The sequence below is a fragment of the Lactuca saligna genome, chromosome 5, assembly GCF_052625555.1.
Source record: "Lactuca saligna cultivar CGN05327 chromosome 5, ASM5262555v1, whole genome shotgun sequence".
Lineage (NCBI taxonomy): Eukaryota > Viridiplantae > Streptophyta > Magnoliopsida > Asterales > Asteraceae > Lactuca > Lactuca saligna.
The window spans coordinates 312460869-312532957 of record NC_136421.1 but is presented as its reverse complement, the minus strand read 5'-3'; the positions used below and the strand labels follow the sequence as shown (position 1 = coordinate 312532957).

Sequence of the window (72089 nt, the reverse complement as noted above, 5' to 3'; positions counted from 1 at the left end):
GACCTCACCGCCTACACAGCCAGATTCAGTGATCTAGCTGCGTTATGTCATGAGATGGTCACCCTGGAAGTGAAGAAGGTGGAAAGATACACATGGGGGCTATCTCCCTATATCCAAGGGCTCATAATAGCTTCCAACCCTATTACCTTCGACAATGTAAAACACTTGGCACACCGAATCATTGATCATGGGGTCCGCCATAGCATAACAACAGTCGTTCCTAAACAACCGAAGGAAAATGGTAACAGAAAAGACCTTGGAACAAGAGAAAGAACAAAACAACAGAGGAAACCCCCAAAAGACAACAAATAGTGGCAGTTCACACTGTCACTGTCCTGACCGCCCCAATACCAACAAAACAATATGCTGGGAACATACCAAAATGCAACAAGTGTAACTACCACCATGTTGGTGCATGTCGGGAAATGTATTGCACGAAGTGCAACAAAAAATGACACACTGTCTGTTTCTGTAAGGAGCCAGCTTAACAGGTCACCCCGACCGTGAATATCGGAGTGGGCCGCACTTGCTACGGATGCGGAGAAACAGGGTACATCAAGAGGGATTGCCCGAAAACAAGGAATGATTGGGGAGTGGGAAGAGTATTGCAATGGGACAGGAAGAGGCAATAACATATCACACTGTGGTCACAGATACATTTATCCTCAATGACTCTTATGCATGCATACTGTTTGATAGTGGTGCATATAAGAGTTTTGTGAGCCACAAGTTTAAGCAATTACTCAAACAAACACCGAATCCATTAAACAAAACATTCACCATCAAAATGGGAAATGGAAAGACAGAAAGTGCTAATGACATATACATAGACTGCACTTTCACACTAAACAACTATTCTTTTCAAATTAATATTATGCCAGTCTTAATAAAAAGTTTTGACGTTATCATCGACATGGATTGGCTAAGTCCCCATCGTGCTGATATTCTATGCTACGAAAAGGTCGTTCGCCTTAATCTGCCAAATGACGAAACCCTCATTATTTACGGCAATAAACCCAGTACAAGCCTTCGCATCATCTCTTGTGTCAAAGAAAAAAAATATCTACTCAAGGAATACTACATATTCTTCGCACACGTTGTGGATGAAAAACAATAAGTGAAAGACCTCAAGAGCATTCCTGAAGTCTGTGAATTTCCTGGCATATTTCCTGAAGATCTTCATGGAGTACCACCTACACGACATGGTGAATTTAGAATCAACCTTATTCCTGGAGCAACCACAGTAGTCAAATCCCCGTATCGTTTGGCACCAGCAAAGATGCATGAATTATCCAGCCAACTAAACAAATTGCTCAGTAAAGGATTCATCAGACTGAGCTTCTCACCTTGGGGAGCATCGGTCCTGTTCGTAAAGAATAAGGATGGATCGTTCCGAATGTGCATCGACTACCGCGATCTAAACAAGCTCACCATTAAGAACTGATACCCTCTACCGCGAATAGACGATGTTTTCGACAAACTCCAAGGAGCGAGCTATTTTTTTTTTAAATTGACCTAAGATCGGGGTATCACCAACTACGATTCCAGGAGAGTGATGTTCCAAAGACAACATTCCGAACTCGTTATGGTCACTACGAGTTTGTAGTGATGCCCTTCGGACTAACCAACACACCCGCAATGTTCATGGACTTAATGAACCGGGTATGTCATTCTTTCCTAGACAAATTTATGATCGTATTCATAGATGATATACTATATTATAATGAAGTAAGGAGGAACATAGTCGACACCTTCGTTAGGTTTTGGAAAGATTACGAGCGAAAAAGCTTTATGCGAAGTTCTCAAAGTGAAAATTTTGGATTCGGAAAGTAGATTTCCAAGGTCACGTGGTTAGCGAAGAAAGAATACACGTGGACCACTCCAAAATTAAAGCAATCAAGAACTGGTCGACACCAAGAACGTCAACAAAAATCCGCTAATTTTTAGGCTTTGTTGGCTGTTACCGCAGATTCATACATAACTTCTCAAGGATCACTAAACCACTTACTACCCTAACCCAAAAGGGTGTAACTTTCACCTAGGGAGAGAAATAAGACATTGCATTCCAAACTCTAAAGCAATCCCTGTGCAGCGCACCTATATTATCTCTTTCAGAAGGGACAAAAGATTTTGTAGTATATTGTGATGCATCCAATCAAGGTCTGGGATGTGTACTAATGCATCGAGGAAATGTCATTGCCTATGCCTCACTATGAATAAAAACACATGAGGTCAACTACACTACTCATGACATCGAGCTGGGAGTGGTAGTGTTTGCTATGAAGATTTGGAAGCACTATCTTTACGGTACAAAGTGCACGATTTTCACAGACCACAAAAGTCTTCAACACATATTCGACCAGAAGGAGCTTAATATGAGACAACGTCAATGGGTAGAACTACCCAATGATTACGAATGCGAAATTTTTTATCATCCCGACAAAACCAATGTAGTAGCAGATGCCCTTAGTCGAAATAAGTACTCAGGACGCAATGTAAAAGCACTAACCATGACTATCCATTCCCACTTGTCAACACAGATCAAAGAGGCTCAGATAGAGGCCCTGAAACCCGATAACGTGATAGGTGAAGCCCTAAGAGGGATGGATAAAAACTTAGAAATTAAGGGTGTGACAGAGTTTGTTATCTCATGAATCGGATCTGGACGCCAAAGTTTGGTGGATTTAAAGAAGTCGTCATGAACGAAGCACACAAGACTCGATACTCTGTTCATCCAGGTTCATACAAGATGTATCTGGACCTCAAGAAATTGTATTGGTGGCCAAACATGAAAGAAAAAATTGCTACCTACGTGGGCAAGTGTCTGAACAGTGCAAAAGTAAAGGTAGAATACCAAAAGCCCTCAGGTTTACTACAACAACCAGAGACACCTGAGTAGAAGTGGTAGCTAATTACAATGGATTTCATAACCAAGTTACCCAAGACAACGGCTAGTCTCGATAGAATCTGGGTGACCGTAGATAGGTTAACCAAGTATGCACACTTCTTATCAGTCAAAGAAACAAACAAGATGGAAAAACTGACCAAAACATACATCAGAGAGATTGTGCAACTATACGGTGTACCAACATGGCAACATTTGTTATCTCGGATAGAGATAGTAGATTCACATCACGGTTCTGGCAGTCACTACAAAAATCCTTGGGAACTAAGTTAGACATGAGTATAGCCTATCACCCACAAACAGACGGGCAAAGTGAGAGAACTATTCAAACACTATAATACATGCTGAGAGCCTATGTGATTGACTTTGGTAAAGCACGGGATACCCATTTTCCACTTGTTGTGACAACCCGAAATTTTACATTCTGTACAACATATCAAGTCAATAGAAGTCAGAACAGTTACTGTTAATTTTCAGACTATTTGGGATAAGTTTGAGCATTATATGATTAACACTTTAGGAGATGCCAGGAGAGAGGATGCTCTAAGGTTTATTGTGCAACAATAAACTTTCACACTACAAGAAATTGGGAATTTACGACCCAACCATGGAGTTTGCGGTCCTGAACCCCCAGGGGTATATATATGGTCCTTAGCCATATTTATTCATTTGTTCTATTTCCAACTAGAGAAAAACATGATTCTCTCTCAAGGATCTTCGGCCTTTCATCCCAAATCGTGAGTGCTTCTATCTAAGAGTATAATTGGGCTTGTTATGTGTCTAATAACCAAGAAGTCATAAGAAAATAACAAGATCAAAGAGTTTACGGCCCAAGAACACCTTGGACCGTAAGCCCTTCTTTAAGGGCCAAAAGTGACTCCAGGGCATGAGGCAAAGCTTTATGTTTGCAGCGGAGGATTAGTCGGTGCGCGAAAGTAGGCCCGGAAACCCTCGTTAGGGAAGTTCCCTTTCCAAAAAGAAAGTGTGCCCTAGTCCCTTCCTTTCAATATGAAACTAGCGTAGACTCGTACCCTAATGTGTGTAGGACTTGAAAGCACAAAAACACCCTCTCCATGAGAGATTACGGCCGCAAACCCTAAGGGAATTGGTCCTAGGGCCATGAACTCCTCAAAGGAGTTAAAGGGTGCCCTAATCTCTTCCAAGGACTAAACCATCAAGTAAAAATACTTCTAAGGGACATGTAAGGCTTCAAAACATCAAATGAACTAAGGCTTAGGAGATTACAGCCGTAAACTCAAGGGTTTACGACCGTAAACTCATTTTGTTATGGTCTTCGAGAGTAAACTCAAGAAAGGGGTTCTTTGGAACCCTAGACCCAATAGATTTGTCCTACAACAACTTAGATGCAATCCTTGGGACTTATAACACTTATATAAGGTGTTTAACATGTTCTAGGATGTCTTAACATTGGCAATTGGTTATTTAAAGACTAATCGGATACATATATGTGTGATTATATGTTAATTAGGATCTTGAGTGTGTACAAGTCTTCACTTGACACTTAGCAATCCTACATCGTTCAGTTCATTCAAACCACCATCTACAGGTGAGTTCATACCCCTAATCAATGTTTTAAATGATTTTAAATGCTTTAGTGGGGGTGGGGGTGTGGGGGGGGGGGGAATACAAGTATAAAATAACATGATATAAAATCATTCACATGTGATTTATAATTGTGTTTTCACCCAACTGATTTCACATGCTTCAAAATGTGATGTATGAAATGGTTTTCTATCTTAAAAATACTTTGTTATCAAATGTATTACTTTTGAAATGTTTATTAAAATGACATCAAGTCATTGTTATTTATTGTTCAAAACTCTTAAATATCTTACAAAACCATTTTCGTATTCTTGATCAAAACTATATCTATACACTTATGTTCTTATATATATGTATTGATATGATAGCTTTCATCCTTCATTTAGTTCCTACACTCTTGTGTAGCAAGGGTGTATAAACCTTATTAGACATCAATTACCTTCCAGTAAACTATTATAGGGATAGTTAGAGTATACAAAACATTATTCCTATTACAAGGAATTAACCAGAGTCAGTTCATTCATGAGTCTATACTAAATGCTACATGAAGAGATACACTTACATGGACACACTTACATGGATACTTGTAACTAGATACTATATGATGAGTTACTATTACATATCATACGTGTAGTTTAGTTCTATCTATCCTAGTACAAAAGGATATCATACGGGACTAACCATTCCGGCACCCACCTGTTAGCAACAGAGGTAATGAACATCTACGGATGCCTACTGTTAATACTTATACTAGGGGTACCTTTACAGGACTAACCATTCCTTTAACCTGCTGTTAGTTGCAGAGGAAAATGAACAATCTACGGATGTTCAAGGTTGATACATTTCGGCAGTCACGATGTCGTGTTTTTTCTAATGCAAAAGGATAATACTTTCATGGCTATATTTTCCCTATTACTTTTATTTTGTGTCACATTCACATAAACGATGAGGTAGACTATATATTGTTAATAGTAGTCATAAAGGGGAAAACCATCTTTGTTACAGCAAAACATTCAGGTCTTGGTAGAAGACTACTTTCAAAACATTCAGGTCTTGGTAGAAGACTACTTTCAAAACATTCGGGTCATGGTAGAAGACTATTTTTATACTAGTAGGAAATATGGGATTTTCTAGGGTTTTCATAATTATATCAAATGTTCATTCAAAGATTTACATGGCATTCCTAATAGCTTTCCAAAACAAAATAATGACACTTAAATACTTATGAATTCACTAGCTTTATGCTGATACTCGCTTTCAAAATAACTTGTATTCTCAGGTCACCAGTAGATAGGTACGATGACCAGGTTTTGACAAGACGGAGCACAGACAAGACTCGTCTTTATTTTGATTACATATTTTGGTGTCTTATTACTATTCAAGAACATACATGTATTAAATCTTTACTTTTAATGCAATGGATGATGTTGTTGCTTGTTTACTACTTTGCATTGTTGTGATACTGTAGATGACGTGCTCCACCCCTGAACGTTTCTACCGTTCTTGGTTTTGGGGTGTGACACTTGTCGAGTTCTCATATAACAACAATTATCACACTAGCATCAATGTTGCCCCATTTGAAGCCCTCTATGGCCGCAAGTGCAAATAATCTATGTGATGGGCGGAAGTGGGTGCCACACAACTAGTTAAAGTACAAGTTCCTGATAGCACTGTCACTGGACCGAAAAACATCAGGGAAATGACCGAGAATATCATTCAAATTTGAGAATGACTAAAAGCCTCTAGAGACAGACAAAAGAGCTACGCAGAAAATAGACGAAAACGCTTAGAATTTCAGGTTGGTGACCGTGTAATGTTAAAGGTCTCACCCTGGAAGGGAATGGTACACTTCAGAAAGTGTGGAAACAAAATCCAAGGTACATCGGACCATTTGAGATCCTCGCAAGGATTGGTCCAGTAGCTTATAAACTCCAACTACCATAGGAACTTAGTAATAGACACCCTACATTCCACATGTCCAATCTCAAGAAATGTCTGTCAGACGAAACTCTGGTTATCCCACTCGATGAAATCGAGATTAATGAGAGTCTACATTTCGTGGAGGAACCTGTGGAAATCTTGGATCGAGAAGTCAAGAGAACGAAACAAAGTTGCATACCAATAGTAAAGGTCTGTTGGAATACCAAACGAAGACCTGAGTTCACATGGGAATGAGAAGATCAAATGAAACAGAAGTATCCACATCTTTTCCCCAATACATAAAGTTTCACTGAAAGTTCAAATTTCGGGACGAAATTGCGTCTAACGGGGGGATGATGTCACAAATGGAAATTTCCTAGAACAAACTAGGTCTAAACTTCAAACCATGTACCAGTAGATTCACAATGTAACTTAATGCAATAAGATTATAAATTTCATGAACCATACTTATATGGGTTATATTTAAGTACATGTGTTGAAAAAACATGCTAATTTAAGTTACAATAAGCCAATACAAGTTACAATACATTAAGAAGTGAGAAAGGGTCAACAAAAGTCAAAGGAATTACATTGTTTTAGTGAATTCGACCTTAGGCAATCTACCCTTGAGTTTGTGGTCACATAGGACCGAAAACAACCCCCTAAACTCACTTAGAACTGAAAACACAAAGTGGAGGCCCAATAAGGACCGAAAACTCCACAACATTGGGACCGAAATCCTTTCCTTAAAGCCCATTAGGACCGAAATCATCAATTGTGAGTGATTTTAGATGATTTCGGTCATGGTTGGCAGCAAACACTTCCTTTTGGCCGCAAACACCTTTAAATAGGTCGTAAACCTCCTTAAATATATTGATATATTATATTGATTTAGCTTCCCAATGTGATAATCTCATTTACCAACGTAAACTTCACATCACCTCCTCATAAATTACTTCTTATTTAAGATTCTACTTTAAGATCATATCCCATTTCACACATCCAGTAAACGGAAACATCATCATTTATCTCTCAAATAGAAAGCCATGTTCATTCCATTCTCAAAGATCAAAGATCAAACTTTCCTGGAACATATATTTGAAGCACCATCCTTAAGATACTATTGTAAGTATTCTTCATATTATTTAGTGTTTAAGAAACACTTGCGTTATTAAGACCATTTTATTCACACATTGTTATGTGTTTAAAACTGTTAGGATTACGATATCATTCTCGTATTCTAGCTCGAAGTCACTGTTTCTATCCCGTTAACAAAACCGCTATCACACTCGAGGTGAGTTCATACCCTTACATTTTCATAACTTTTTCTACGTTTTAGGGGGGGGGGGGGGGGTGGATACAAGTAAAACACAAGGAAACTTGTGTTAATATACAAACAATTGTTTATCTTTTCTTACATTTTATGTAACTATTACGTGAAAACATCAAATATGCGAAACAACGTTATTACCAAATTTGCAAACATTTACATGCAAAACATGTTAAAATGAATCAGTTATCATTTTCGACGAAACATACATTTTAAACTATAATATGTATAGTTTGGGAAACATTGACATTGTTTTACCCTTTCGGGGTAAAGAATCAATTATATAAAAATCCGATTATATATATATATATATATATATATATATATATATATATATATATATATATTACAAACATGACGAAAGGGGTAACAATTTCATGTACGAACATTTTCATTACAAAAACACGTATCTCGTTGGAAATTTGTGAGTTATTCGTCTTCGTCGTACCTACCAAAGGTATACATGGAAGTCTTGTTTTTATAACCAGAGTATCCTCCTGGAGAGCGTGATATTTGTGTATAGATCTATACGAGACTGATGATCCCGCACCCTGGCTAATAGCTATAGCCAGACCGGCAGGTTATGGGTGACAAATGTCATAACATTTCGACGCCTGAAGAACGTCGATGCAGACAATTCATTTCAGCACGGTTATGAAAACTCACATGATAAACGATAATACGTTATTTTACGTGAAATCGACAATACACTTGTTTTACGTAAAAACATATCTCTTCAAACGATTTTATTTACGAATAAAACTACATATTACTAAACTAAGTATGTCATATATACACAAGCAAACGATTTACAAACTCATTTTATAGAAAACACTAGATTTTCTGGAAACAAACGTGATTTCATTTCAATGAATGACATACAATTATTCATACAAATGATTATCAACTCACTAACTTAAATGTTGTCATTTTCTCAAATAAATTGTATTATCAGGAAACCAGTCAAATAGGTAATCAACAGCTTTCGAAGATAGACACTAAGGCGTCAAACAAGTCTTTTGACATCATATTGTAATTGACTTTTGAAATGTGTAACGCTTACAATGATGTAGCATTTTCAATTACGTATATGATGGGTGTGTTTGCTTTATTTACTATTCAATTGTTATGATACTGCACATGACGTCCTTCGCCCCCAACTGTTTCCGCCGTTCAGGTTTGGGGGTGTGACACAATACTTATTGTTTCATTATCCACCGACACCACCATTATTGGCTATCTCTATCACCCACCAAACACCACACATTAGCCATTACCTATTGAACAACAATGACGTCACCAATGCTAGGGATGAGCATGAGTCGGTTTAGGTCGGGTTTGACCTAAAACCGACTTATTGGTTTTTAAGAAAAATAAAACCTAACCTAACCCAACCCAAAACCAATGGGTTCAATTTCTTGGTTTTCGGTTTTTTTTTGGTTCAATTTTGGGTTTAAACCCATTCTAACCGATTTTATGTGTTTTAGGCTTATTTCCCTAACATTTGAAACGACTCAAGTCGCTATATATAGACTTAGTAAGCAAGTGTTTTCATATATCCATCGATGTTGGGCTCTCAAAGAGAAGTTAATTAGATATAAACGAATATAGTTAATTATATAAGTGTTCAAGAGAATGAGGTTTCAAAGTACGAACGATGTGGGACATTGGGAGGAGTTCAAAGCCAAGAATTGAACAGGAACGTCCCACCCACCTCCATTGCCACTTTGTGCGTTAAACATTAGACCAGATTGTTTTTTGCGCTTATAAGTCATATAAACGAATATAAATATATGTATGATTCACGAAATACTATAGTATTTAAAAATTGGTTTGGTTCGGTTTCATTCGAGTTTTACCTTACTAAAAACTAAAACTAAACCCACATTTTCGGTTTTTAAAAATTCAAACCCTAGCAATCGGTTTTGTTTTGCTTTCGATTTTTTTATTTTGGTTTTGTCAGTTTTTATTCCGGTTTTGCTCATCTCTAACCAATGCAACATCGTTTTCACCATCTACTAATATTTCGTATTTAATGGATTTAATGAGAAGTTACCGTTTAGAAGTCTTATATGCAATAAACTGAAACACTACAAGGACAAATCATGTAACTAAATATTTATTTTGGACCAAATCTATGATTTCTGCTATAACAAAGGGAGTGTCTTTGTCATTTACTCTATATTTTAAAGTTAGATTTTATCAAGGAAAAAAGAAAGTTTATAAACTCAAAAAGCAAAATGCAAAACGAGTGGGGGCGTCTTTGGTAGTAGATCGCGAGATGGCACGTGGCACTTTAGGAGGCGTGAGATCTTCTGAATTGGTCGTCATTTAAATTGAAATTTATTAAAAAGGTTGTGTCTAGCCCTTAGACTATCAAAATTGTCTTGATCGCCACCTTAATTATGTTCATCCGCTTTTGATCGCTAAAGTATATTTTTGCATGGTTTTCCTAAGCAATAAACAAATCGAATATTTTTCATTCGTTTAAGTTAATCAAAGAAATGAACCAATATGAATACATAAGTTTAATGATTTTTCTTGTTGTCACTAAAAAAAATCCTCTTCGTATCCATTCGTTTATGGTATCAACCAAACATAATTCTCTATTCTAATAAAATAATATGTTTAATCTCTTATTGACAAATATCATATAATTAGACATCCTTATCTACTATAATAAATGAAGGTTTTTTGCCACATGTTATCTTTTTATTTCTTTTGACACATGATATTTTCTAAAATTTTTAAATTTTTTTTCCATTTGTCATTTTATTATATTTTTTATTTTATTAAATTAAAATTTCACATTTAATGTGTAAGGTAATATATATGTAAAGTATTTATTAGAAAAAACTTATATATGTAATGTATTCAATACATTAAAGTCTCATTAATTTTAATAATTTAATTTTTATTTTATTTTTCTTATAAGTTCAAACTTTTTAAATTGTTAAAATTTATATATATATATTTTTTAATTAAACCCATGTAATACATGAGTCTTATACCTAGTTAATGTTATATATCACCAATTATGTCATTTGTCAACTTATTAATTATCAAATTTAAATTTCCACTATAATTACACTAATTAATAATTGATTATCCATTTTAAATTTTCCATTCTAATTATATTAAATTCATGAGATCAGATTGAAGGTATATAACTTCAAGTATTTATTTAAATCAATAATTATAATTTTATATAACAAAAAATTTTATATCTTAAGTAATAATTTATTTAAAATAATTGATTAATAATTTTAAATTTTTAATATGAAAATTTAATTAATTTTATAATCGTGTTTTTCACGGATTATAAACTAGTGAATTAATATAAATGAATAATCAATTATGAACGAACAAACATATATAAATATAAACAAATAAGCATAAATATCTAAATCTAGAACCCTAGGAAAAGTAAATAAACATAAACATCTCAATGAAAAATAAACATAAACATCTAAATAAATAAAGAATGAACATATACGAATAAGTTTTTAAACAGACGATAAAAAAAGTTATGAAATAAGAACACTAACAAACATAAAACGAAAATAAATGAATGAACATAAACAATAATTAACAAACAAAAAAATATATGATAAACAAGAATATAATAATATAACAATATAATAATATTTGATCCGTTTTATCTCGATGATTAAAGACGAACATAATATTTTCATTAATGTTTTTCATTTATATATATGAAATATACCTTTTGAATTTTATACCTCTTAATTGAAGAGAAAAAAACAACAATATGAAATCAAAATACAAATGACGCATTTTATTACATGAATTGATTAAAAACATAAATAAAATATCAATATCCTTAAAATAAATAAACATAAACATCCAAATAAATAAATAAACATAAACATTTAAATAAAGAATGAACATACATCCAAATAAAGAATGAAAATGTACGGAAAAGTTTTTAAATAGGCTTTGATAGAAAAAAAATACAAAGATAAGAACACTCACAAACATAAACGAACATAAACAAATATAAATGAATGAACATAAATGATAATTAACAGAGAAAAATAAATAATAATATAATAATATAGTAGTATAATAATATCTCATCCATTTTATGTCGATGATTAAAAATAGAAGAATATTTCATTTATGTTTTTAATTTATCTATTTGAAAATATATATTTTGATTTTTATACCTCTCATTTTAATTTAAGAGAAAAAAAAAATCAACAATATGAAATCAAAATACTCATAACACATTTTATTAAATCAATTCATTAAAACATTAATGAAATACCACAACCTTAACCTTAAAAGATATTTTATAATAATTTTTCATTGCTTTTTGTTTATACTTTTAGTTTCTCGTGCCATCTGTTCACATGGTAAGTTGGTAAATTAATCAAGCTTTGCCGTAGTTTACATTTTTAGGTTTTTCCTACTTTTTGTTTAAGTAGAAGCATGAGCATTAGGTTAAGTAGGTGATTAATCAAGCTTTACCATGGAATGACATGAAAATGTTGAGATCATTAACTAAACAAACACACACAAACATGTTTTCCTTAAAGGCGGAGTTGGTGTTTAATTAATTGTTCATCTAAATTTGACCTTTTAACTTATTGACTTATTGAAAAGTCAATAAATTAAAAAAAATGGTTGGATATAAAAAAATGCATTTTAAAATGACTTTTTGTTTAGTCATTGAAAATGAAATATTAAGAAGTCATAATTTCTAACTTTCTGAAACAACTAAAAACAAAATTAAGCTAAACATTTTTTAATTTATTAACTTATTTGCAATTATATAAGCTAATTCAAACATTTTAAAAAAAAACTTATTTCCTTATTTTCATAAATCAATAAGTCATTTTGATTACAAGTCATTTTTAACTTAAAAGTGAAATCAAAACATCCCCAAAGTATTTTTTGTGAAATTTACAACCATCTTCTCGTAACCCTTTATTTAAATTTATTATGTGAGAGCTCAAACTCTTTAATTATCTTTTTAAACCATTTTCATTGAATTTAAGGTTTAAAATATGAGTTAAATATTTTTTATGTTATAATTTCATGAGAAAACTATAAAAATAGTCGGTATTGGTTTGTTCTTTTTTTGGTTACACGTCTATAAATTATTTGATTTGCAAAAATAGCTATTATACTTGCTTGGGTTGCGAGTTTAATTCATACACTTAGACATTATATTGTTAAATAATCCAATTTGAATTTAATATATAGTATACACATGTAATATTTGTTTATTTATTTCAAAATAAATATTTTACCTTTCATTGTATTTTATTAAGAAAATTACTAATTTGGTTGGTATGTTGGTTTTTTTTTTACACTCCAATGACTTTCTAAACTGTAGTCGTTTTGGTTTATTTTGATTGTAGTTTGGTCAATGTCAAACTTGAAAACACTATTTTACTCTTATGATTTTTTTCCCATTTATTTAATTGTTTTGTTTATATATATATATATATATATATATATATATATATATATATATATATATATATATATATATATATATATATATATATATATATATATAAAAGAAATGGCTCCACCCACACCCACAACCTCAACTCAACTTAGTTTTCTTCATATATCCCACTCGATCCCTTACACTTGTTAGGCTGGAGGAGTGGTGCCACTGAAACCGCACTTCCTCCCCCGCCACATCAGCGCCATGTCACTTCTTACCACTCAAGTGTGGTTTCTTGCTACACTTTTCATTTTTTTTAAGTATTTTAATTTAATAAAAAATTTTTTTTGAACTAATTTAATTTAATATACCTTCTATTTTAATAAAAAAAAACATAATTCTTTATTACTTGAAAAAAAAAAAGCAGTACATTGTGTTACCAAAAAAAAAAAAAAACACATACATGACATTTAAATAACCCTAGAAACTTAAAAAACATAAATAAAATAACTAAAGGAAACTACATAAAGTCGTTCTATGTTTGTATGTTTGTTTCGCTATTTGAACACACGCAATAATGGTATCAAAAATAATATGAAATTCTTCAGAAGATAAAGAAGATGACATTTTTTGGAGAGTGGTAATTGAAAAAAAAAAAATTGAGAGAGAGAAAATTGTGTTGTGAAAAAGAATTAAGTTTGATATGTGTATATATATAGGAAGGAAAGAAAAAACAAAAGGAAAAAAAAAAACAAACAAACGAAATTGTATTTAACGGTCAAAAAATTGACCAACCAATCACATTCCGCGGTCTTCAAAGGCCGCACTGCGGTCTCAATGACAGGAAACCGCACCCTGGGAGCGGTGTTCCCTGCTGAGGTGGCACTAAGGTGCGGTCTCAAACTGCACCACACCGTCCAGCCTTAACCGCCCCATAACATTTCCTTTTGAGGTAGATAAACACCACCACATGTTATATCTATTCTTCTATGATATTGGACACAAATTTAACACAACCATCTCCCACTCTAAGTTTATACACATAGTTTACGAAAACATACACACATATGCACTAGTATTTAAACACAATATATACACGTACAAAGTTATCGTCACATGCATATCTAGTTGCATGCAAGAAGATTAAACAATTTTAATAATTATATCACATACATGTAAAAAAGAGACACATGTACAACATACAAAAAAATTAAAATGTTGTCACATACCGTTTCGAATAATTTCCTTAACTTTTCACAATGCTAATAACATATGTCAGACAAATTGATCATCAACTCATCCTAATTCACCAAACATTAAACTAATTTCATTATTCGTTTCACAAAAAGTAAAATATAATATAGGTAAAAGACCAAAGAAACTCACATTAATGGTTCCATGTCAAATGAGGATTAACCATGCATATATAACCTCAAAATGGTTCCCTGGCAAATAAGGATTAACCATGGGTTTTGTTTATCGTTCCAGTTGTTTTTAATTTAGATATGGAGGTTTCTATTATTGTATAAAACCATAAATTCCCAACAAAAGAAAAATTTTCAAACTTTAAAATCGCGGAGTGATTAGGGCCCGTGTTAGGTTAAATCGAAGCGATAAAATTTATTGTTGTTTTTATATCGATGTGGGTGGGGTGAGGGTGGGGATTGGGAGGGGGGGTGATGAGGGGAAATAAATCGGAGGTAATGGTGACGGGGATGGATGAGATGATAACAAGATGGTAGGTGAGGGTCTTATCCGTTAAATAAAGGTTGGTGCTTAAATGGAGATGGGACAAACAATGATATAATAAAGTAATGAGAGTCACAAAGACCCTTAGTTGATATTTTTGGTGACAATATGCATCAAACACTACATAAGTCAAAAAATTATAAAAACAAAAAATCATATGAACTAACTTTTTTATAAAGTTATTGGATTATTAATATTGACCTTGATCAAAATAGTCGAATACTTGATTGTGTGAGTTTAATTTGGCTCAACCTCGCCGTAAACTTTAACCTACCACATTTTTTATACAATAAAACCTAAGTCATGTTTTTTCACAACTTATGTCTATATAAAGACATATATTTATGAAAAAAAACTTTTGTTTTTTTCAAAAAACAAAAGACACAAAACATTGATGTCATATTTTTGTTGAATATGTAAAAAGTAGCTTTTAAAGTTGGAAATATTTATAACATCTAATTTTTAAAGTGTTTTATTTTTCAAATTTTCTTTTACAATTTGTTTGTTGTTTGTTTTTTGAATGTTTCTTATTATCGGTTGGTTTTGCTTAAATTTTAAAATGATTTTAATTTTAATTTTAATTTTTAGAATATCATGATTTCGAAGATTCTAAGAGTGGTAGTAATGTTGATGAATGATGTTTTATTCTGATTTGTAATTTATTTAGATAATAAAATTTAGAATTTAGCCTACAAGCTTTAAAAAACAAATAATATTCTTTAGTACCTATAGTCAATATATTCTTTTGCAAACATTAAAAAAGAGCGCATATATTTTACTTATTAAAAAACAAACATCATCTTAGGTTGTGTTTGACATACCACAACTAGTTTATTTTTCGAGTTATTTAAGTGGTCGTGTTTGACAATTCAAAAAGTAGTTTATAAACTATCTTTTTAATAGCAATTTAGATAATTTTCTTAGGAGTTTTTTTATTTTTTATTTTTTTTTTCAATATAAATCTTAATTAATTATAGAAACATATTTTTGTAAATGCTCTTTTATGTCATTTGATATCTTTCAGATAATTTTACCAAACGTTATTTTTTATTAACTAGTTTTTTTAGGTACCAACTCACTTTTTATTTTAACTATGGGCTATATTTTTATTAAACAATTAATTTTTCAGTTAATTCGTGACTACGTGGGTTCCTTTGGGTGAAATGACAGTACAGGGACTCAATTGTCATTGTTTTATAGTATAAGGGCTAAAGGGATTTTCCCCCTTTGAAAAATATTAAGGAAGAAGATGAAGAAGAAAAGCAAAGGGTTTAGCAGTTTGTTTGTGAAAGGAAGAAAGTTTCAGAGAGAGAAAGAGAAAATTGCAGAGCGAGAAACAAACGACGACTTGCCGTCCAGCGACAATTAGATATCGGGTGCTAGGGCACAAAAATTAAAAAGAGGACATTGTAATACGAGGATGCAGACAGATCAGCATTCTCGTTGAAGATTATATTCTCAGATCTTTTTACATATATTTTTCTTGTTCCAAATCGAAACCCTAATTGACTTCGTCCGATCAGCTGACTTTGTGTTATTTTTTTCATCAATTTCTGTTGAAACTATTTGACGGAGGATTTTTGGGGTTATATCAGCTCGGAGATCCTCCTAAGTTAAAGGGTTGTAATCGGATCCGGGTTGCCGTTAAATTGAGCGGCTGTTTATTTCCTTTTCCGGCGGATGAGAGGTGATTAAAACAATGAAATGGGTATCATTGCTTAAAGACTTTAAAGAAAAGGTCGGGTTGACAGCGCCTGCATCTGCTGCATCTTCTCCATCATCATCCACCTCCCTATCACCTTTCTATCCTGATAATAATAACAATGCTACTTCATCATCACCAAATTACTTCTCGTCTTCTTCTTCAAGGTCAGGGTTCTTTTATTTTTTCTGGCTTCAAAGATATTGATGTGCAAATTGATTCTCGCTGATCATGTAAACAGCTGCTTTCTTTCTTTCTTTTTTATTTTCTTACAATAAAATGATATCGTCAAGTTGCCAAGAACTTGAAGTAGCAGGGCTTAAGATTTACTAAATGTACAGGGTTTGCAGGAAGTCTTCTAATTGGAATGATCTAGGGTTTAAGAGATAGACCTGAGCTTTAAGTTGCTGAATCCTTTTATCCTGTTATTGGGATCTGAAAAGGCTGATGATACTTGCTACACAACATATAATCTGATAGGCAATTGCTGGTTATAATAGTTAATCTATGTAGTTTGTAGTCTATTTCCCAAAGAATAGATAGATTCCAGCTATTCGTCACCACCTGTAGATTGAATTACTGATCACAATCCTCTGTTATTACAAGATTCTGATAATTATAATACAAGGTTTGGGATATAGGACTGTTGTACTTATAGTTTATGCTACTTAAATAAGGTTACTATAGTTCTCATTCTATTGCTTCTAATTCTTCTTTGATGTACGAGTGGTCACTTATAATAAATGAAGCTCTTTTTCATAATAAGTCACGTCTTATAAAGCAACTTTTACTGTTTCCTCTACAATTCTGGCTTTTGAGATCTCAGTTTTAGATCTCTTCTATAAAAGGAATAAGACTGTAAAATTTCCATTATAAGAAAGGATGAAAGGTCATGATTTACATTTATCGCCTTGTATCTCAGAGACAAATATGAACTGGAATTGGACTTCAAGAGACATTGGGAAGAGTTCCGTTCGTCATCTTCGGAGAAGGTTAATGCACAGAATTTACTTTTTTTTTTTGGCTATTTGTAGACACTGTTGACCAGGCTTATGAATTTTATAATGTTTATGCAGGAAAAAGAAAAGGCCTTAAATATGACAATCGATGTCTTTTGTAGATTTGTAAAGCAACATTCTAATGTAGCACAATTGATTACCATGTATGACAACCACTTCACTTGTCCTTTCATCTTCTCTTTATATTCTCTACTCCATTTACACATGTCTCTTTGTTTGCAGGTTAGTAGAGACACACATATTTTCTTTTGTGGTTGGTAGAGCATTTGTTACAGATATCGAAAAGCTTAAATTGAGTAACAAAGCACGCCTTTTAGAGATTGAAAGTTTGATGGGCTATTTTTTGGAGGTCACAGAGGTCTCTTTCAAATCCTTCTCTTTGTCTCCTATATCTCTTTCTTACTTTCACTTAAATCGAGTTATCAGCATTTTCAATATTCATTAATATTTCTGTCTCTATCTCTGTAGGATGGAATTCAGCCTGGTTCAAATCTTTTGCAGGCAGTGGAATTTCTTGTATCTGGGGTACATTCTTGACCTAATAATTTCTTTTAGTTGCATAACAGTCTATAAAATCTCTCTTATCTTCTTTGGATTTTTGGTGTAAATCTTTATTTTAAATAATGGACCCACCCGTTTATGTTGTTGGCAGCCTATTGATAAACAATCTCTCCTTGATTCTGGGATCTTATGTTGTCTGATTTATATTCTGAATGCCCTTTTGGGTCCTGATGGAAGAAATACAAGGCAAAAGGTAACATCCATTGAAGAGGAACCAGAAGTCATGGATAGCCCAGGTCCAGATAGACGCCTTGAGGTATACCATATCCATATGTGTCATCACTTTTGCAGATATCTTTTTGAGTTTTCACCCACTCTTTTGCTAATGCTTGCTTTTATCTTTGAAGGTAGAAGGCAGTGTTGTGCATATTATGAAGGCATTGGCAAGCCATCCTGCAGCTGCTCAGAGTTTAATCGAAGACAAGTCACTTCAATTACTCTTTGAGATGGTTGCCAATGGATCTTTAATTTTATTTTCAAGATATAAGGAAGGTCTTGTACCCTTGCACAGTATTCAGCTCCATAGACATGCAATGCAGGTGACATTTCAACCTTATCACTTAGTGTAGCTGTTTATATGCTGACAGATGTTATGTAAGAGGAAGTGTAACTGTTCTTCATCTTATTCTGTTATCCAGATACTTGGTCTTCTTATGGCTAATGACAATGGAAGCACCACCAAGTACATAAGGAGGCATCAGCTGGTAATGATCTCATTTCTATAGTCCAGCAGCCACCCTTCAAGATCATCATAGCGTATGAAATTTCTGATAAAGTTATAAATTAAATGCAGATAAAAGTACTGCTAATTGCTGTGAGGGACTTCAAGCCTGAAACTGGAGACCCTGCATATACAATGGGAATTGTGGACTTGTTGCTTGAATGCATAGAATTGTCATATAGACCTGGTCAGTTGCTTCCTCTGATTCCTTCTTGGACATTGATTACTACAGTATTATTTATAAAAAGTTCATTCAGCACTGAATTTAACAGTTTTACCATGGCTTCTGTAGAGGCTGGTGATATCAGACTGAGGGAGGATGTTCGTAATGCTCATGGATACCAATACCTTGTTCAGTTTGCATTAGTTCTTTCAAAAGTTCAGGACTTTGAACACATTTCTCCTTCAGAAGAGTCAATGAGAACTAGTGACTCAGAAATGCAAGATGTAAAGGGAAGGGGTGACACCTCATCAGAAGGCCTCTCACCCACTCTGTCTAGATTGCTGGATGTTCTTGTCAATCTAGCTCAAACGGGTCCACCCGACACAGCGTTGACCGGGTCAAAGGGTAATCGCAGTAAACAAACATCGTCTTCTGATCGGTTTCCAGATGATGGGTGGGAAAAGGACAATTATAAAGTCAAAGATATTGACGCCATACAAGTGTTACAAGACATTTTTCTCAAAGCAGACAGCAGGGAGCTTCAGGCTGAAGTGCTAAACAGAATGTTTAAGATTTTCTCAAGTCATCTTGAGAACTACATGCTGTGTCAGCAGTTACGAACAGTGCCCTTGTTGATCCTGAACATGGGTGGCTTCCCTCCTTCTTTACAAGAAATCATCCTTAAGATTCTTGAATACGCAGTGACTGTTGTTAACTGCATACCTGAACAAGAACTGCTAGCACTTTGCTGTTTATTGCAACAACACATATCATCTGAATTGAAGCACACGATCCTATCATTCTTTATAAAGCTATTATCCTTTGATCAACAGTACAAAAGGGTATTGCGAGAAGTTGGCGTGCTGGAAGTTTTATTGGATGATCTCAAACAGCACAAGTTTCTATTGGGTCCAGAGCAACACAATGGTAACACTGATGACCTGGAAAAAAAGTCAAACTCCAGCAGCTTCAAGAAACATTTACACAGTAAAGATGCAATTATTTCATCTCCAAGATTATTGGGTTCTGGTTCTGGAAAGCTCTCACTTTTTGAAGCAGAAGGCACAATCTCAGCTTCTTGGAATTGTTTGTTCTATTTACTGAAGAAAGCAGAACAGAATCAAGTAACATTCCGGGCTGCTAATGGTGTAACTACTGCTCTACCATTTTTGGTGTCTGATATCCATCGTCCAGGTGTCCTTCGTGTCATATCATGTTTAATCATTGAAGATTCTTCACAGGTAGGCTAAATCTAAATCTAATCTTTTTGCATACTTTTCCAACCTTTAATCTTTTGTTAGGTTTCTTGTTGACCAAAAGTTGTATATCAATTAGGTTCATTCAGAGGAACTGAGCATGCTGGTTGAAGTATCAAAGAGTGGGATGGTTACCAGTTCTTTGGGATCTCAATATCGCCTTCAATATGATGCAAAATGTGATGTTTTTGGAGCTTTATGGAGGGTTTTAGGAGCCAACAGTTCTGCTCAGAGAGTATTTGGTGAATCCACTGGGTTTTCTCTTCTCCTAACAACACTTCATAGTTTCCAGGGAGATAAAGGGCTGATTGAGCCATCTCTTCTACCAGTTTGCATGAAAGTTTTCACATATTTATTGCGTGTAACAACAGCTGGTGTGTGCAATAATGCTGTCAACAGGGAAAAGTTAAACACAATTCTGTCTTCACACACTTTCTATGATCTTTTATCCGAGTCTGGTTTGATATGTGTGGAGTGTGAAAGACAAGTAATTCAGTTGCTCCTTGAACTTGCACTTGAGATTATACTCCCGCCATTTTCAACACCAGAAACTGCCACATCATCAAATGCTCTTGCAAATTCTTCTTCTGCTTTTTCTGTCATTACTCAATCAGGCTTGTTTCTTCCTGATAAAGAGCGGATATATAATGCTGGTGCTTTGAAGGTCCTCATTCGTTCATTGTTGCTCTTTACTCCAAAATTACAGCTGGAGTTGCTGAAACTTATCGAAGAGCTTGCTTCAGCTGGACCTTTTAATCAAGAAAACCTAACATCTGCTGGTAAGTAATTAACTCTCCCTACATGTTTTAGAAGCTGTTAGAAGAAACAATCCGTATCTTATCTTTGCTATGTGTTTTTTTTTTTCAGGTTGTGTGGAGCTTCTTTTGGAGACTATATATCCTTTTCTTTCGGGTTCATCCTCTCTACTTTCCCATGCTTTAAAGATTATTCAAGTACTCGGGGCTTACAGGTTATCAACAGCAGAACTTAGAATGATTATCAGATGTCTACTGCAAATGAGACAGAGGAATCCTGGTCATATTCTTGTTGATATGATGGAAAGAATAGTTGTGATGCAAGATACAGCTTCAGAAAACGTTCCCCTTGCACCATTTATAGAAATGGACATGAGAAAGATCGGATATGCATCGATTCACGTGTCATTAGGAGAAAGATCATGGCCCCCTGCTGCAGGCTATTCATTTGTTTGTTGGTTTCAACATCACAATTTCCTGAAATCAAATTCAAAAGATGTTGAATCTTCCAATACCGTATTTTCCAAAAGGAATACAAGTACCATGGGCCCACAAGTTCTACGGTTGTTCTCAGTTGGTGCAACAGATGGTGGTGATACATTTTATGCAGAGATCTGTCTTCAAGAAGATGGAATATTAACCCTTTCAACCAGCAATTCATCTTCATTGTCTTTTTCAGGGTTAGATGTTAATGAAGACCAATGGCATCACCTTGCAGTGGTACACAGCAAACCAAATGCTTTGGCTGGACTATTTCAAGCCAGTGTTGCATATGTGTATCTTAATGGGAAGCTTAGACACACAGGGAGACTAGGGTATTCCCTCTCTCCTGCTGGAAAGTCTCTACAGGTAACAATTGGGACACCAATAACCTTCTCAAGGGTCAGTGATTTGTCATGGAAGCTACGATCTTGCTATCTGTTTGAAGAAGTATTGACACCTGGTTCCATATATTTTATGTATATTTTGGGCCGAGGGTATAGGGGACTTTTTCAAGACACAAATCTTCTCCAGTTTGTCCCTAGCCAGGCTTGTCGTGGGGGTAGTATGGCCATTTTAGACACTTTAGAAACCGATTTGGCATTGGTTTCCAACATTCAGAGGCCTGAGAGTGCTAATAAGCAAGGAAGCTCTAAGACAGATCGTAGTGGAATGGTTTGGGATTTTGAAAGATTAGGGAACCTTGCCCTACAGCTCTCTGGAAGGAAACTCATATTTGCATTTGATGGAACATCAACAGAAGCCTTTCCAGCTTCCGGAACTTTGTCTATGCTCAATTTAGTTGATCCCCTGTCAGCTGCTGCTTCTCCTATTGGAGGTCAACTTCTTTTTAACATGCATATTTTTTTATTTTACACCTTTTGGGGCTGTTTCTTTTCTGAACTAGAATCTTTTTTTTTTAAATTTTCCATGCAGGCATACCACGGTTTGGACGTCTTCATGGAGATGTTTATGTCTGTAAGCATTGTGTAATCGGTGAAACCGTGCGTCCCATTGGTGGAATATCTGTTGTGTTAGCTCTTGTTGAAGTAGCAGAAACCAGTGACATGCTGCAAATGGCATTGACTCTCCTTGCTTGTGCACTTAATCAAAATCCACAAAATGTTAGAGACATGCAAGCATGTAGAGGGTATCATTTGCTAGCTCTCTTTTTACATTCCAGAATGTCTCTGTTTGATATGCGTTCGCTTGAGATCTTTTTCCAAATTGCTGCTTGTGAGGCTTCGTTTCCTGAACCCAAAAAGTTGGAAGAAACTCAGCATAATCTGTCACCTTCAGCAACCCTGAATGAATTTGATGACCTTAACCTGTCATCATCCAAGTTCCGTGATGAAGTTTCTTCAGCTAGTTCTCATGAGGATATGGATGATTTTTCTTTACAAAAAGATAGCTTCAGCCGTATGTCTGAACTCGATGATAATGACATTCCTCCTGAAACATCAAATTGCATAGTTCTTTCAAATGCAGATATGGTTGAGCATGTGTTGCTTGACTGGACTGTATGGGTAGCAGCTGAAGTTCCAATACAGATTTCTCTTCTTGGATTTCTTGAAAATCTTGTTTCAATGCATTGGTACAGGAATCATAATCTCACCATTTTGCGTAGAATAAACCTTGTTCAACATCTCCTTGTAACTCTCCAAAGAGGTGATGTTGAGGTTCCTGTACTGGAAAAACTGGTTGTCCTTTTAGGAGTCATCTTGGAGGATGGATTCGTCATTTCTGAACTGGAACATGTTGTAAGGTTTGTGATTATGACTTTTGACCCCCCTGAACTGTCATCCCGGAGTGAGATATCAAGAGAAGCAATGGGGAAGCATATTATTGTTAGAAACATGCTGCTTGAGATGTTAATCGATCTCTTGGTCACAATCTCATCAGAAGAGCTTCTTGAACAATGGCATAAGATCGTGTCTTCAAAGTTGGTGACTTATTTTCTTGATGAAGCTGTTCACCCTACGAGTATGAAATGGGTCATGACTCTTCTTGGTGTGTGTCTCACCTCTTCTCCTACTTTTGCCCTCAAATTCAGAACAAGTGGAGGGTATCAAGGTCTAATGAGGGTGCTCCCTAGTTTCTATGATTCCCCTGATATATATTACGTCTTGTTTTGTCTGATATTCGGGAAGCCCGTGTATCCAAGATTACCTGAAGTTCGCATGCTGGACTTTCACGCCCTTATGCCGAGTGATGGAAGTAATGTACAACTAAACTTCTTAGAGCTTTTGGATTCTGTAATTGCAATGGCGAAATCGACATTTGACAGGTTGTCTGCCCAGACAATGCTGGCTTACGGAAGTGGGAATCTGAATCAGGTTGGTGGTGGGCTTGTTGCAGATCTTGTGGAAGGAAATGCAGAAATGACTGGAGAGCTTCAGGGTGAAGCTCTGATGCACAAAACTTATGCAGCACGTCTTATGGGTGGAGAAGCTTCTGCTCCTGCTGCTACAGCATCTGTTCTTAGATTCATGGTGGATTTAGCCAAAATGTGTCCCGCTTTTTCTGCTGTATGTAGACGAGCTGAATTCATTGAGAGCTGTGTGGATCTTTATTTCTCCTGTGTCAGGTCATATACTTTTTTTCTCCTTCCTGTTTGTCTGGTAAAGATTTTTTTTTCTTAGTCTGCTAATTTATTTTTATTTGTTTTTTTAGGGCTGCTCATGGTGTGATGATGGCAAAAGAGATGTCGATAAAGGCAGAAGAGAAAAACATAAATGATGGTGAAGAGGCGGAAGGCTCTGTTAAGACTTCCATCAGCATGAGAAGCTTCCCTCCAGTGAGTGCAAGCTCTGAAGATGTTCCTGCTGTTGCAGACAATATGGATGGAATTGGAAATAAAACAGAGCCTATCATGACCTTGGAATCACAGATTCCGATTTCAGATTCCGAACCAGTCGATCAGCCGTCTGTTATCGACAGCAAGCAGTTCAATTTCCATGATCTGAAAATCACTCCAGTCTCTGTTCACCCAACTGGTTCACCAGGCTCACCATCTTTAAGCATATACGATTCTCCAATCTTATCTGAAAGATCCACTTCCAGGTTTCAGTCACTCAACTCTCCATCACAGGTTCTTGGTTTGCCATCTTGGCTTGGAAGCTCCAATGACTTAAAATCTCAATATCAACCACTCGCCTCTCCTTCCATGGACTCCTCCTCTTTATCCCTCACTGAATTCGATTCAACTCCAGACTTTAGATGGTCCCCACAAATCCCAAACATTTCAAACACAATTTTCACTGTCCATCCAAAGCTGCTTCTTGATGTGGATGACTCCGGTTATGGTGGTGGCCCGTGTTCTGTTGGAGCAACCGCTGTTCTAGACTTCATTTCAGAAGTTCTTGCTGATTTTGTAACCGAGAACGTAAAAGCGACACCTGTCATCGAAAGCATTCTGGAAACTGTTCCTTTATATGTGGATGCGGAAACCGTTTTGGTATTCCAAGGTTTATGCCTCACAAGACTCATGAACTTTCTAGAAAGACGCCTCTTACGTGATGATGAAGAAGACGAGAAAAAACTCGATAAAAACCGATGGTCATTGAATCTAGACGCGTTGTGTTACATGATAGTTGACCGTGTATACATGGGTGCTTTCCCTCAGCCTGCTGCTGTATTGAAAACACTTGAATTCCTGTTGTCCATGTTACAGCTGGCAAATAAAGATGGCAGAGTCGAACAAGCACCTCCGGTTGGAAAAGGGATTTTATCCATCACAAGAGGAACAAAACAACTCGATGCATACGTACACTCGGTTTTCAAAAACATGAATCGAATCACCATGTACTGTTTCCTTCCTTCTTTCTTGATATCAGTTGGAGAAGATGAGTTTCTTTCACGACTCGGTTTGCAAATCGAATCCAAGAAAAGGTTGGTCCCACATGTGTCAGAAGAAGATGGAGTGATAGATATATGCACTGTTCTACAGTTGCTCATTGCTCATAGCAGAATCATCTTTTGCCCGAGTAATCTTGACACCGATCTAATCTGCTGTCTTTGTATAAACCTGATCTCGCTTCTACATGATCAAAGACCGAATGCACAGAGCTTAGCAGTTGACATCCTGAAACATCTTCTTGTTCACAGAAGAGCTGCACTTGAGGATCTTCTTGTCTCCAAACCCAACCAAGGACCGGTTTTGGATATATTACATGGTGGGTTTGATTTGCTACTTACTGGAAGCCTTTCTATCTTCTTTGACTGGCTTCATATGTCTGAACTGATTGTTAATAAAACCTTGGAACAATGTGCTGCAATCATGTGGGTTCAGTATGTTGCTGGATCGGTTAAGTTCCCGGGTGTTCGAATCAAAGGTATGGATGGTAGACGAAAGAAAGAGATTGGTAGAAAGTCGAGGGATTCAATGAAATTGGACCAAAGACATTGGGAGCAACTCAATGAAAGGAGAATTGCTCTTGAACTGGTTCGTGATGCAATGTCTACTGAGCTTAGAGTTGTTCGACAAGATAAGTATGGATGGGTGCTCCATGCTGAAAGTGAGTGGCAAACACATCTTCAACAACTCATACACGAACAAGGGATATTCTCAATGCCCAAATCCTTTTCAAGCCAAGAACTCGAATGGCAGCTTTGCCCCATTGAAGGCCCGTATAGAATGAGGAAGAAATTGGAACGTTGCAAGCTGAAATATGATACTGTGCAGAGCATTTTAAACGGGAAGTTTGAATTTGAAGAGCCTTCTAAAGAGATGACCGGAAACGACATCGGTGATTTCGATTCCGATTCCGGTCCTTTCTCTAATCTTTTACTGAACGATGGAAAACAGGAATCTTGTAGTGACGAAATGTATGAAGATTCTGTTTTTAAGGAATCGGAAGGTGGGAAAGATGAGAATCCGATTCGGGTGGGCTGGAATAACGATCAGGATAGTAGCATTAATGATGATAGTCTTCATTCTGCTGCTGAATTTAGCATGAAGTCCAGCTCAGCAACCGTACCGTTGTCAGAGAGCATTCAAGAAAAATCAGTTGTGAGTTCTCCTAAGAAGTCTGCTTCAATGAGATTCGATGAGGTTAAAGGAACGGAAGATAAAGTGGATAAAGAATCGAGTAACAACGGGGAGTATTTAATCCGGCCTTATCTTGAACACACAGAAAAAATAAAATTCAGATACAATTGTGAAAGAGTTGTGGGTCTTGATAAACATGATGGGATCTTTCTTATCGGGGAGCTTTGTTTGTATGTGATAGAGAATTTCTACATTGATAAGTCAGGTTGCATCTGTGAGAAAGAATGTGAAGATGAGCTTTCGGTTATTGATCAGGCTTTAGGTGTAACAAAGGATTTCTCTGTTAGTATGGACTCCCAGTCAAAGTTGACTTCTTCATGGGCTGTTAAAGCACATACTGGGGGTAGGGCATGGGCCTACAATGGTGGAGCATGGGGGAAGGAGAAAGTGACAAACAGTGGGAATGTGCCTCATTTGTGGCGAATGTGGAAGCTTAATAGTGTTCATGAAATCTTGAAACGCGATTACCAGCTTCGTCCTGTTGCTGTTGAGATATTTAGCATGGATGGATGTAATGATCTTCTGGTTTTTCATAAAAAGGAAAGGGAAGAAGTTTATAAGAACTTGTCTGCCATGAATCTTCCCAGGAACAGCATGTAAGATCTCTCTTATTTATTTATTTATTTTCTATCATTGTTTTTACAATCATTGATAACAACATTTGTTTACTTGATAGGTTGGACACAACGATATCAGGAGTAGCAAAACAAGAAAGTGCGTTCAAGATTATGGCAAAATCTTTCTGCAAGAGATGGCAGAATGGAGAAATTAGTAATTTCCAGTACTTGATGCATCTCAACACACTCGCGGGTCGTGGGTACAGTGATCTTACCCAGTATCCTGTCTTCCCTTGGGTTCTATCGGATTATGAAAGCGAAAATCTTGACCTAACTGATGAAAAATCATTCCGGAAACTTGACAAACCCATGGGATGTCAAACAGAAGAGGGAGAAGATGAATTCAAGAAAAGGTTGGATTTTGTTCTACTTTATAATATCCATCTAGTTGGGTTTTTTTTTTTTTTCCGGGTAATTGGGTTTATCAGTCAATTTGTAATCTTTTTGTCAGATATGAAAGCTGGGATGATCCAGAAATCCCAAAATTCCATTATGGATCTCATTATTCAAGTGCTGGGATTGTTCTTTTCTATCTTTTACGGTTGCCACCATTCAGCACAGAGAATCAAAAGCTGCAGGGGGGTCAGTTTGACCATGCTGACCGTCTTTTCAATAGTGTAAAAGATACATGGTCAAGTGCAGCTGGAAGAGGCAACACTTCAGATGTAAAAGAACTTATCCCTGAATTCTTTTACATGCCAGAGTTTCTTGAAAACAGATTTGATCTTGACCTCGGAGAAAAACAGTCTGGAGAAAAGGTCCGTCTCCTTTTCCAATTTTATATGTATGTATATTTCCAAATCATAAATAGCTTTTGCATAATTTGATGTTTTTATTTTTTAGGTTGGAGATGTTGTGTTGCCTCCTTGGGCCAAAGGTAGTGCTCGAGAGTTCATCAGAAAGCATAGAGAAGCTCTCGAATCTGATTACGTTTCAGAGAATCTACATCACTGGATCGACCTTATCTTTGGTTATAAACAACGAGGAAAGGTCAGTAGTAATTTTCACCCCAAATATCAATTATCAACATTTTCGTGTTTCCTAAATTGCCCTTCTGTTCTGACAGGCGGCTGAGGAAGCGGTGAATGTATTCTACCATTACACGTATGAAGGAAGCGTCGACATCGACGCGGTCACAGAACCCGCAATGAAAGCCTCCATTCTAGCACAAATCAACCACTTCGGTCAAACACCAAAACAAATCTTCCAACGGGCCCACGTGAAAAGGAAAAAAGACCGAAAACCCCCTATCAACCCTCTCAAACACTCCAACTACCTGGTCCCACACGAAATCCGTAAATCTGCATCCTCCATAGCCCAAATCGTGACTTCCAACGACAAAATCCTCATGGTGGGCCCCAACAACCTCCTAAAACCAAGAACATACGCCAACTATGTCGCGTGGGGGTTCCCAGACCGCAGTCTAAGATACATAAGCTACGACCAAGACAAGCTTCTTTCAACCCACGAAAACCTCCACGGCGGGAACCAGATCCGGTGCGCGAGCGCGAGCCATGACGGTCAGGTCCTCGTCACCGGTGCGGACGACGGTCTCGTCTCCGTTTGGCGAGTTGGGACCCACCCCGGGTTCCGCGCACCGCGAAGCTTACACCTTGAAAAATCTCTCTCCGCTCATACAAGCAAAATCACGTGTCTCCACATCTGCCAACCTTACATGGTGATCTTAAGCGGTTCAGATGATTGTTCAGTCATCATATGGGATTTAAGCTCGTTGGTTTTCATCCGCCAGCTTCCGGAATTCTCCTCTCCGGTTTCCGCCATTTACATGAACGAATTAACCGGCGACATCGTGACCGCCGCGGGAATCATGCTGGCGGTGTGGAGCGTGAACGGGGACTGTCTCGCGGTGGTGAACACTTCGCAGCTCCCGTCGGATTTCATCGTGTCGGTCACGACGTGTACGTTTTCTGATTGGCAGGAGACGAATTGGTTCGTATCGGGGCATCAGAGTGGTGCTGTGAAAGTGTGGCAAATGGTTCATAACTCGAGTGAGGTTTTCGAGACGCCACACAGTAAACATTTTGCTACGAATTTGTCGTTTGGGTTTGGGCTTGAGAAGGTGCCTGAGTATACTTTGGTTTTGAGGAAGGTTTTGAGGGGGCATAAACATTCGGTCACTGCTCTTCATCTGACCGGGGACTTGAAGCAGCTTTTGAGCGGTGATTCGGGCGGACATTTGATTTCGTGGACGTTGCCCGATGAAAGCTTGAGGAATTCTATCAGAAGGGGGTGAGATTTGGGTTTTTTTTTTTTTTTTTTTTTAGGTAAATTGTAATCATGTTTATTTAGAAAGGAAAGGAAAAAAAATGAGATTGGTTCTACATCCGTCCACCTAACACGAAAGGGCTGACCCTAAGACTTGGGAGAGTGATGGTAAGTTTTGGTGGCTGGAATTGTTTTTTTTTTTTTTTTTTTTTTTTTTTGTGTTTTTATGAAGCTGGGAGGGAATGTTTTGGTGTACATAGAAGAAGAATGGGTTGAGGTTTTAGATTTATATATGGATGGATGGATGGATGTTATATTTGGATATTTGTATAGAGTTGTGAAACAAACAGTAAGTAAAGGGGAGGAACTGTAACTGTAGTGCACTGTTACCCCCTATTTTGGTCTGGGGTTTTTACGGGGTTCGGTTCTGTTGTGTTTTTAACTCTCTCATTTTTTGTTCCATTTGTAAGAATATGAATATGCATTCACACAAATATGATTTGTTATAGTAGTCAAATTCAAGATTTGAGTTCAGGCCCCTTTTTATTATAACTCCTCTACGTTTCGTCTTTTTAAATATTATTTGGGTCACTTACTTTCAATAGCCCCACCATATATTTTATTTTTTGGGTCCTCGCTTCTTGGCATATTGGATCTCATAAAGGAACTGTGGAAGCTATGCTAGTGATAAATATAAATGAACAAATTCTATGATATTAGATGGCATACTGCATGTGGACGCCAATGATATAATGAGAACCAAAAAAAATTGCTTACTAGTTTATATTAAATATTGTTAAAAGATGAATGACCAAAAAGAAAATTTAATAGTGTTGAGAGCCATGAGCAGTTTTCCTGCATGCGGTCGAGTTTTCCTTAGAGTGGACGATACAAAGAAGTTAATAGGTTGAGAGCCATGAGAAATTTCCATATTAATTCTTCTTGGTGGCTGTAAATGTGTAAGTATGTTTTTATATAGGTGGAAATGAAAATGGAACACAATGGATCAGGCCAATATAGACCCATCATGATCAAAACAGACCTGTCAAATTGGTCCAAAAAGTCTAATCTAGTCTAATATGCATAAAGGGTTGTACATACGAATTGCTTAGACATTATTATTGACATGGTCACAATATTTATCACGAAAGTCACTATATTTTATTTATTTATTTTTTGATTTTCATACCAAAATGTGATGTTAACAAATATTGATACATCTGTATGTGACATCATAAGAATGTCACCTCAACTAACAACGAGTTAAGTGAGTAAGGCTGGAGGGTATGTGGAACACTCTTCTCATTTTTTCTCTGCTACGTCATCATTTCCTTCACCAAAAGCTAGGGTGTGTACAGGGAGTTTCCTTCACTCTTTAAAATAATAATAATAATAATTGATTTTGATGATATATATATATGGGAAAAGTGAATATACCTAACAACCTTATATAAGCTTAGGTACCTAACCACATTATACTACATTGTTTTGCATTGTATTTCCATTGCAATCGTCTAAGGTTCTTAAACTTCAACTCTTAACTTGATTTACTTCCAAGATTTTCAGACATTCACCATCATATTCTTCCTATACCATTTGATTTGTAACGCAATATATGAAGCCCACCAGGGGGTCTCCGATAAAAAGACGTCATTTGAAGGAAGATAATGGTGAAAGTCCAAAGATTTTGGAAGCAATCAAGTTATGAGGTTGAATTTTAAGAACTTTGGGTGGTTACAATGCAAATATGATACAAAATTATGTAGTATGATGTGGTTAGGTACCTAAGCTTATATAAGGTTGTTAGGTATATTCACTTTACCCTATATATATATATATATATATATATATATATATATATATATATATATATATATATATATATATATATATATATATATATATATATATGGAAAAAGTGAATATACCCTTAAGGGTATATATGCTTACGTACCCAAACACATAATACTATTTCAGTTTGTATTATATATATACATTATAATTGTCAAATGTTCTTATAATTCAACTTATAACTTGATTTACTTTCAAGATTTTTATAAATTTCACATTTATCTCCCTCTTACATAATTTTTATTTTCAACTATAATATATATAGCCTAGTAAGTGTTTGACAAAAAGATGTGATGTTAGGGAAAGATAATAGTGAAATTTCGAAAATCTTAATTGTAAATCAAGTTAAGAATTGAAGTTAAAGAACATTATAATGAATATATCAAACAAAACGACATATTATGGCAGGTTTGGGTACGTAACCTTATGTACCCTTAAGGGTATATTCACTTTTCCATATATATATATATATATATATATATATATATATATATATATATATATATATATATATATATATATATATATATATATATATTAAATGATTAATAAACACAAAAATTTATTAAAATTAAAAATCACTTCTTTAATTATAATAAAATTACATAAAAAAACTAAGATTTAAATAACCAGAAAAAACCTAACTACATCGTAAAAATACATAACGATCTACGGAAAATATTTTTTTTCATAATCTTCTCATTTTTCTTCTTCAAAACCAGCTTGAGAGACGGTCTCGAAAGATGATCGGTGTTTTCCATCAAGAACCTCATATCATCCATTTCTTGTTTCTCCGCGAACTCCTTTTTCTTTGTTGGAAGCTAAACATTCAGCGAAATTAAGATTATATCGATCAAATGTCTCCGATAATTTCTGTATCTCGTCCGCATCCATGCTGAAATCCGATGCACCCGAAAAAGTCTTATTTCCCTTCCTTTTTGCTTTGTCCCTTCCCATCGGTCGGACAATTTCTTCTAGCTTAAGTTCGTCCACCTCATTTAAATCTAGACCTACCCGAGCATCGACGGAAGTTGTGTAACCACTAGAGCCCGTTTTCGTTCGCTTTGATTGTTGTACTCCAAGTATAAACTCTTGCTCGCATTTTTTCTACCTAAGACTTCTAATCAATACTTTCCAACAATCGTGTCACGTGAATGACTTTCCCGTTTCTTCTAGATAAAAATGCAAAGCTTCTTGAAGTATTTCTTCATCTCCTTGGCCGCTTCTCTGTGAAAGATCTAGTATACTCAAGAGTCATATTAAAATAATATTGCTAAATAACATATGATCCTAAGGGTCACAGTAACAACAATTTGATACAATTGATTATTTATTAGAAATTGATTTTAAATAATATTTATAAACTCTTATAATAAATTGGAAAAATATTTATTTCAAGGAAATAATTATTTTATAATATAAGTAACACATTATTTCATAAGATATGAATTAATAAGTCATGTACAACATTTTGGACTAGGTGAGCTTTTTTTCTTTTAGCAAAAGACAAAGTTTATATTTTATAAACTTGGATTTATAAAATTTAAACTATTTCTTCTTTTTTATACATCATGACCGAAAATGCTAGGTTATAAAGGAAGAGTATCGTGTCTTCATTTGTTTAGTTAAAAGAATTAAACCTAGGGAGACACGTTCATCACATAGGGATATGGTAGTCTTAAAGTGCAAACACCTAATGGTTACAGATTTGGCTTTATGGCTTAAGAGGATATGACTTGCATTTGTTTTTCACTTCTTACTTGCAATTGCCGAAACATCTCTCTCTCTCTCTCTCTCTCTCTCTCTCTCTCCCCCTTTCTTATAATTTTGGATTAAGAATAAGTTGCTTGCATTATTTTGCTCTCTTGAAATTATTATTTGGTATTACTTGCAAGCTTAAGAGTTGCAACTAGCATTGCATCAAATTGATCATTGTTGGTGTCTTTTTGGGTTCAACCTTTCTCCATCAACTTCCTTGCCTCCCTTAAAGGATCCAAAGTTCATCAAAGATTGTTGTTTCTTATTTCTTCTATGGTTGTGCTTTAAATCTTTCTAGTACTATCAAGATGATCATTGGTGGGTCTTAAATTGTTTATGTTAATTATAAAACTCAAGTCTTCCATTTGCCATTATTTATAGTTTTGAAACTAGGTTCTAAATAAAACCCAACACTCCGTTGGGTTCTTAGGTTGTTGTATAGCCCGTTCATTTTTGAAACGATCTTCGCTATATCTCGAAACTTTGAATTCAACTGATGATTGGTACAATACTAGTCACCTTTTCCCATCTCCGCCCGAAACCTCTCTAGAATGCGAAGCCAACAAGATCCATCGGTTGTGTGTTTCTCGTCGACCGTCGTCGAATCCTTTGAAATGTCAACCCAAGATTTTACCATAATTAACTCTTCTTTGTGAAAGCCATGGTATCGGTCTCTGTCTTCTTGGTTGTGCAACAACCTCCTGCACATTTTTTTCCTGTGCGGCGTTGTGGGGTGGTGTGGGTTTAGTTTCTCGTACAATCTCTTCACCAAACTCAGCGATGTTTTTGTATTATGGTTGAGATCGAGAGGGTTGTGTTTGGGATTGGGGCTGGGTTTGGGTTTGAGATTGAAAGAATGGGATTTTAGTTTGTGGTTAATTAGGCGAATGTTGATCGGGAAAAATAACAAAGTTTGAGAACATGTTAGGAGTTACATTTGGAACTTGGATCGGGTAATATTGCCTAACATTTTGATATTGGAATTATAGTGGATATAAATAGGAGCATTGAGTTGGGGACGATAAACCCTTTGTGATGAATCGATAGTGAAAATGTTTTGAGTTGGGGTGCTTGAACTTGAAATGTTGGTTTTTTTTTTTTTCCTTCTATCAGAGAGACAGAGATTGGGGTTTGATTGTCGAGCTTTTTTTTGAAGAAGGTAAAGAGAAATTGATAGAAAAAGGTGTGGGTTTGAAGGTTAAAAGGTATGAGTATTCATCGATATTGTAGATGTTAATTTTTTTTTGGCATATAGCCGTTGAAAGCAAAAAAAGAAAAAAAAAAATATTTTTTTTTAATTTTCTACCGTTAAAAATCTGTCAAGTCACAAAAGATTTTTTTTTTTTTTGAATTCCAACCAATAGGAGGAAGAGATGATTGTTGAACTTTTTTTTGAAGAAGGCAAAAAGAAATTGATAGAAAAAGGTGTGGATTTGAAGGTTAAAGGGTATGACTATTCATCGATATTGTAGATGTTAAATTTTTTTTGGCATATAGGTGTTGAAAGCAAAAAAAGAAATAAAATATTTTTTTAATTTTCTACCGTTAAAAATCGGTCAAGTCACAAAAGAAAAAAATTCGGATTCCAACCAATAGGAGGAAGAGAGAGATTGCGGCAACCCCTCCCTCACCTCTTTCCCGCACGCCCTTTCCAACAAATCCTCGTACTCAATTAAATGATGACACGTGTCATATTAATATACTAAAATATCATTAAATTTCATTAATTGAACATTAAATGTTACACATGTCACTATTTAATTGGGTATGAAGATTTGTAGAAACAAAAAAATAGGAAATTTCTCTTACACAAATGATCATTCATTTGTTTCCGTGATCTTAAATTCTGGCATTTTAAGCTTATTATTAACCGTTTTTATAAAACAAGCTTTTTATCTTAAGGTGTTTTTTTCTCAAAGTAATATGATTTTTTAGACCAATAGACTATAAAAAAAAATTCACATTGCAATCGGTTACTATTTTTAATAACTTATATTTAATAATAATTTTATTATTGTATAACAAAAGTAGAGATATTTAATGGTTTCTTTTTCACATATGTAGCATTTATGAAATCTTACATATAATTTTCCAAAAATCGTAAACAATAATTTCATACGAAAACATTATTTAATGACACCGTACAATCATAAAATATAAAACCATCAAAAGAAAATTATCTGTCACTAACTAAAACTTTAAGAGCATCCTAGGAATGCTCCTAGCTAAATTAGCAACATCTTCCATAGAATTAAGTAAATGATTTAATGCACTTTGTGTTTTTGATAAAAAGCGTTTGAAAAAACTATAATTAAGTTAAAACCTGTAATAAACTCATTAACATATCACTTTATTTTTCATTATAACAAAACTTATAAAAGCATTCTAATAATGGCCCTTGCTACATTAGCCGTATCTTCCATATCCTTGTTCATATTTGTCAACGGTGATGTTTGACCATGCTGCTGAAAACTCCTCTCACATGCCTGTGATTCGGTAGTGGTATCGGCCATTCCATCCTCACCAAATTTAGGGTTACCAAGATTCAATGCATTAATCGTTAACGGCACATTCACACCTACTACAATTTTATACACATCTCCACACTGCATCAACGCCGGTGTTAACTCCGGCATAGACTTTTTGAGAGAATCGATCTGTTGCAGGGTTTTCACACCTTTGTTTTTTACCGCATCAACAACTATGAGTGCTAAGCCTGTTAAATCTGCATTTTGGCTCTTGGGGTTTGCCAATAAAATAGAAAGGCATAAATTGTTAGAGGGTGTGCCCTTGCATGTGTTTTCTATGAACTGTCTGTCTGCCATGGCTGAAAATAAGGTTTCTTGAAAAAAAAGAGCAAGAAAGAGAATGGTGACATGAGACATGTTCATCGTGATGAGTTAAAGGAAAAAACGAGTGATGGTTTAATGATTTTTGTGCTTATGATTACCAATTTATAGGAAGATTTTCTTTATAATTCAAAAAATGATGGAATTATTTTTTGTTGATATTAAATGACTATTAACTAATTATATGCAACACATTAATGTTTTCTAACCATTAATAGAATATATATATTTTTAAAAAACTTTCTATAAAATATACTCACTATCACAAAACATATATTTATACACATACTTAATTAGCGTCGGTGAATAATTACCCATTATGAAAAATAGACCCGTAAAAAATAATCGATATTCGAAATAGCCGCTCAACCCGTTTTGAATCGGGTAGATTAGGCCGGGTTATTCGGGTTTGGGGTATCTAATTTTGGGGAACTCAGTTAACCCGATTTTACAAAAGTTCGAATATAAGGTATGTCTATGGGATTTCGGGTATACCCAAATACTCGATTTAAAAACAATCATTTTTGTAATATGTACAAATTCTCTCTTTCATTGGAAAATAGATTTAATCAATTTATTATTCTACCCATTGATTTTAATTAATCTTTACAAAATTTCAAAAATGATCATTGTGATTTACAAAAAGTAGCAACTTAAGGATATCTTTTATTGTGGTAACACCCGTGTTCCTTGTGGTTTCAAAATCAAGCGCAGTTAGTCTTTTTGACTAACTTCATTAATAAGAATGGTTAAGTATATATGAAATGACAAATATACCGTTGGACTAAATTTAAAATATATAAAATACTACAATGACCTTTTCTGTAACTTTATTTTTTTTTCATTTTGTTTTTATTTAATTTCTTAAAAGAAAAAAGAAAAAAATTACCACACCCACCTCTCTCTTTCTCTCTATCTCTCTCTCTCTCTCTCTCCATATGGGTTTGTCATAACACCCAAGAACATCTTTGGGTACACAAATACATAGTTAAGATCAAACATCTTCATGAACAAATACACACATTATATTTTATGATTTTATTCTCCAAAACACACAAACATATGCACATATATACTCAAGAAAACACAAACATAGACAAACACTCAAGTACAAACCTTCAACAATGGAAGGTAAAATCAACCACTACCGTCTACAACTATCACCACCGATTGCCATCACCATCCGCCATCACCGTCTGCCATCACGACCTTCAACCGACACTATCTCCAACTAGATTACCTTATCTCCATCCTTCCTTCCTTCTCCCCCTCTCTTTCTCTCTCTCTCTCTCTCTCTCTCTCTCCCCCCTCTCTTTATCTCTCTCTCTCTCTCTCTCTCCAACTAGATTACCTCACTTTTATAATCGTTATTATGAATCTATACATAAGATTTCTCAGTGATTCCAAGTCGTTATACTGATTGATCAACTTACGGGGGTGATGTGTGGGCAAGATTGAGATTTCCAAACAGTATACTTTGTATACCAAACGAACCCTACCTTCGATATGATCTTGCCTGATTGCTCCTTACGTGATAAATCTTGATGTAGATATTAGGATTGTTGAGGAATCTAGAATATCATTAGTCATAAAAAATAACAAACTAAGACTTAGTGATAATTGAACCTATGTCACATCAAAGGAAAGATTAATAATTTAGCGAAGCGTTGCCCAACTTTCCAATCATCCACTTTATCAAGTGAGTGCATAGTTACTTTCAACTTACACATAGATATCAAGTATTTAATTTTCTTAGATGACCTATGTTCTTATTAAATGTATTCCCGATATTATGCTAAAGGAGATCATGATTTTATTTGCAATAAATTAAATATACTTATATTGTATTGGGTAAATAGGGTGGAGAGAGAAATAGATGAGATAATAGTAAGAGACCATACCATAGATAAAATAATGGTGAAAGACCATACTAGGGATAAAATAGTGGTGAGAGACCATAATAGATATAATATAATGGCGAGAGACCATGCCCAACTGAGAGTAGTCATCTAGCAGAGTATTGATGATGACCACAGACTCTCTATACAGTCCAGTGGAACACTAGCAAACTCGCAATATGTAGGTGTTAATGAATCATACTATCCGGGAGTATAGATTGTGTGTTCATTTAAGTAATCTTTCCCCCTCATGGTTGCCTTACAAACATGCATTTCTAATGAATCCCCAAAGTTGTGTTGCATTCTCGTTGTTATAGAGACCATTTAGGATAGGACCCTTGTGATTGTCATTTTAGTATTAAAGAGTGAGAATCATAGGATTAAATCTATTTGGCATGTTAAAGTATACTTTAAATAATATAATAAATTAATAATTATATTGTGGGTTGAAAACCCTATGTACTCATCAGGCTCCCAAGCCTGACCCACTTACTTTCTTTGTATAACAGGTAGCGGTATGAAGGTACAATAAGTTAATCTAAGTCCTATAACGATCACATTTATGCTTAGGTTTCCTTGAGTCGTTCTTTTATTGATTCAAGTTTGTTGTTTACTGGAGATGCTAATATAAGGTGGAATCTTTGATTCCAATCAATATTACTATTTTCTTATTGGGATGCAAATCTCTTCATTGGATGGTGACTTGGAAGTCTCCTTCCCTATTCGATATAGTAGGCTTCTCTGTGAAGCTTGAAGGCGCTTCTTGTGACATACACATTTTCACGACCAAAAAAGACCGATTTGTTTATGATTTATTTAAAGACCAGAGTATCTTTTTGAAGAAATATGTTGCAAAATTTGTTCCCAAAAATATGATAAGTAACTTATCAAAGCATTCCCGAAGGAATGTATTTTTAATATATTAAAAACCTCTGGATGTTGTTATCAATACATATCAAAATCATAAACAGAAACAATATAGGCCTTACAACATTCTATTTATTTCTAATGGCCTATAATCCATTGATCTCTCATCTGATCATCACTCATGTGCTCTCTTGCCACTACATGTAATGCAATAAACTGAGTGGGTCAGGGTTGTGAGTCTGGTGAGCACATATGGTTTTCAACCCACAATAATTAAGTTTATTAATTTCATCAATCAATCCACCAGATTACCCGTTCCCGTTATCCTCACTTTCTGTCCCTAAAACATCTAATTCAAGGGGACCTAACCTAAGGATTTTCATCGGGATGACAACACTGCTTAGGGGATTCCTCAGCAATACATGCCAATAAGGCAAACATGAGGCGGATGGAGTATACATGGTGAGCACTTAGTTCAAAAACACCTACAGGTTGCGAGCCTACCAGTGTTCCACTAGACTGTCTATAATAGTTCATGGTCGTCATCTATGCTTCGCTAGATGACTAAATCAACTTAAACATCGAGACCTCTCATCAACTATTTCATCTACCCATGTTCTACCCAACATATTCATGGATATAAAATACATATACAGTTTAAATCATTTAAAACATGTATAAATCGTTCATCTAACATAGATATCAGGAACACAAAGAATATACACATATAACACATAATTTATTTTAAATACTTCATATCTATGTGTAAATTGAAAGTAACTATGCACTCACTTGTTAAAGTGATGATTCCCAACTCGGGCAACTCTTCGCTTCTAACAATTCTATTTTCCTTCGACGAAACCTAGTATCGTTACCAGTAGAGTTTAGTCTAATATTTATTTAGACTAATTATTAGCTCTATGAGCGATATTGTTTTATAACTGTTAAACAATACTTTTCAACCACTATGTACAGATAGGAGCCAAACATGAAACATCGGAGGGGAGGACCATTTTGGCATTATAACACTTCTGAAATCCAACAACCCTATGCAGCCCTTCAAACCAGATTCCCTGTACCGCAAGTAGTTAAAAGATATTATAATAACACTTTGTATATTATATTTTATAGTATATATATATATATATATATATATATATATATATATATATATATATATATATATATAGTTTATAAGTTCATAATAACGATAATAAATTTAAATCTAAGCTATACTTAAAGTAGGGTAAGTATAACTCACTTACCGGTAAGTATGGCTAAGAACCGGGCTTTGCGGGGGTAGAAATTCCGAGCCGAAAAACTCTTTTTCTCAGAGCCTCCTGGCGCTCCGGGACTTTCCTTTAGAACTTAGAATTTATTAGAGTTTTGGGAGGGTTTTAGAGAGAGAGAGAGAGAGAGGAAGAATGGTTGTGGTGTGTGATATGGGCATATTTAGCTATAAAATTCATGCATTATCTTAATACTTTATGTTGTTTTTGTCTCATTTAATGAAAAAAAGGTGCTTAATTAGTTTAGAATTTTATTTTTCAGCAATAATGACATGCTCGAAAGGAAAACGAAGCGGAACTAGCTACTGGAAGCTTGGATCTTGGATTTTGAAGAAAGAAGGATGTTGCTGGATAGCTTGACCCCTCATTAGTGTTTTGGCCATATCTCATGAACCGTAACTCCGATTGACGAGATTCAAAATGTTCTGAAAAGTAGACACAATTTCGGACGACTTTTGTGTTTTGAGAAAATGCTGATTCGAAACGTACTCGGCGAGTAGGGTCGATTACTCGCCGAGTTGGTCAGAAGTTTCGCGATTCTGGACGCGCTGGCTTGCCGTACACGGGTTTTAAGTGATGGACTCGCCGAGTAGGTCACTGAACTCGCCGAGTAGCCCCTGTTTTGTGAAAATCTATATAAAGGGACTTTCAGATCGATACCCTAGCATGGAGATGAACCCTTGGAGGCCAATTGTCGACTAAAGGTGCTGTTGGAGCGTGGGAAGCAAGGGAATCAACCCTACATTTAATTTTTAGGAGAATCAAGTCAAAATCAAGTTTACTCTTACCTAATCTCTTGTTTGAACTATGTTTTTACCAATTGATTTCGTTTTTGTGCTTGTTTCCAAGGTAATCATGAGCTAAAAACTCATAACTTCTGTTTAGGTAGATGAATTTGTGAACATTGATTGATTATTTGATTAGGATTAATTTTAATTGGTGATTATGTTTTATTAAGCTTGTTAAAGAACCTTATGTATTAACAATAACTATTCTTCTGTTAATAAATCAATAATTAAGTTGTATGAACATCTCTTAGTTGCTAATTTCATATGATTTACGTGACCACATAGTTGTATGTCTAGGAATAACGAATGTGAAACTAGAATTAACTTGAAGATAGGTAAGTTAATGTGTGAGCTTGTGTGATACACCATCAACAAGAGGTTAATTGAATAAACAATTTGATTAGCTAATTACAAGTCTTTCTAAACCCGAATCAACAAACTAGGAAATTCATTAATTTAGACAACCGACCATTGCTTGAATTAATCTGTTTTCTAAGGATTAGCTATAGTGAATGTGAATCTAATCACTTTAGTCGGTAACCAATGAATAATTAATTCGATATATTTACCATAAAATCATCCATAGGAACAAATGAGTCGAACCTAAACAGAAGTCCTCTTTATTATTGAATTTAGTTGATTTTTATTTGCTTAGCTCTTAGTTTCTTAGTTTAAGTTTTAGTTAATTGTTTAAGTTTCTAGTCTTGCAAAACTAGAGAAAACCCCTTTCTATTACTTGCTTTATTTAGATAATATTAGCATCTATTTTAATTGTTTACCGTTCCCTGTGTTCGATACCCTACTTACTTGAACTAAACTACCAATCGATAGGTACACTGCCTTTCGTGTGTTTGTCTTTGTGTTTAAGTTAGTAGGATTAAAACTAGTTTGTTTCACACACATCAAGTTTTTGGCGCCGTTGCCGGGGAACGGTTCTAAATAGTTAATTTTATTTGCTAATTGTTATTATTATTTTTTGTTTATTAATTTTTTTATTTAGTTTAATTTTTTATTTTTATTTTTATTTATTATGTATTTTCCAAATCTCGATGCTTTTGATGCTTTTCTTGAGGATGTAGTACAGGAAATTGAGCAAGGAGATGAGGAGTATGACTCAGATGAAGATTTGAAGAAATTTGGAAGATGGTTAGATAACATCTTGCCCAACACAGAAGGGACATCTGAGTTACAAGATGAAGAATTTAATCCAGAAAGAGACTTGGAGGAGCTGGAAAGATTGCTAGCAGAAGGGTCAGATGAAGAACAAGAACAAGCTGAATTGCAGGAACCAAGTTGTGGTTTGACCATTACCACGACGTGGCCCCCTGTTCTTCCGGTTTGTGTTTCGAAGCGTGGGGTGATGACTCCAACTTTGGAGAAAGTTCTGAGGCACAATCCATTTTTGATTAGTATCCAACCGGTTCCAACCCTTGTCAAGATTGTTGGGTTTCATGAATTCGAGCTTGTTTGGCCAATTTTAGAAGAAAAGAGCCAAATTTTACACATTGGTCAAAAGAAAATATATAATGCAATGGATGGATGGGCATTGATTTTATTAGAAGTTTATTAAGTTGGGAGTCCAGCTAAAAACTCGCACAAAAAGAAGCGCTTGCGGGAGGCAACCCGTCATTAGAGTTTGCTTTTCTTTTTCTTTCTAAACTTCTAGTATTTAGGGATAATTTAGGATTTTTATTTTGATTTATTTTTATTATTACTTGGTATTTGTTTTTGATCTTTTCAGAATATAGGGTGAAGGATATAATGAACGAATAAAGCCTAAGGAAATAAAGTGAGGGGTTGAGTCGTAGACGAGAAGATTAGAAGATTTGAGTGATTTTATAAGTCCGATGGTTTTAACGGTTAAAAAGGAGTTTCTTCATTGAAGAATATAAAGAGATGTATTACCTTAATACCCTTTTTGACCTCAAAAACAAACCTGAAGCAGAAAGAAGAATTTGCACGATCAGAGCCGAAAACTCGTCGAGTGCACCCTTATAACTCGACGAGTTCCAACGAAAATTCACGATTTCTGCCCATATGACGATTCAACTCGGTGAGTCTCCACATAAAACTCGACGAGTGGCTCATTCTTTTATCTTTGAGTCGACGATTTGATTCAATTCAAGGCGGCAATCGGCTATATTTTTGAAGTTCATTTCCGAGCATTTCCAAGAAGTTTTTTCCTCGATATTTTAAAGACTGTACCACACGAGATTTTGACACCCAAGACATGGATGAGCTGTTCCCATGTCTAAAATCAATTGAAGATGGAGCTGAAGAGAATGGATATCAACCTCACCACTACTATCCCAGGGGAGTTTGTTCCAATTCTATCCTTATTTTTATTGTTCTTTATCATGCATGATATGCAATGGAGACATTGCATAAATTAAGTGTGGGGTAGGGGGTTGGTTAAATTAGTTAAAATTTTAGTTAAAATTCGAAAATCTTGAAATTTTAGTTAAATTTTGAAATTTTTGCATAAAATTTGCTAGCATTAATTTAGAAAATTTTGGTAAAGCAATTAGGATCATACTAGTATTATATTTGATGATTGCATGAAAACCCGAATATTTAGTTGAGCCTATATACGTTCTAGTGCATTTGTGGCTTCCTTATTCCAGTGAAATCATGGGACAAAAACACGACCTCGCTTAGTTTGAAGGATGGAATATGTTTAGCATCGTGTACCAGAAATGTATCCAGGAAAACTATTATCGTTAACCAATAAAGGTTGAAGTTGAGCGCCCCTGCTTAAGCATGTAGGGTTTTGAGTAAAAAAAAAAGTGAGTACATGTAAAAAAAAAAAAAAAGAGAGAGAGAGAGAGAGAGAGAGAGAGAGAGAGAGAGAGAGAGAGAGAATTACAAGAAAAAGTTTGAAGAATTTTTGGAGCATCAAAGTTAAGTATGAAATTAGAAGATCAAAAATTCTGAAGAAATTAAAAAGTTGAAGATACCAAAAATCAAACAACAAGGTGGTTAATTCAAAGAAATTAAAGATCAAATGTCAAAGAAGTGAAGAATTCCAAAGGGCTCCAATGTGGTATCAAAAATTGTAATTATCTAGATTATGTATGCTTGGGTTGCTCAACCAAAAATACCTTGAGGTTAAGAGGTTTTCTGAGGATGGATTCGGAGGGATGCATAAAATGAGCATTGTTCGGAAAAAGTGGGCGAATGTTTATGAGGATTGTGAGTATTTGGAGTATGGGGGGTTATTAGGAAAATTTGAGACACAAATGCATGCGTTGCGGTCTTGGCATAATGGCTGGGTTCGATTGGGATTGTTTTATATGATTCTAATGTGTTAAAATTCAGTTTTGCTTGGGGTAAGCAAAAGTCAAGTGTGGGGTATTTTGATATGGGCATATTTAGTTATAAAATTCATGCATTATCTTAATACTTTATGTTGTTTTTGTCTCATTTAATGAAAAAAGGTGCTTAATTAGTTTAGAATTTTATTTTTCAGCAATAATGACATGCTCGAAAGGAAAACGAAGCGGAACTAGCTACTGGAAGCTTGGATCTTGGATTTTGAAGAAAGAAGGATGTTGCTGGATAGCTTGACCCCTCATCAGTGTTTTGGCCATATCTCATGAACCGTAACTCCGATTGACGGGATTCAAAATGTTCTGAAAAGTATACACAATTTCGGACGACTTTTGTGTTTTGAGAAAATGCTGATTCGAAACGTACTCGGCGAGTAGGGTCGATTACTCGCCGAGTTGGTCAGAAGTTTCGCGATTCTGGACGCGCTGGCTTGCCGTACACGGGTTTTAAGTGATGGACTCGCCGAGTAGGTCACTGAACTCGCCGAGTAGCCCCTGTTTTGTGAAAATCTATATAAAGGGACTTTCAGATCGATACCCTAGCATGGAGATGAACCCTTGGAGGCCAATTGTCGACTAAAGGTGCTGTTGGAGCGTGGGAAGCAAGGGAATCAACCCTACATTTAATTTTCAGGAGAATCAAGTCAAAATCAAGTTTACTCTTACCTAATCTCTTGTTTGAACTATGTTTTTACCAATTGATTTCGTTTTTGTGCTTGTTTCCATTGTAATCATGAGCTAAAAACTCATAACTTCTGTTTAGGTAGATGAATTTGTGAACATTGATTGATTATTTGATTAGGATTAATTTTAATTGGTGATTATGTTTTATTAAGCTTGTTAAAGAACCTTATGTATTAACAATAACTATTCTTCTGTTAATAAATCAATAATTAAGTTGTATGAACATCTCTTAGTTGCTAATTTCATATGATTTACGTGACCACATAGTTGTATGTCTAGGAATAACGAATGTGAAACTAGAATTAACTTGAAGATAGGTAAGTTAATGTGTGAGCTTGTGTGATACACCATCAACAAGAGGTTAATTGAATAAACAATTTGATTAGCTAATTACAAGTCTTTCTAAACCCGAATCAACAAACTAGGAAATTCATTAATTTAGACAACCGACCATTGCTTGAATTAATCTGTTTTCTAAGGATTAGCTATAGTGAATGTGAATCTAATCACTTTAGTCGGTAACCAATGAATAATTAATTCGATATATTTACCATAAAATCATCCATAGGAACAAATGAGTCGAACCTAAACAGAAGTCCTCTTTATTATTGAATTTAGTTGATTTTTATTTGCTTAGCTCTTAGTTTCTTAGTTTAAGTTTTAGTTAATTGTTTAAGTTTCTAGTCTTGCAAAACTAGAGAAAACCCCTTTCTATTACTTGCTTTATTTAGATAATATTAGCATCTATTTTAATTGTTTACCGTTCCCTGTGTTCGATACCCTACTTACTTGAACTAAACTACTAATCGATAGGTACACTGCCTTTCGTGTGTTTGTCTTTGTGTTTAAGTTAGTAGGATTAAAACTAGTTTGTTTCACACACATCAGTGTGTGTGTGTGTGAGAGAGAGAGAGAGAGGAAGAATGGTTGTGGTGTGAAAAAATAAGGCAACCCTCGCACCCTATATATAGGGGTTTGGTCCTCGGTTACGTTGGGCGTACCCTCGGAGGTACGCTACACGTACGTGGCCTACGTTCCATGTCGGAGGTGCACACGTCGGATTTTGGATGGAGTGACGTGGATGATTCGAAGACTAGTATTGCGCGATGATGTGTGTGAAACAAACTAGTTTTAATCTTACTAACTTAGACACAAAATAAACACACGAAAGACAGTGTACCTATCGATTAGTAATATAGTTCAAGCAAGTAGGGTATCGAACACAGGGAACGGTAAACAATTAAAATAAATGCTAATATTATCTAAATAAAATAAGTAAAAAAAAGTTTTCTCTAGTTTTGCAAGACTAGAAACTTAAATACTTTACTAACACACAAACTAAGCAACTAATAGCTAAGAAAACAAAGATCAACTAAATTCAATGATTAAAAAGGCCTTCTGTTTAAGTTCAAATCATTTGTTCCCATGGATGATTTTATGGTAAATATATCGGATTAATTCTTCATTGGTTACCGACTAAAGTGATTAGATTCACACTCGCTATAGCTAATCCTTAGAAAACATATTAATTCAAGCAATGACCAGTTGTCTAAATTAATGAATTTCCTAGTTTATTGATTCGGGTTCAGAAAGACTTGTAATTAGCTAATCAAATTGGTGATTCAATTAACCTCTTGTTGATGGTGTATCACACAAGCTCACACATTAACTTACCTATCTTCAAGTTAATTTTAGTTTCACATTCGTTATTCCTAGACATACAACTATGTGGTCACGTAAATCATATGAAATTAGCAACTAAGAGATGTTCATACAACTTAATTACTGATTTATTAACAGAAGAATAGTTATTGTTAATACATAAGGTTCTTTAACAAGCTTAATAAAACATAATCACCAATTAAAATTAACCCTAATCAAATAATCAATCCATGTTCACAAATTCATCTACCTAAACAGAAGTTATGAGTTTTTAGCTCATGATTACAGCAGAAACAAGCACAAAAACGAAATCAATTGGTAAAAACATAGTTCAAACAAGAGATTAGGTAAGATTAAACTTGATTTTGACTTGGTTCTCCTTAAAATTGAATGTAGGGTTGATTCCCTTGCTTCCCACGCTCCAACAACACCTTTAGTCGACAATTGGCCTCCAAGGGTTCATCTATATGCTAGGGTATCAATCTGAAAGTCCCTTTATATAGATTTTCACAAAATAGAGGCTACTCGGCGAGTCTAGTGACCTACTCGGCGAGTCCATAACTTAAAATCCCGTGTACGGCAAGGCAAAGTCAAGAATTGCGAAACTTCTGACCAACTCGTTGAGTTGATGGCCTACTTGCCGAGTCCATTTGGAATCACCAATTTCTCAAAAGATGAAAGTCGTCCGAAATTGTGTCTAGTTTTCAGAACATTTTGAATATTGTCAATCGGAGTTACGGTTCATGAGATATGGGCAAAACACTGACGAGGGGTCAAACTGTCCAGCAACATCCTTCTTTTTTCAAAATCCAAGATCCAAGCTTCCAATCGCTAGTTCCGCTTCCTTTTCCATCCGAGCATGTAATTGTTGCTAAAAAATGAAATTATAAACTAATTAAGCACCTTTTGTTCATTAAATGAGACATAAACAACATAAAATATTAAGATAATGCATGAATTTTATAACTAAATATGCCCATATCAAAATACCCCACACTTGACTTTTGCTTGCCCCCAAGAAAAATTGAATTTTAGTACACTAATATTTCATAAGAAAATCCCAATCGAACCCAACGATTATGCCAAGACCGCAACGCATGCATTTGTGTCTAAAATTTTTCCTAAAGAACCCCCCATACTCTAAATACTCACAATCCTCATAAACAGTCGCCCACTTTTTCTGAACAATGCTCATTTTATGCATCCCTCCGAATCCATCCGCAGAAAACCTCCTAACCTCAAGGTATTTTTGGTTGAGCAACCCAAGCATACATAATCTAGACAATTACAATTTATGATACCACATTGGAGCTCTTTGGAATTCTCTATTTCTTTGATATTTGATCTTTGATCTCTTTGAATTCCCTACCTTGTTGTTTGGTTTTTGGTATCTTCACTTTTTGAATTTCTTTGGAATTTTTTATCTTCATATTTGATATTTGATTTTAATGCTCCAAAAATTCTTCAAACTTTTCTTGTAATTCTCTCTTTTTCTTTAACATGTAACTCACTTTTTTCACTCAAATCCCTACATACTTAAGCAGGGGCGCTCAACTTCAACCTTTATTGGTTGGCGATAATAATTTTCCTGGATACATTTCTGGTACACGATGCTAAACATATTGCATCCTTCAAACTAAGCGAGGTTGTGTTTTTGTCCCATGATTTCACTAGAATAAGGAAGCCACAAATACACTAGAACGTATATAGGCTCAACTAAACATTTGGGTCTTCATGCAATCATTGAACTTAACACTAGCATAGATTCCTAATTGCTTTACCAAAATTTTCTAAATTAGCCCTAGCAATTTTAATGAAAATTTTTCAAAATTTATCATAAATTAACTAAAATTTCAAGATATTCGAAATTTAACTAAAATTTTAACTAATTTAACCGACCCCCTACCCCACATTTAATTTATGCAATGTCCCCATTGTATATTATGCATGAAAAAGAACAATAAAATAAAGAGGGAATTGGAACAAACTCCCCTGGGATAGTAGTTGCGAGGTTGGACTTCTTCATTTAAAGCTCTATCTTCAGCTGACTTTAGACATGGGAACAACTCATCCATGCCTTGGGTGGCATTCGTCTCGTGTGATTGACAACTCCAAAATATCAAGGAAAAAGCTTCTTGAAAATGCTCAGAAATGATCTTCAAAAATATAGAATTTGCCGCCTTGAATTGAATCAAACCGTCGACTCAAAGATAAAAGAATGAGCAACTCGTCGAGTTTTATGTGGAGACTCGCCGAGTTGAATCGTCATATGGGCAGAAATCGTGAATTTTCGCTGGAACTCGTCGAGTTATAAGGGTGCGCTCGACGAGTTTTCGGCTCTGATCGTGCAAATTCTTCTTTATGCTTCAGGTCTGTTTTTAAGGTCAAAGACAAAGAGGGTATTAAGGTAATACATCTCCTTATATTCTTCAATGAAGAAACTCCTTTTTAACCGTTAAAACCATCAGACTTATAAAATCACTCAAATCTTCTAATCTTCTCGTCTACGACTCAACCCGTCACTTTATTTCCTCACGCTTTATTCGTTCATTTTATCCCTCACCCTATATTATGAAAAGATCAAAAACAAATACCAAGTAATAAAAAACATCAAAATAAAAATCCTAAATTATCCCTAAATACTAGAAGTTTAGAAAGAAAAAGAAAAGCAAACTCTAATGACGGGTTGCCTCCCGCAAACGCTTCTTTTTGTGCGAGTCTTTAGCTGGACTCCCAACCTAATAAACTCGATGCCCATCCATCCATTGCATTAAATATTTTCTTTGGACCAATTTGTAAAATTCGACTCTTTGCTTCAAAAATTGGCCAAACAAGCTTGAATTCATAAAACCCAAGAATATTGATAAGGGTTGGAACCGGTTGGATACTAATCATAAATGGATCGTGATTTAGAACTTTCTCCAAAGTTGGAATCGTCACCCCATGCTTCGAAACACAAACCGGAAGAACAGGGGGCCACGTCGTGGTAATGGTCAAACCACAACTTGGTTCCTACAACTCATGTTTTGCTTGTTCTTCATCTAACCCCTCTGCTAGCAATCTTTCTAGTTACTCCAAATCTCTTTCTGGATTAAATTCTTCATCTTTTAACTCTAGCTCTTGTGAATCAGATTGTTCTTGTGTGTTGGGCAAGATGTTATCTAACCATCTATCAAATTTCTTCAAATCTTCATCCCATCCACACTCCTCATCTTCTTGCTCAATTTCCTGTACTACTTCCTCAAGAAAAGCATCAAACGCATCGAGTTTTGGAAAATACATAATAAATAACAATAAAAATAAACTAAATAAAAAAAATTAATCAACAAATTAATAAAAAAATAACAATTAGCAAATAAAATTAACTATTTAGAACCATTCCCCGGCAACGGCACCAAAAACTTGATGTGTGTGAAACAAACTAGTTTTAATCCTACTAACTTAGACACAAAATAAACACACGAAAGACAGTGTACCTATCGATTAGTAATATAGTTCAAGCAAGTAGGGTATCGAACACAGGGAACGGTAAACAATTAAAATAAATGCTAATATTATCTAAATAAAATAAGTAAAAAAAAGTTTTCTCTAGTTTTGCAAGACTAGAAACTTAAATACTTTACTAACACACAAACTAAGCAACTAATAGCTAAGAAAACAAAGATCAACTAAATTCAATGATTAAAAAGGCCTTCTGTTTAAGTTCAAATCATTTGTTCCCATGGATGATTTTATGGTAAATATATCGGATTAATTCTTCATTGGTTACCGACTAAAGTGATTAGATTCACACTCGCTATAGCTAATCCTTAGAAAACATATTAATTCAAGCAATGACCAGTTGTCTAAATTAATGAATTTCCTAGTTTATTGATTCGGGTTCAGAAAGACTTGTAATTAGCTAATCAAATTGGTGATTCAATTAACCTCTTGTTGATGGTGTATCACACAAGCTCACACATTAACTTACCTATCTTCAAGTTAATTCTAGTTTCACATTCGTTATTCCTAGACATACAACTATGTGGTCACGTAAATCATATGAAATTAGCAACTAAGAGATGTTCATACAACTTAATTACTGATTTATTAACAGAAGAATAGTTATTGTTAACACATAAGGTTCTTTAACAAGCTTAATAAAACATAATCACCAATTAAAATTAATCCTAATCAAATAATCAATCCATGTTCACAAATTCATCTACCTAAACAAAAGTTATGAGTTTTTAGCTCATGATTATAGCAGAAACAAGCACAAAAACGAAATAAATTGGTAAAAACATAGTTCAAACAAGAGATTAGGTAAGAGTAAACTTGATTTTGACTTGATTCTCCTTAAAATTGAATGTAGGGTTGATTCCCTTGCTTCCCACGCTCCAGCAACACCTTTAGTCGACAATTGGCCTCCAAGGGTTCATCTATATGCTAGGGTATCGATCTGAAAGTCCCTTTATATAGATTTTAACATAACAGAGGCTACTCGGCGAGTCCAGTGACCTACTCGGTGAGTCCATCACTTAAAATCCCGTGTACAGCAAGGCAAAGTCAAGAATTGCGAAACTTCTGACCAACTCGTTGAGTTGATGGCCTACTTGCCGAGTCCATTTGGAATCACCAATTTCTCAAAAGATGAAAGTCGTCCGAAATTGTGTCTAGTTTTCAGAACATTTTGAATCTCGTCAATCGGAGTTATGGTTCATGAGATATGGCTAAAACACTGACGATGGGTCAAGCTGTCCAGCAACATCCTTCTTTTTTCAAAATCCAAGATCCAAGCTTCCAATCGCTAGTTCCGCTTCCTTTTCCATCCGCGCATGTAATTGTTGCTAAAAAATGAAATTATAAACTAATTAAGCACCTTTTTTTCATTAAATGAGACAAAAACAACATAAAATATTAAGATAATGCATGAATTTTATAACTAAATATACCCATATCACGCGACCACGGGGCGTACAGTTTGTATACGCGGGGCATACACCTGTACCCTCACAACATCCCATCCCGACTTCTAAATTTCGTAACTTTTGCATACAAGCTCTGTTTTCAACATTCTTTATAACCACGCGTAGGTGGGGACATACTCTACAACTTTCGTTTAGACTATGTCGGCTAATTTGACTTTATTTTTGAAGTTATGTTTTAACAGACCAGGACAGGTAAAGTCCATTAAAAATTGATAACTTTGTCATCCAACGTCCATTTTCATATGTATTTTTATGGTTGAGCTCCTATTAACAAGATCTTCGATTCTCTTTTAGGCCGTGTCGGCTAAAAATCAGTCAATCTAAATTTGAATTCCGGGCTGCATACTGTTATGCCAAATCTTAGAAAAATCACAACTTCCTCATACGAAGTTAGTTTTGGACGTTCTTTTTATGTACGCTCTCGGTTTAACGTATACTACGACTTTCCTTTAAATCACTAAGGCTAAAAAGTACTTTATCATAAACTCACTTTTTACGTCACACAACGTCGTACCGATTTTGTCGCAAAACTTCGACATGTCATAACTTCTTTGTTATAACTCGGATTTCGGCATTCTTTATATCTCCAAAATCTTTGTTATGACCACTACAACTTCCTTCATAGATATTGGGTCTATCTATTATTTTATTTTTAATGCTTATTTTTATTCTTAATTTATTACATCGTTATAAGCAAGTTTAATGCACATAAATTCACATAATTCAGATAATACTCAAATAATTCCTCTTTATTACTTCAAAGTAGGTTACAATCGTTGACCCTAATAATTACATCATCATAATAATGCTTAGTCTAGAAACACGAACGTTATACTTCTCTGTGAAGGCCTTTATGGGTTGATCTTGCCTATATATATATATATATATATATATATATATATATATATATTTGTATAGTATACTTTGTATAATGATGAAAAAGTTCTAATGTTGGTTCGATTGTGGTTCCATGGACGAAGGAAGATGACGAAAATTTGAAGTTTTTTTAGCGAAGGTGCTGGAATCGCAGCTTATTTGTCGAATAATAGATTAATGGTGTGGGAAGTAGCTTTGATGGATTTATGGTGCTTCACTGTTGGATGATGGTTCATCATTGAAGACTTGCTAGTGAAGGTTAAATGCAAATGTTTGGTATTAATTGGATAACAAAAGTCAATCTGGTCAAAGCTTGTCTTGCGATGATGGTTTTGTCATTGATCTAGCATCTCGTACTCCCAGTTTCTCAATTTTGTGAAGGCTTTGCAAATAATATGGGTTTAATTGGGTTTGAAAGTTTGAGAACAAACACTTGGATGTCGAATGGGAATTTGGATTAGGAAGGATGATAACGAAGTTAGTTTTGAAGGCTGATAAAGAATTTTGAGTATTGATTTTGGGTTGCGAAGGACGTCAATTGGGAAGGAATTGACAGCGAATGAGAAGAGTTTAATAGTTAAGCTTAATTTTTTTGGGGAAGCTGGTGGTTAGCTATTGGTGAAAGATGGTTTGCTATTGTCATTTTGTTACTGTGTTCTTCCAAATGGTTAGTATTGGGGAAGAAGACACATAAAGATACATATATGGTCCCTAATCTTTCATCATTATGACACTTTTTACCGAGAAACCTAAATCTTTTCAAATTTTGGAGATGTTTTTGGGATTTCAAAAATTGTTATTTTTTCAAAATGTTTTCCAGCAACATGAACAATATTGTTCATTTTTCAAGTCAAAGCAGTCTTGGAAGTCAAGAATTCGATAATTGTCATATTTATCGTGTTCTCCGTATTTGAAGCTTCAGGTTTTTGTCACTTATTGAGGGGGAATATTGTATTGCCAAATCCATATTGAGCACTTTCTCACTCCCATTTGGAGTTGTATAATCGTATTTTGATTATAAAAGGGGAGAGATTATGACATGGGTATTTGATATCGAAAGTTTTTAGATTTTGAACTCCATATTGAGCACTTGTTCGCAAGGTTTTTCTTTTGGAACTATGAAGCTGGGTCATCCATTCCATGATTTAAGAGGGATAATGTTGGGATGAAAATCTCTTCATTAGATGGTGACTTGGAAGGCTCTTTCCCAATTCGATATGGAAGGCTTCTTTGTGAAGGTGGAGGATGCTTCTCTGTGAAGGTGGAAGACGCTTCTTTGTGAAGACCTTATGGGTTGAGCTTACCTATATATACTTGTATAGTATACTTTGTATAGGTTGAGATAACTCCCATTGTATAGATGAGTAGTTTAGTCTTGACATATATATATATATATATATATATATATATATATATATATATATATATAGAGAGAGAGAGAGAGAGTGTGTGTATTGTAGTTAAGCATGCACATGCTTCTACATTTTTTGTACTACTCCATTAGCTATACAACTTGTGCTTAAACGTTAGATTGAGTCTTTTCGATTATGCATGATTCTTAATTTCACAATTGTAATCTCCATGGGATCCTACATTTCTTATGGAGGCCTAGATTAGGCAGAATTCCGACCAGAGATAGATTATCCGCTAGAGGTATGGAGATTGATTCTATTATGTGCCCAATTTGTTAGTCTCAAGTGGATTCAATCTTACATATCTTTATTTTATGTCTATCTTTGAAAGTTATATGGTTGCGTACTGCTATTTGTTGGAATGTAGACCTTCCAAATGTGATCTCGATAATGGCTTATATTTCTTGGGCAGATTCTATTGTTGGTTCGATTTCAATTAGAAAGGCATTTGATGTGGTTGTTATAAACACTTTTTGGAGTTTATTGAGATTTAGAAATAAGCTCCTTTATGGAACGATAGCTTTCAGAGATTTTTCATGATATTGTTAGTATTAGTCACTTTTGATTTCGAATAGGTACAAGAAGGCTAATATTTCTTGGGTTGGTTGGTTTTAAGACCCCAAACTAACTTGTATTTTTTGTAATGTTTTCCTAGCTTCTCGCTAGTTTTAATAAAATTTATGGCGTTCCAAAAAACAGAAAAACCAATATTAATAAAGAAAATTATACAGATTTGAAATGTTTATAATATTTAATTAATAATATAGTGATGATAAAACATATTAACATACGAAATAATTAACATTCTGACTAGTGTTAAAAGGTTGTGCGGTAGATGAAGTATGATTGTTTTTGATATGGTAGATATATTTTTAGATATTCTATTATCCAAATATAATTTGCTTGATTTTCGTTGCTCTTTAGGTGAAGTGGAATCCATGTTATTTTTTTATCATCTATATAAGAAAATAAGTATAATTAATATTTAATCTGAAACCCATACGTTAAAAAATAAGTTATGTGTAACGCCCATGTTTCCCGCCAGACATTAATAAGATGATGTAATAGTTAGGGTAAACATTTGTAACCTTTATATGAAATAAAGAAAGAAAATTATTTGATTATTATGCCTAATTATTTGTAGTATACATGCTTATAACAATATAATAAAATAGGAACACAATACTCATATAAAATATAATAATAATTAGACCAAATATCCTTAATGAAAGATGAAGTAGTCATGACAAGGATTCTGGAGATATATTGAATGCTTAAACCAGACTTATAACGAATAAGTTATCATCATTTGTAGTTTCGCGATTTGACTCGATACGAAACACACATCGTAAAAAGTTAAATTTTGTTAAGTTACTTTTTAGCCTTAGTGATCTAAACGAATGTTATACTAGTCGTTAGCGTACATAGAGAGAACATTCAAATCTGACTTCGTGAGAGGAAGTTATGATTTTTCGAAGTTTCAGCATAACAGCACGGACACATAAATAAAATTTTAGATCGGTCGATTTTTAGCCGAAAAAATCTAAATGAGAGTTGAAGATATTGTTAATAGGAGTTAACGATATAAACACAGTTGAAAACGGATGCCGGATGATAGAGTTATGCATTTTATATGAGCTTTAACAGTCTAAGCCTATGCAAAATAAATAAAATCAAAATTAGTTGACGGAGTCTAAATGAAAGTTGTAGATCCTGTTTATAGCTATGCATGGATATAACATAAGTCAAAAATTGAGTCCGTATGAAGAAGTTATGCAATTTTGAAAAAATTCAATACGTGCGTATGCGCGACGTACACATGAAGTGCACATGACCTTCTAGAAGCCGCAACGTCGCTCCACCCAATGATTTCCATGTTTCAATTTTTCATTGGGGAAAGAGTAGCGTCTAAGTAGGTACACGATGCACACCTACCATGTGTGAGGCGCACATGGGGTATTTTCCCTCCTATATATAGCATTATGTATGCAGCCCCTTTCCCTCATCCCCTACAAGTTTCTCTCTTGAATTTTATCTGTTTAGTGCCATTTTCTCCAGTGTTTGATATTCCCGAGTAGCCGTGCAACCCCTAAGAGCCCGATAACTTGTAACTAACAACCCGGAGTTCTGCTAGTGCAATTTCCGGACTTTTGTCTAGGGAATTCCTGTAAGTTTAATTACACTCTATTTTATTTTAGTGTAATTTGTATTTAAATTCATAGTTGTTGTTATGAATTTATAAATAAGAGCTATCAATAATTCCAAGTTATAATACTGATTGATCTACATACGAGAGAGGTGACTAGAATGGTCATGTTGGCTTGGTTGTTGGATTTCAGAAATGCTATACGCTGAAATGGTCCTTCCTCCTAACCGTCTTACCTGGTTTATCCTTATTTGATATAACTAATAGTATTCATTGGAATTATTGATAGGCCTAGATTATTTTTCGTCATGTAGAATATTAGATTAAGACTTAATGACAATGATACTAGGTTACGTCAAAGAAAAAGTCAGTTGCTAGAAGCGAAGCGTTGTCCGAGTTTCAAGGCATCACTTTAACAATTAAGTGCATAATTACTTTCATCTTACACATATATATGAAATATTTAAGATAATTACATGCTATATATGCCTATTATGTATGTTACTGATATCAATGCTAGATGAACGATCTATACATGTTTTATTTGATTTAAACTGTATATGTATTTTTATATCTATAAATATATTGGGTAGATGAAAGATGAAATAGATGAGAGGGGCCTTGAACTTTTGGTATGGAATGTACTTGATATTGAGCCGTCTAGGGGAATATAGATGACTACCACAAACTATTCTAGACAGTCTAGTGGAACCTTAGTAGGCTTGCAACCTGTAGGTGTTTTTGAACTAAGTGTTCCCTAGGTGTACTCTATTCCCCCAATCTTGCCTTATTTACATGTTGCTAAGGAATGCCCTGTGCATTATTGTCTATCCAGAAGATGATCCTTAGGATAGGTACCTTTAATTAGATGTTTTAGGGACAAAAATTAAGGATCACGAGAATGGGTAATCGAGTTAAATGATTTTATGAAAATATATAACTAAAAGAATTTAATTATTGTGGGTTGAAAACCCTATGTGCTCACCAGGCTCATAAGTCTGACCCATTCAGTTTCTTGTATTACAGGTAGTGACATGAGAGCATAGGTGTGACGATCAAATTTATGGATTATCGGCCAGTAAGATAATAGATGTTTGTAAGGTCTATATTATTTCTGTTTATGCTTATATATTGTTTTGACGATGACATCCCAAAATTTTTAATATAAATAAAATAAATTTCTTCATAAATGCTTTGATAATATATTTGTCTTGTTTTTAAAAACAAATTCTGCAATGTTATTCTTCAAAAAGGATACTTTGATTTTAAATAAGCATAAACAAATCAGTCTTTTATGGTCGTGAAATTGGGGATGTCATAGTTGGTATCAGAACATTAGTTTAAGCGACCTAAGAATTTGAAGGATTTCTAGACCTAAACTTAGAATTCTACGATATGATTGTGAGATGAGTGTCTGCTATACTTTAGGTAGTATGGTTGAATAGACACATATAGTAGTTTATTTTAGGAAAGATGTCTAAGTTGCCTTTATGTGCTAAATGATTTATGTTGTAGCTATAAGATACCTTATATGCTTTAGGATGCTATTATTTGAACGGATCTATGGTCTATTGCCGACTGGATTTGGAAATTTTATGTGTTCATGTTTCTAAATGTTTAATTAGGATATTAGAACTACCATATAACTTTTCGGAGTAATAAGGAGATTTATACGCCTATCACAAATAGAGCTGTCCCTATCTTAATTATCGTCACAATACACTAAACGTCTACTTTGGTATAGTAACGAAATAAGGTTTATAACACGACCTTTGGGCAAACATCCAGCTTCAAGGGTTTCTCCCTTGTACTTTCCTTTACCTTCTATCATGTTATCTTCATTTCCATTTCTCACAAAAATCAAAAATAAAAATCGAATAAGAAAAAGTCTACTGAACCTAAGTCTAAACCTTACAACCTAAATCTTCAATCTTGAACTTCGTTATGGTCTCCAGTTTCCTTGATGCTCGATCTTCTATCATCTTGTTTCTTTCCTTTTTTTATGGAGATAATTCTTGAACTTGGATTCTTGTTCTTCTTTTTCTGTTGCCCTTTTTTTCTTCATTTTTCTTCTTTGTTTTTGTTTCTTTTATTTAATCTTCTTTATTCTCTCTTTTTATCTTTGCTTTTCCTATTTCTTCATTTTTTCTGTTTTCTTCTTGAAAGATCTAAGGAATTTCACCATACAACATAACATTCTAATAATATGGAAAATAAGTAATAGATAGAGGATAAAATGACACCTAATGGTCATTAACAATATGTTAAGATCTACTAAAAAGGGTGGGTCATGACTCAAAAGTGGGTGTTAGCAAAAACTTGGTCCCAAAAATGTGAATTGGGGGACCTGCCTCAAAGTTCATCAAACACCTCAATGTAAGGTGTGATAAACATAGCCTATCTAACTATCTACTCGAAACCCCTAAAACATGATCATCTATCTTAAAAAAGTGGTGACAATCTAACTAAGGCTCGAACGAGACTTGGGAGTACTAAGGGGTATTCCCTCCAAAACCAAGATTTGAGTCTTCAATGTCTTCAAAATATCTTACCGGGCTAATCTTTTCTTGTACACATCATCCTGACCAACCACATCCATCCGTACCTAAACCCAATTAAGCTACCTACATCTGGTCCCCATACAAGCAGTCTCAAAGTGGTTTGTGAGGCTCACAACGTGTCCCATTTGTCCAATACAAGGAATTCTATATCAAGACCTAGGACCAATCTATGATTCAATACTTATGACTCGACGATATGGTACTTGTCAGGATGAGAAGACAAGAGAGAACAAAATTGCATGAAGACCTAAGCTATAATTCATGTAACATCGTGTTTTGAGGTACTTTCATTTTTGACCATTATATTGAGATTTATTGCATTTTGGTCATTGTAGTGTAAGACTTGTGGATGTGAGAGGTTGTTTGTGCCACTTTTGGATTTTTGGGGCAAAGCCATGTACATTGGGCATACACTTTGCATACACAGGGCATATACGGTGAAGTCCCAAAACCTAATCTTTAGGGTTTGGACCCTATTTATTCATCATTAACTCCCAGCCTTGGCTCCTTCCATCAGCCTCCATCCTTTCAAACGACCTTACAACCCTAATCCAACTTGTGAAGCATTTCTAATCTTGTGTGTGTTGTATTAGGTGTCTAAGTTTATAACTATAATTAGTGTGAACTAATTTGATTGTAGCATGGTCCTTTTGGGTTGCCTTCACTTTAGCAACTTGACAAGATGTTTTATGGAGAGAGAGGTTAATAAATGATTTATTAATGTATTATGGAAATAATATATTAATTATAAATCATATTATTTATTTAGTATTTAATCAAAAATTAATTTGGAATTTATATTAGGATTAAAAGAACGGGAATTGTTTTGCAGATCATTGATAGTTGCATAACTAGGCTGCTGGACTCCATTAGAGTGGGGTGGACGAATTTCTATAGGGAGGCCCTATGGAATTCGTCCAAGGCCTTCTAATGGGAGGTCCATGGGTTGCTTACGCCCTAAGCAGGAAATTAGGGTTTCCTCCAGAAACCCTAGCAACCTACCAGCTATTTAAAGACCCCATATGCTGTGATTTTCGGATACTACTTCTTTTAAGATACCCTAGCCGAAATTCCAAGAGTTTCCTTCACTCTCCTTATTACCCTCTTGCTACAAGTGTCTGTGAGCCATTAGAGGTGAAACATTTGCGACACTAAGCTTTCAAAGGTCAAGATCAAGCTAGAAATCCTTGTTATTGCAATATAACAAGCAAGGTAATCTATTTAACCCTTTTCATATGTCAATTTCGAATGATATATGCTAGATCTAGGGTTATTGCTTTGGAATTACTTTTGCATGTTCAATTAGTGAAAAACTTAGATCTAAAGCAATTAGGGTTGCATGAACACATAGGAATTTTGTAATGCTTAAAACCCATCAGTGGCATCAGAGAATAAGATGTTTTTCTATTGAATTTGATGCATTGATGAACTATCCAAAGCAGAAAGCAAAGCATATTCACAATTTGTTTGCGCAACTTGATGAGTTGGATCGACTTGATGAGTCCATTGCATGAATCGACGTGTTGAATCGTCAGATGCCTAATTTTTTGATTTTTATATCTTGTTTGGATTAGGATAATTACCAAAATTCGTTTTAATGCCTTAAATTAAATTTTCTGCATGGTAATCTGATTTCCTTATAAAAAAAGATTGACTTGGTCAAATTTTAAGACAATGACAAAATTATTTCCTTAATTTATTTATTTAAAATTTGATCTCGTAATTTTGAAAAGTTTCAAATTGCACCCTAAAGTTTTGGAATTTAAAATTTAATTAAAAGTTTAATTTTGAAATATTAAATTCTAAAACCCTAGTATTTTTAAAGTTTAAAATACTAGGGAGGTATAAGGAAACTACCTATAAAATGGCGGTTGAATGCGTGTCCACTCTCACCCACCGCTTCCTTGATTAGTGGAGGGTTGTTAGCCGAACAAGTAGGAAAGGACACACAACTCTCACTAAAAAGTATAATGATAAATATAAAGTAACTAAATGTTTTTGTAAATTCTCAAGTCTTAGCTACTTTAGGAAAATGTGAATTTGATGCTAATCCATGAAATTGCACATTGCACTTTGTCAAGTCGTTACTGGAGTGTGTGTGGCACTAACTTGGACTAGCACAGAGTGGCAATGGGCATCTCATAAATTATCATTGATAAATGGAGTATGTGTGGCTAAACAACAAATTGATTAGGTGGTAAATGAACATGAGAGTGCCAAGCTAATTTGCATTGTTATTCACACCTTGTTTGTGATCCTTGGTATCCCAATCACAAACTTGAATGGAATAATTGAGATTAAACATGCCATTGAATAGTTCAATGAATCTCAAAAAGATATAGGAATTTCATTTAATTCAAAACCTAATTCATCTAAAATTTCGTTTTCATGGTGGAATTGGTAAATCATCATTTACCTACCTTCAAATAATTTACAATTGGATTACGACGTCCCTCTTCCGAATTGTGAATTATTATGTTGGATCCTAGCCTTAATATTTCATTTTGGGTGTTATATTGAGCATTTCTTATCTAATCAAAACTTGCCATTCTTCTTTTGCAGATCTCTACCTCAAACAACGCTTCCAACTGTTGATTACCTCTTCTTGAAATTGTAACAAAACAGACCTAGATCTAGTGATATAATTGACATAACAAAATAGACCTAGATGATTAACTCTTCTTGAAATCTTGAATCTTCTTGTCCTTGGAGCTTAGAGTCACAAATGTCACTCCTCTAATGGCTTACAAACACCACAAGCAAGAGGATGATCTTGAAGAGAGGTTGGAGGTTCTATAATTCGGCTCTAGTACTCTTAGAAGCAGGGTTCACTGATTTCTGAAGCCTAAGGGGTCTATTTATAATTGTGCTGCTAGGGTTTCAGTCAAAACCCTAATTGGATAGCTTAGACCTTAAGTAGTCCAAAGAACCTTCCAGAATAAAGGCCTTGGACGAAATTAGATGGGCTCCCACTCTAATTTTCGTCCACCCTTAATTCCAAAGGATTCTCAGCCCAAATCTTATCACACAATTGACAGTTCCAGTCCCCTTTATTTAATTAATCTCTTTTAGCCACAAAATTAATTCTTAGTTAATTCTTTTTACCAATTAAGTAAACTATATGATTTCTCCTTTAATATATTATTCATATAACATATTAATAAATCATAATAACCTCTTTATTCATAAATCATCCTATCATGTTGCATTGTTGAAGGCAATCCAAAAGGACCATGCACAACGAAGTCAAATACTTACCAAATATAGTTACGGGCTTAGACACTAATCCAACAGTCTCCCACTTGGATAAGTCTAGTAACTACAAATGTAAATACAATTAGATTAGCAATCCTAGCTCTCAAAGATGCTATCGAACTCTGATCTTATCAGTAACCTGTCCTTTAGATAAGGGATCGTACAGTCATCCATTCTAGATATCGTGCAGACAATTACATGGAACATAGTCATACTTATTGTCCAACAGTTTGTTTCTTGATCCCAGATTCATTTGACATAGAACTTAATTGAACACATCAATTCAGTCCTGACTGGGCCCGACACATAAGTCAAACCAGATCATCGAGGGGCCCTGATATCGCTTTTACACTCTTAGGATAAAAAGAACACATAAACTTTGACTTATATGCATTTACTATTCACTAATCAAATCATACACAACAATGTGTTTTATAACATCAGGTTACTGATGCATTTACACATTATCAATGTATAACCAATTAGCAAACAATAAACCATCTATCTAGGTTTTAAGACCATATGATATTATCATCTTGCGATCACTCGTGATAAATTCCATGAAGTGATTCCAACAAGCGTGGGTTTATTCCAATGCTCAAATCTAATTCATAAGCACTCATGAACGTTGTAGCAAACCTTTGCTATGTGTAATACACTTTAGACAATCTACACACCAATTCATGAGAGTCTTCCACTACAAGAAAAAGACCCTTTTACGACGCGCAAACAACGACACTCGGAGATATAAGTTACGCAAAAGAGAGTAACGTTAAATAAGTGTCATCTCTTCAAAAAATTTAAGGATTTAGGTCGCGCATTATTGCGTGCCCTTAAATTAGTGTCTAATGTAAAAAAATAAAAAACACGGAGGGCACTTTAGCTAAAAGGTGCGTCGTCTATGAATGTCGTTTTATATTTTTTTAAGAAACGCGCTTCTCACTTCTCCTTAGAGGGAAAATGAAATCCCCAAATTTTTTAAACCCCCGCCTTCTTCTCCCTCGTCTCCACCCTCACCCACATCCCTTGCCTCCAATCCTCGTTGCCTCTTCTAGTCTCAAACCCGATCCTCGCGTTAAATGGTTCAGTGACTGCAACTCCTTTCGATTGTAGCGCTGATCGACAACTACGACTCATCAACCGTCAATCGAAGCTACCTGTTGAACAACCCCTAATCAAAACCTCAACCTTCTCGTCTCTCCTTCCCCCAAAATTTTGAACATCCGCCTTCCTCTTCCTCTGTACTCTCTACACCCGCCATATCAATTTCATTCTCTCCCTTCCTTCTCTCTACAAACCCCTTCCTCTACGATCGACTTTCACTCCTTCTCTATGCAAACCCTAATCAGACATAACGCATTTGCAATGGTAATATCTTCTTTCACAAAATAGACGATTGACCGAAGAACTAGGGCTTTTGATGAATCATGCATTACCAACAACGATAGCTACCCATCATAATTTGTGTTTTCTCTCGGACTCCACCATTCCAACATCGCACCACAACAATGATTCCAGCCACGAATCAACAGTTTTGAGTTTTTTGGCTTCAATTTTGAAGGTACGTAGACATGATTTTAAAGTTCTGAACTTTTTTCTTTCCTATGCTACCACTTCCCCCCCTTTCCTTTTTATTTCACTCTCCTTGTAATTACCACTAAATTGAGATAGAGAGTCGGTCTATCGATTAATCAACCATGGTGGATGATTTGGTGTAACTATCACCTGTTATATTTTTTTTGATTTTTTTTGTTCGAACAATGCATGCCAACTGTTCGTTGAATTGCTCAAACGAAACTTCCATCACAAAAAATGAACCGATGGTCTACTTTTTTGTCCAGATTGCCCAGAGAGTGAAATATTAGCCGTCGGGATGGCACCTTATGCTCATCTGGCGGTTTATAAAGTATGTTTTGGTCTAGATTGGCCAGAGAGTGACATCTTAACCGGGCTTGATGTTGCAGTAGCTGATGGAGCTGATGTGATATCAATTTCTATTGGAGAAGAAAACATGCCTTTTTTTCAAGACAACATTGCAATAGCCTCATTTGCAGCTATCCAAAAAGGAATATTTGTGAGTTGTGCAACAGGGAACTTAGGTCCGTTCAATGGCACTGCAACAAATATAGCTCCATGGGTTCTAACAATTGGTGCTAGCACAACTGACAGAAAAATCAAAGCCACAAAAAAACTAGGAAATAATAAGGAATTTGATGGTGAATCTTTATTTCAGCCAAAAGGCTCCCCTTCTTCTACACTTTTACCACTCGTGTATGCTGGTTCTAATGAGTAGTTAGTATGATTTGAATTGAACCTCCTTCTTCCAATCGACTGGGCGTGTGATCAAAAAGTTTCGAGGTCACGACAGTGAGGTGTGTAATTTCCCTAACAAACCAATTTATCAATCACATAACACATATTTATAATTTCACAATCATAACACCATTTTTGTGCAGGTGAATGCAGTAAAGTTCAATGAATATTCATCTGTTGTTGTATCAGCAGGGTATGATCGTTCCTTACGTGCCTGGGACTGTAGATCTCACAGCACTGAGCCAATTCGGGTTTAGCTTTCTTTACCTTTCCCTTTCCCTTTTCTACATCTACGTTTGTACTAAGTTTTTTTATATATATTTATATTATCAAAAGCTGATGATAGTTTTAATTGATTCACAGATCATTGACACCTTTCTAGACAGCGTTATGTCTATCTATTTAACAAAAACTAAGACTATTGCTGGAAGTGTTGACGGAACTGTACGGACATTTGACATCCGGAATGATGGAACTGTATCTCTCTATCAAATGATGGTAACTGTGTATTAGCTTGGAGCACAAGAGCATTGAATATTGATGTGACCACCATGCAGTTTGAAAGGAGTAGAAAGAGGGGCATAACAGTCTTTTCAGATTATGCTTGGAGTAGTGGAGATCAAGTTGATGTTTGGGTACAAGATAGGTAACCATTTAACTCAACTCATTACATTTTTAATCGTTAATACTTATTAATCATCACAAACTCTATTTTTTTTACTGTTTTTTGTAGCTGGCATGAAGCAATTGTTATGGACACAAATAAGATTGATTTGACTTCTTTAATTGTCCAGTTTCCTGGTAGGTATTGTTATCTGCTTTTCCTTCAAAATTTATAAATTGTGTTGAGTTTTTACCTTTTTTCCCTTTCCAGCTCAATCAAAGGCATCAATTGTTAGGTCATGGCATGTGAGGCCAACTCTTGTCTGGAAGGATGACAAGTAGATTGAGTGGTCTAGTTTGAAAGGACTCCATTCTTCTGAGGTTAGCTACTATCTCTTTTCCCCATTAATTTGGTTTCTTAATTTTTTTATATAAAATATGTATATATATTCCTAAAGGCTAAATCCAATCCTCTCCAATCTACTAGAAAACCACCAATTCCAACGATTGTCAGAACTTTAGCTCAAAAGGACAAATAAAAACCCTCTCTTAGTGATAAAAATGTCAAGGATTCTTCTGTTAGTGCTGATGAAAACATGCCAGGTCAGCAGCAAAAGGATATGGGGTTTGGTTCTTCTTTTCCCCATTTATTTGGTTTCAATTTATGTTCACAAGTTTAATAAATTCTCTAGATTTAAAAAGAAGTATTGCTATTTAGTGTGCCCTTTAACTGACCTATTACTATTGTAGATTGAGGAAGTAAGTCATTCAGTGATTCAAAATATGGAAAACATGTCTAAATTGCTTTACTACTTTTTTTCAAGTTTCTTTTCTTCATATCATGTCATCTCTTCTATTTGTTTCAGTCTTTTACCACTTTATATTCCTGTCATATTCAGTCTTTTAACATCCAATTATCATCTTTGAGTATTGGGTTTTCTTTCTTTTTTGCTGCTGTGTTACCCTGCGTTAGGCTTTATAAAATGAATTTCTTTGCTGAAAATTGTGTATAATTTTTGTTAGAGCTTCTTTGGGCAGTTGGAGAAGGACATCTTATCTTTAGGTACTACATAAAATGGTGTTTTTATCTCTGATGATTCCCCTAACTTTTTGTTGTTTGATGATTTTATGGACCCAAATAGAGAAGAAAAAAGGTACATTTTTTTTTATTTTTCCACATTTACCCTCCATGATCAATGAAACTAACATCATCCAATATCTATACATATACTTCATTATCTGGAAATAGTAAGACCACATCAATTACTGGATCAAATGGTGTGTACTGCTTTCAGAGTTGCAGCTGACACTCTTAACCAGACTAGCTTATGAGAATAAAAATCGACCAATTATACTTCACCGTTGTTTCTGCATTGAAGCCTTTGCAAGGTATGTGTAATGTCTTATTTAAAATTTTTTGACACAAGGGTAAAGTAGTCATTTTTTTAATCTGACTTATTGCATTGGCAACAAACAAGCTACCGGGTGATATGGAAATAATCCAAGATGTAAAACGGCTTTGTGTTGTGTTTGAACATGTGCTAACACTTGGCAGTGGCAGTGGGAAAAATAAATTGGAAGCAAGCATACCAGATCAGCATCAGGATCTGAGGAAGGCATCATGATATTAACTTCAGTTGCTTTAGTAGTTGTTATAGAAGTTTTGCCTTTTCTATTCAAAATTATAACTTAAAAACACCACCTGTTCCCTGTTTTCTAGCTTGTATTACTGTTGTTGGCTTCCAAATGAGGCCTTAATTGTCATAAACATTCTACTGTTAGATTTGGCCCTAATTTCTTTAATAGTCAACGATAGTGGGGTAGCATATTGAACTATTTGCTTAAAAAAGACATTATATCTTGTCCAATTTATATTTGAATTCAAGTTATGCATAATGTCAATATTGTTGGATTAATAAATACATTATACCTAAAGAATAAAGATTGTATGATGAAAGAAAGATTGTAAATTACCAACTATTGGTTTATCATTTGCTGAGTTAACCTACATTTTTTTTTTCTGTAGTTTTATCTTGTTTCTGATATAGCCGTGAAAGAACTCATTGCAGTTGCCACCAACAGAGAAGGTAAGATATAATATGCCAAAGTTGAATTACTTTTTAAGAAATAGCAACCTACTTTTAGTTATTTGTTTATTATATCAAGATACAACATCAGATTCAAAAAATGTTGTAGAGCTAACAAATGGTTCTTCAGGTATGCAATACTCTAGGCATAATTATAATATAAAACTATAAAAAATTTAATTTTTTGATATATATTTTTTATTTTGTTTTGCAGAGGATACTAAAGAGCAAATCTTGCAAAGGATATTTTTTGTTTTGTTTTGCAGAGGATACCCCTCACATTTTCCCAAATTACCCCTTCCTTTACAATGTTTTTTTTTGTTTATGTGTATTTTGTGCATCAGGTAAAGTTGGTGGAAAAAAGGAATATGAAGCCACTTGATTCAAATCTTGCAGCATTAGTCTTAAAGAATTATGAAAGGCAAGATGCAACTTTACTTTGTTGGAATTTGATGTAGAGAGTAGATTAGATGCAAATTTAGATATTGTAAAAAATAGAATTGTATGACATTAAATTTTATGCAATGGATTGTATTTTTTGTATATGATATTTTATTTCTATTATGAGACATTAAATGCAAATTTAATTTAAAAATTAATAAATATATAAATATTTTTTTTAGAACATTTAAAATTATGATATGCAAAAATGTGTGTCATCTTCATTTATGACATGGCCTTTCTTGACAGGGGCTTCCTTGATACGCATTGCGTGTCATAAACACGCGCGTCGTAAGGTTACGACACGCAAATGCGTGTCGTCTACCTTTATGACAGGGCCTTCCTTAATACGCAATGCGTGTCATAACCGCGCGTCGTAAATGCGCGTCGTAAATGCGCGTCGTCTCTCTTTATGACAGGGCCTTCCTTGACACACATTTGCGCGTCGTCTGAGCGTTTTATGACGCGCAATGAGCGTCGTAAAAGGCCTTTTTTCTAGTAGTGTTCATTCATATCTACTTCCAAGATATGAACGACTGTGGACCGTTTGGATAAATTTATTATTAAGGAAGTTAAAACATGCAAAATAAAACAATAGGTAAACAATTAACATAAGACAGTAACTTTACTAATAAATAGTTGTAACATAACTTTTTAAATAGAGTAATTAAATAATAAACCGAAACCCATGAATTAATCTTTATTATTATTGTATATTATTATAGTCCAATGATATGTGCATAATTAGTTAATTATTTAGTATACATTTTTAATAATTTTTAACTAATTATGTGAATAATGTGGACAAAAGGTACTTAAAATGGTTTGAATTTTGTTTTCAGTCCAGAAGACATGCTTGGGAGTGAAAGGGAACAAGGGAAAGCAATTGAAGACCAAAGAATGAAGATTGAGGGACAAAAGCCCATCTACTCGGCGAGTACATGAGCCTACTCGGCGAGTTCATCAGAATATTCCAGAAGATAGCTACGACTCCTGATTCAAGACGGATAACTATGCACCTACTCGGCGAGTTGGGTCTGCTACTCGCCGAGTACACCCTGTTTTGAGATATCTTTAAAAACCGAGTCTTTATCCAATGGGACAACTTTCCTGACGATTTTTGAAAGTCAAGCTGCGATTAAGAACCCTAGAAGACATTGAGGAATTCTAATCTTCAATCTCTTGAAGAATTCAAGCAACTAGGTTAATCCTACCACTTAGATTTAGGAATTGAATATGTTTAATCTAGTTAAACTTGTTTTTGTGTTTGTTTTTACTGCAACTATGAGCTAAATACATTTTTGTTTCTGTTTGGGGAATACCAAGGAACTCCTATGGTTTAATTCTTAGTTTTTGTTTCATTGTTTATTGGTGATCTATTAAATTAAGTTTGTTAAAGAACCTTATGCATTAATCACTACTATTTTCTGTTAATTGGAAGACAACTAGGCTGCATGAACATCTCTTAGTTGTTAACTTCATATGTCTATGTGAACAATTAACCATATGCTTAGGAGTAATGATTATGAAACTAAGATTAATAAGACAATAGGAAGATTAATATGTGAGCTTGTTTGAGAAACCATCAAACAAGAGGTTAATTGAATTAGTAACTTAATTGACCACTACAAATCTTATTTAATCCAAATTATTAATCTAGGGAATTAATTAGTTTAAACACTTGATCACCGCTTAAATTTGTTAATTGTCTAAGGGTTAGGAGTAATGAACATGAACCTAACCACTATAATTGGTAGCCAATAACAATTAATCTATCATAAATACAAATAACCATAGGAGTGAATTGGTTGAACCTAAATAGAAACATCTTTATCAAATTTGGTGAATTAGTTGTTTGCTTTAGATTTTTAGTTAATTAAGTGTGCTTAAGTTTCTAGTCTTGCGAAACTAGAAGAAAACCCTTTTACTTTCATTAATTGTTTTAGTTAAAATTAGTTATTAGTTTAATTTTCCGTTCCCTGAGTTCGACACCTTACTTACTAAACTATACCACTAAAAGACAGGTTCACTGCCTTTGTGTGCTAAATTTATTAATAAAAAGTAGGGATAAAACAAGTGTATTTTACACACATCAAGTTTTTGGCGCCGTTGCCGGGGAACGGTTCTAAATAATTAATCTAATTCCTAATTTTTTCGATCCTTTGTGTGAGTTTACTTGCATAGAGTTCATTTATTGCAATTTAGTATTTAGTAATTAGGTTTTAGCATCTGTTTTAGTTTTAATATTAAGTTTAAATTTTTTCAAAATCACACTGATACTCGCCGAGTTCAGTCGCACCTACTCAGCGAGTACCAACTTATTTAGTAGTTAATTTTCGATTTTTTTAGTACATTTTTTTGTTCTTTTTACGTTTTTATTCTATTTATTTCAGGACTTTCATGACCAGAGGATCAAACACCCCACTGGTACCCCCGTTTGAAGATCCCGAATCCGCATTGAAAAGGAACAAAGGAAAGGACGTGGAGAGCTCAAGTACACCAAAGAAGTCACCTTTGTCCAATTTGAAGACTGTTTTTGGGAAAAAGAAGAGCATCAAATCAGGAGCATCCAGTGCCTCTTTGATAATCGAAGATCCAATTCAAGAAGATATCGAGTACGAGACCGAGGAAGAAGAGGAGCCTACATACGAGCACGAAACCAAGTCCGAGGAAGAGTTAGCTTTCACAATGGCTAACATTGATGAAATCCCCATGGGAGAATGGAAGAAGAGGATGCGCGACGACACTGGCCCGGGACTTGTGCAGCCCGCAATTCCCACGACTGCTACCTTTGAGCTAAAGGGTCATATCCTAGCTTCACTTAAGGAAATACCTTTTTATGGAAAAGATCATGAAGATGCCTACAAGCATTTGGATGAAGTCAATGATGTAGCTGATTACTTCAATATTTCAAATGTGCCCCGCGAGACTCAACTACTTCGTATGCTTCCGGTAACATTCAAAGGTGCTACAAAAGACTGGCTCAAGTCACTTCCCCCCGGATCAGTCACCACTTGGGCCAAGATGAAGGAAGAATTCATTGATCACTTTTTCCCACCTTCCAAGATAGCCAAGTTGAAGAAGGCCATTGCTAACTTTGAACAACAAGCTGGAGAGTCGCTATATGAAGCATGGGAGAGGTACAAGAGCTTACTAAGAAACTGCCCATACCATGACCTAAACAGCCAACAGGAAGTCTCCATCTTCTATGATGGAGTTAATGTCACAACCAGGCAGTTACTAGACTCGCAAGGCCTGCTCACAAAGAATCCGCCCCCAGTGATCAAAGAATTGATTGAAGAATTCTCAAAACACTCTAGAGAATACCACAACCCTAGACATGATGTCACTAGGGGAGCCGCTTATGCTGCTACTGAAGACTTATCCGCGGTCATGGCTATGCTAAAAAACATGGATAGGAGAATGGATAAAATGGATCAAACGATCCATGCTATTCAGGTGGGTTGTGAAAACTGCAATGGGCCTCACCTCACTAGAGACTGCGATTTAGATGAGAATGGCAACAAGAAGGTGCAAGTGTGTTACTCAAGTGGAGACCGATATGATGAAGACTGGTGAAAACAAAAGAAAGAGTGGCTCCCTTATGAAGAGTACAAGAAATCCAAGGAGGATAGGTATAGACAAAAAGGGAGAGGGTTCTACCAAAAGGAGGAGCCGGTGCAAGAAAGGAAGCCAAGCTTGGAAGAAATGCTCACCAAATTTATAGTTGCCTCAGAAAAAAGACATAGTGATCGTGATGCTGCAATTCAAGAAACAAGAACCATGCTTAGGAACCAGCAAGCATCTATCCACAATATAGAAATGCAGCTTGGGCAACTTGCTTAACAAATTAACCAAAGGTCACCGGGCGAACTTCCTAGCATAACTGAAAATAACCCACGAGGCGCGCACATAAACATAGTCACAACAAGAAGTGGGAAGATAATCACTCCCCTGGGACCTATTCGGACTGAAGCATCCAAGGATTCACAGAAGGAGGAGGTAGAAAAGTAAGCAGAAAACAAAAATATACAATCTGACAGTCCTACTCGCCGAGTACCTCATATGGACTCGGCGAGTACACCATTAAATACCAACTGGCAGGTTCCTGAAAAAGCCTTACCAGCCTCCAATGCCATACCCAGCCCGAGCTAAGAAGGAGAAGCAGGAAGAGGAGTATCAGAAGTTTCCAGATCATATCAAGACTCTTCAAATCAACATACCCTTCATTGAAGCCGTCATGCAAATGCCCAAATATGCAAAGTTCCTTAAGGAACTTCTCACCAATAGAAGGAAGATGGAAGAAATGAAGAAGGTAGTACTCAATGAAAACTGCTCTGCTGCTATGCTAAATAAGCTACCAAAGAAGAAAGGTGATCCAGGGAGTTTGACTTTACCTTGACAATTCGGCAACTTGGCTGCTATTCATGCCTTAGCTGATTCGGGAGAAAGTGTGAACCTAATGCCATACTCATTCTTTAAGAAGTTGGATCTCCCGGAGCCAAGGCCAATTCACATGGCAATACACTTGGCAAACAAGACAGTCACCTTCCCAAGAGGCATATGCGAAGACTTACTAGTGAAGGTGGACAAATTCGTCTTTCCTGCTGATTTCATCATTCTAGACATGGAGGCGGATCCACAAGTTCCAATCATCCTTGGAAAGCCCTTCCTCAACACGTCAAGAGCTATAATAGACATGAGGGACTCAAAGCTCATCTTGCGGGTAGGAGAAGATTCAATCACATTCGGGGTATACCAAGCTATGAAGTATTCTAGGAGCAGTGACGACACGACACTCAATCTATATGCTTGACGGATTATTGGAGGAAGACATAAGTGAAGATTCCAACAAGTTTACAGCTTATGATGAAGCATTTGATCCAGAAAAAGACTTAATGGAAATTGAAAGACTGTTGGAAGAAGCAGAGTATGAAGAATTGGTGAAACAAACTGACAGTCCTACTCGCCGAGTAGGACCGATCTACTCGCCGAGTTCCCCTGAAGA

At 35.1% G+C, this 72089-nt stretch overlaps 1 protein-coding gene, 1 non-coding gene and 1 pseudogene across 2 annotated transcripts; 1 reads left to right on the top strand and 2 right to left on the bottom strand.

Annotated features, from left to right (window-relative positions):
- Positions 1-16164: 16164 nt before the first annotated feature.
- Positions 16165-29976, top strand: LOC145048613 (protein SPIRRIG-like). The gene is made up of 18 exons (XM_078997151.1): positions 16165-16761; positions 17517-17586; positions 17671-17756; positions 17836-17971; positions 18082-18138; positions 18266-18430; positions 18522-18713; positions 18813-18878; positions 18968-19082; positions 19188-20299; positions 20394-21093; positions 21182-22387; positions 22486-24136; positions 24223-27195; positions 27276-27569; positions 27668-27974; positions 28060-28206; positions 28283-29976. The coding sequence occupies exons 1-18, from the start codon at positions 16592-16594 to the stop codon at positions 29468-29470; spliced, it is 10635 nt and encodes a 3544-aa protein (XP_078853277.1). The 5' UTR covers positions 16165-16591; the 3' UTR covers positions 29471-29976.
- Positions 29977-35423: 5447 nt separating this feature from the next.
- LOC144998739 (cell wall / vacuolar inhibitor of fructosidase 1 pseudogene) lies at positions 35424-35962 on the bottom strand (annotated as a pseudogene).
- A 34191-nt stretch (positions 35963-70153) lies between these two features.
- On the bottom strand, positions 70154-70260 carry LOC144999092 (small nucleolar RNA R71). Its single transcript, XR_013660617.1, has one exon. It is a non-coding gene; the product is annotated as a small nucleolar RNA R71 (small nucleolar RNA).
- Between the last annotated feature and the right edge of the window lie 1829 nt (positions 70261-72089).

Coding starts and splice junctions, on each gene's coding strand:
- LOC145048613 (XM_078997151.1), top strand. CDS start 16,592: ATGAAATGGGTATCATTGCTTAAAGACTTTAAAGAAAAGGTCGGGTTG. Junction 18,431..18,521: donor GTCCAGATAGACGCCTTGAG/GTATACCATATC, acceptor TTATCTTTGAAG/GTAGAAGGCAGTGTTGTGCA. Junction 27,196..27,275: donor AATCTTCCCAGGAACAGCAT/GTAAGATCTCTC, acceptor TTTACTTGATAG/GTTGGACACAACGATATCAG.